At 46.5% G+C, this 69,911-nt stretch overlaps 3 protein-coding genes across 5 annotated transcripts in view; all 3 read left to right on the forward strand.

Annotated features, from left to right (window-relative positions):
- The window catches only part of Lin28a (lin-28 homolog A), a 12,063-nt gene extending 4,423 nt beyond the window's left edge, over positions 1 to 7,640 (forward strand). Inside the window, exons 3-4 of the mRNA XM_041653173.1 lie at positions 6,369 to 6,553; positions 7,424 to 7,640. Coding sequence (XP_041509107.1) covers positions 6,369 to 6,553; positions 7,424 to 7,640 — 402 coding nt within the window. The remainder of the gene's footprint in view (positions 1 to 6,368; positions 6,554 to 7,423) is intronic.
- Positions 7,641 to 12,483: 4,843 nt separating this feature from the next.
- On the forward strand, positions 12,484 to 43,788 carry Dhdds (dehydrodolichyl diphosphate synthase subunit). 3 transcript variants are annotated; one of them, XM_041652858.1, is made up of 9 exons: positions 12,484 to 12,658; positions 12,962 to 13,075; positions 14,295 to 14,411; positions 16,912 to 17,054; positions 19,617 to 19,733; positions 20,951 to 21,052; positions 29,113 to 29,227; positions 32,061 to 32,168; positions 41,628 to 43,788. In XM_041652858.1, the coding sequence occupies exons 2-9, from the start codon at positions 13,013 to 13,015 to the stop codon at positions 41,865 to 41,867; spliced, it is 1,005 nt and encodes a 334-aa protein (XP_041508792.1). In that variant the 5' UTR covers positions 12,484 to 12,658; positions 12,962 to 13,012; the 3' UTR covers positions 41,868 to 43,788. The 3 variants fall into 3 exon arrangements, with proteins under 3 accessions (XP_041508792.1, XP_041508791.1, XP_041508793.1); XM_041652857.1 differs by having other exon boundaries at positions 12,484 to 12,651; XM_041652859.1 differs by having other exon boundaries at positions 12,484 to 12,651; positions 41,631 to 43,788.
- A 1,086-nt stretch (positions 43,789 to 44,874) lies between these two features.
- Positions 44,875 to 48,123, forward strand: Hmgn2 (high mobility group nucleosomal binding domain 2). The gene is made up of 6 exons (XM_041651982.1): positions 44,875 to 45,063; positions 45,846 to 45,890; positions 46,081 to 46,110; positions 46,399 to 46,449; positions 46,825 to 46,920; positions 47,290 to 48,123. Exons 1-6 carry the CDS (start codon positions 45,049 to 45,051, stop codon positions 47,323 to 47,325), a joined length of 273 nt encoding a protein of 90 aa, XP_041507916.1. The 5' UTR covers positions 44,875 to 45,048; the 3' UTR covers positions 47,326 to 48,123.
- The last annotated feature ends 21,788 nt before the right edge of the window (positions 48,124 to 69,911 follow it).

Here is a 69,911-nt window from a genome sequence, read left to right on the forward strand (position 1 = left end):
TATTTTGGCATCTTCAAATATTTTGGTGTTCTCTTTGAGGCGGCATGCCTCCAGAGAACAGCCTGGGTGATGCTTTGCCACCGTCCCAAACAAAGCTTCCAATATGGCAACTGTCTGCCTTGTTAATGGTGAGGTTGCTGCCTGCACTGTCAGTGGTTTCCAGGGTGTAAGGCACAAACATAGCCAGGCATAGCCAGGGCTCAAACGTTCCTTTTTTTCTTTTTTCTTTTTTTTTTTTTCTTTTTTGGAGAAACTTACATCTGCATGAAGAGCAGCAAGCCTGTGTAGTCCAAGCCTGGGAGGTTTCAGCAGGAAACATTCATAATGGTACAGACCTTTTAAGCATGGTTTCGTGTTGCTGTTAGAAACCAGTATGATGGCTTTTTCTTCTATGGTTTTGGCATAAACTTCAGGAAGCTTTTCATTCCCATTCGCACCCTGCACTCCTTGCTCACAGCCGAGGATCGGGGTTGGATGGGAAGAGAGCTTGCTGCCCTTGCATCTCCAGCATCTTGAGGAATGGAAGGACCAGGAAAAACCACCATGAGGAAAGAGGCGAGGTGTAGGTGCCCTCCGTTCAGAGCCTCGCGCAGGCTGATACCCCATCTGGTGGAGAGCTGCGGAGGAGCATTTGTTCTGGGCTGCTTAGCAGAGGTGAATGGCAGCTAACCTTAGAACAAGCTCTGTGCCTCTACCTGCGAGGCTTGGGTGAAGCCTTGACACCAGAGTGTCACCACTGTGTGGAGTCTTTCAGATGAAAAGGCATTTAGGAGTTTAAATTAAGCACAGCTAGAAGAAAAGATGTCTGACTTGCCTTTATTGGACCTTGCTACCAGCAAGACCAGGCTCGTGGCAGTCAGCCCAACATTTGTCCTTCCTTTCTTTCTTTGTTTTTTTTTTTTGTTTTGTTTTGTTTTGTTTTTCGAGACAGGGTTTCTCTGTGGTTTCTGGAGCCTGTCCTGGAACTAGCTCTTGTAGACCAAGCTGGTCTCGAACTCACAGAGATCCGCCTCCCTCTACCTCCCGAGTGCTGGGATTAAAGGTGTGCGGCACCACCGCCCGGCTTCCTTTCTTGATACTCTGACCAAGGTGCTTATTTTTATCTGTAGTTCTTCCTTGGAGCTTCTGTCCCAGGCACTCCCAAATACATACTGGGCTAGTCTCCTCACTTTGTTAGGGTTTCCGGTCAGATTTCTCCGCTTAAGCACGTCGCTAACCTTCAAGGCATTTATGAACCTTCTGGTTGTAATGCCGCATGATTTTGACAGGAGTGTTTAGCACCCTGCTCAGTCTAAAGTGAGCATTGATATGTATTTTGGTTACTCAACCTAGAATTGGTCAGAGAGATGCATAGGGTCACCCAAACCTGCAATGTCCCGAGGTGCTGGAGAAGAGCAGAGAAACCCTTCTTTTGGTCCTGGTCAACTGTTGCAAAGTCTCCCACAAAGAAAGAAGCAGAGCGAAATGGTTTGTGCAAGCCACAAGAGACAGGAGAGTCACAGCTCAATCTGACCCTTTGCTTACTTACTTTTTTTTGGCTCACATTTCTTAGATGACACGGTATATGTGGGTTTAGTCAGGTGTTGATACTTGATTGGGGTATTGGGGTATTTGATATGGTGGCGGGTGGGGGTTCCTCAGGACAGAAGGAAAAAGCCAGGAAGTGTGTAACCGAAAAGAGCAGCAGGGGGGGAAGAAATGCTGTAACTCCCCCACCACCAGGCTGCCCACGTGACTAACTCCAATAGGTTGGAGAAAGGAGAATGGGATTCCTAGCCCTCTTCCCCTTGAAATATTTATCTGCTGCGGGAAGGATTTGACAGAAGGCGCCTTAGGGGAAGCGTCCTCTTTATTAGTCCATCCTGGAGGCACAGGGAGGGTGCTGGGGTGGGGGGCAGAGAGAAGATGACTGTTAGTTGACTAGCAAACTTCCCCTTCCTGGGGTCTGACTGGAGGAGAGGTTCTGAAGCCATTCCTCTCACCCCACCAAGGTGTAGAGGAAGGAAGGAACTGGTCCGATTTGAATGTGGGGGAGGGTGGGAGAGAGCCATCCTAGGGGGATCTGTGCCTTGGAACTCCAGGAATCCGACCACCAGAACCAACCAGTGTCAACCCTTTGTTCCCTGGGGCAGGGCTCTATTGGGGGAGCTCAGGCCATGCCCCTCCCCCCCAGGGCCTTTGCTTTTTTTTTTTTTTTCTTTTTTCTTTTTTTTTTTTTTTTGAGGAGATGGGGAGAGAGGCGGGGCCCTGCTTTGTGTGTGGTTGGGGGTGGAAGAAGAATTTCCAGGCTCCTTTTAGATGCTGGCCCTGGGAGTCTGGCTTGGTGGGGCTGCACACTGATTTACCTATCTGATAAGGGAAGAATTCAAACTATGTTTTAGAAAGGAGTGGGGGGAGGGGGATAGGCAGCCACCCCTGGAGACCACCAGTTTAAATCCTGCCCAGCCTTTCTGTTGAGGTGCTTGCAGGGGCGGTCTTAAGCAGATCTCTAGTGGTGGAGGAGCTGAGGGGGTTCGTCAGTCTCCTTCCCTTACCATTTGTACTGCCCGCCCGCCCCCCACCCCCCCACCCCCCCCACCCCCAACCCCCCACCCCCAACCCCCCACCCCCCACCCGGTCTCACAAGTCTTAAGAGTGGGTAGAAGAGGGAGGTGGTGTTCTCCCAAAGCTGGATCTCAGAGAGGGGCTGGGTTGAGTTTTTTTGTTTTGTTTTGAGTTCCCAAGAATGGTTAGTAATAAAAGCAGAGTTAATCTGAGCATCCCAACACTTGGCTCTTACTGGTACCCTGTCTCCCTCTAGTCTGAAAGATAATTGGTCCTCTTAGAGGCTCTCCCGTGGCTGGTGGAGTGTCAGCTGCTTTTCATGTGTAAAACCTCACAGCCTCACCATGAAGTCAGGGTATACTCCATTTTACAAATGAGAAAGGAGGGAACAAGCTCCTAAACTCAATTCTTAACCAGCTGGATCACAGCTGGAATCGCCCGCCCAGGCAGTGTGTTGGTCTGGCTCCCCAGGTACCTCCCTTGCTAGCTCCTCTTGGTTTTTGGGTGGTTTCTGTGCACTGGGGCCTGAGAGGTGGGTCCTATTGAACATTATAATACTTGTATTTCCTTTTTAAGTTTTTCCCCCCTTGCTCACATCAGATTGAAGCAGGGGGTTAGGAAGTCACCATCCCTGCCTGTTTCTGTGGGTGTGAAACACTAGGAGAGACCCGGGTGGAGTATGCTTAGCATGTGTATGATTTTGGTTCAATCCCAAGCACCCTTTATAAAAATTGAAAGAATATATCTTCTGTGATGCAATAATTACAAATAGTCATGCAAGGTTAGTAAGTCCATGCCCTTCAGAATCTGGACTTTGTTTAGGCTGAAATGGCCTGCTTGCTTTATGATGTCTACTCTAGGCCTAATCTGTTAATTCCAGCCTTCAGGAGGCTGAGGTGAAAGATTTCCAGTTCAAGGCCAGCGTGGACTACTTAGCAGGATAAACACTTAAAAGCAGATTGGCGGGGCAGCGATGGTGGCACACGCCTTTAATCCCAGCACTCAGGAGGCAGAGGCAGGCGGATCTCTGTGAGTTCGAGACCAGCCTGGTCTACAGAGCTAGTTCCAGGACAGGCTCCAAAGCCGCAGAGAAACCCTGTCTCGAAAAACAAAAAACAAAAAAAACAAAACAAGCAGATCGGGCTGGAGAGAAGGCTCAGAGGTTAAGAGCATTGCCTGCTCTTCCAAAGGTCCTGAGTTCAATTCCCGGGCAACCACATGGTGGCTCACAACCATCTGTAATGAGGTCTGGTGCCCTCTTCTGGCCTTCAGGCATACATGCAGACAGAATATTGTATACATAATAAATAAATATATTTTTTAAAAAAGACAAACAGATCTTTGAGTTCTAGGTAGACAGGTCTACATGGTGAGTTCTAGGCCAGTCAAGGCTACATAGTGAGACCCTGTCTTAAAAAGAAAGAAAAAAAAAGAAACCAGGACTTACCTATTTTGCTGAGGACACTTAAGACCTCATTCAGCCTGGAGGATGGGTATGTCGCCCAAGTCTGTGCTCTTCTTCACCAACACCCTAGATGGAGGTCTGGTTTGTGTACTATCAACTAAATTAAAACAAAAGCTAGGTCGGATGCTGGTGAGGCGCAGCTTTAGCAGAGGCAGGCAGATCTCTGAGTTCAAGGACAGCCAGGGCTACACAGAGAATTCTGTTTTGAAAAACAAATCCCCCCCCCCAAAAAAAATCCCAAAAGTTAGAATGATGGAGGAATTTGTCCCCCACCTGGCTAATAGGATTTTTTTTTCTCGCTTATTTTCCTAGAGTCCTAGTGTGAAGTATTCTACCAGCTAGAATACCAGTGGACCTCGTTAATGCTGATGGTCCTGGCTAGGTGCACAGAGGTCCCTTTGTTTCTCTGAGCTCATGTCCTTTTTCTGTGCGTGTTTGTGTGCTGGCAAGAGGGTCTCTAGATAACCATCTGTGTAGATCAGGCTGGCCTTAGATACACTGCCTCTGCTGGGATCAAAGGAATGCACTACCAAGCATTTTTTCTCTTGGAAGTGAGAGCCACTGACTGCTCTCTGAGCACACTCTACCATTGAGTCCTGTGTTCTAGGTGAGGGCCTTTTAAAGTGATTGCACACTGAGCTGCTTACTCTAGTTCCAGCTGTGTAGAGACTGTTCTGGGAAGTGCTACCTCCCGAAATAAACAGTAGGGTCTGGTCTGTGCTAATGGTGGCAACCGTGAGCATCGGGCTCCTTTTTAAAGGAGCTGGACTCTGCAAACTGCACTAAGTCTTTATTTCGGACGTGATCATCATTCACAATCAAGTAGTTGACTGTCTGTTTCCTTGTTGCTGGGTGTGCACACGTGGCCCCAGCTGATCAAGAGGCAGGAGACTTTGGAGCTGACAAATCTGAGAGCAGTTTGGGCAACACAGGTGTCAAAAGATAAAAATCTAATTCATTCCCGGAGAATCATGAATTTGAGGCCTGTATGAACCCCATAGTGAGACCCTGTCTCAAAAACCAGAAACCCATACTTCATTAATTCATCCAAAAATGTACCCAGATGAGGTACCAAAATGTGGCATGAACAACAAAACCTGTTGGCTTTTGTATTTTTTAATTTGTGTATACCTGGGTGTATATAGTACACATGGCACATGTGGAGGTCAGAAGACCACATCTGTCCTTCCATCTCATGGGCCCAGAGACTGAGCTTACTAAATTTTCAGGCTTGGCAGCAACTGACTTTACCCACTGAACCACACCCTGCCAGCTTCCTTTTTAAAATGACCTTGAAGAAGCCGTGCAGCCCAGGCTGGTCTCCAGCAGTGCTTTCTGCCCAGGCCTCTGAGTGCTGGCATTGTGGGGTGGCTAGAGGTGTACCACCATACCTGGTACACTAGTATGTGTTTAGTTTTCCCCCCCCAAGTAGTAGCTTCTTGTAGATTTGTCTGATTGTATCTGACTTTTTGTTTCTCTGTTTTGAGACCATGCTGGCCTTGAACCTGTCTTCCTCCTGTTTCAACCTCTCTCCTGAGCCTTGAGATTAGTGCTGTGTCAATAATGCTGGCTTGCCATTCTTATTCTTACCAAATAGGTATTTAATTCCTCCAGATATATTTTGAGCTGGACAGTGGTGGGATGGTGGTGAACGCCTCTAATCCCTGCAATTGGGAGGCAGAGGCAGAGGCAGGTGGATCTGAGTTAGGGTCAGCCTGCTCAACAGATGGAGTTCCAGGCCTCTTAGCTTCTCAACACATTCCTGGAATCTCTCCATGACATTCCATTTTAATCCTTGCCCTGAAACTGACATCAGTTTTCAGTAACATTTTCATGATTTCAGATTTAAAGATTACAGGAATAGACAGACATATTCTCAGTCTTTTCCCCCAGATTCTTTCATTAACATTTTGCCCTCTTTACTGTATCCTTTTATCTCTCTGTGTTTTTTGTTTGTTTGTTTATGTTTTATTGGCGGGGTATGCTTGTGGTGGGGAGAGACAGGGCCTCACTATGGTCCTGGCTGACCTGGAACTCATCCTGATGCATGGGTAAGGTTAACCTCGACCTCAGAGATCCATCTGCGTCTGTCCCCCAAGTGCTGGGATTCGAGCCTTATGCCACCACAAACAAGCCACTTTAGTAACCATAAATATAGCATTAAGTATGTTTCTGTTTAAGTATCTTAATGTGTATTTCCTAAGAATGGAGGCGATTGCTTGCTGTTCTTGTGGTGATCCTACGATTGGGTGACAGGCGTGGGCTGTTTTCTCATCTGTGAAATGGGTTCCTGTCTCACGCAACAGGTAAATGTTCGCAGTTTTGTCTTACAGTAACATCTTGCGTTTCCCTTTGCCAGAGTAAGCTGCACATGGAGGGTTTCCGAAGCCTCAAGGAGGGGGAGGCCGTAGAGTTCACCTTTAAGAAGTCGGCCAAGGGTCTGGAATCCATTCGTGTCACTGGCCCTGGTGGAGTGTTCTGTATTGGGAGTGAGCGGCGGCCAAAGGGGAAGAACACACAGAAACGAAGATCCAAAGGAGACAGGTATGGCTCAGAAGGCGGCTTGTAGAAGTTGCTCAGGATGGTGCTCCCACAGGTCCCACCTGAACCCCGTTACCAGTGAATTTAAGCTTCGGCGATGCAGTCAGTGGTTGCTTGCAACTCCCTTTGTCCTCGGGCTAGTTTCTGTTGCTAGGAGTGACGCTGCCTGTCCATACTGACTTTAGAAGCAAAGGCTACCATGAATATGTATGGGAGCGGCGGTGTAAGATGTTACATATATGTTATCATATGTTATCTACTGTTTCCTTACCAGCTCGCCAATTGCTTACTGTGTGCGTTTTTCCTATGGGGCTTAAAACCTCTTAGCTCTAAAGAGGTAATATTAATTTGGCTTTAGAAACTCTTAGCTTGGTGGTGATGGCGCATGCCTTTAATACTAACAGAGGCAGAGGCAGGGGCATGTGGATCTCTGAGTTGGAGACCAGCCTGGTCTACAGAGTGAGTTCCAAGACAGCCAGGGATATACAGAGAGATCCTGTCACCAAAGGAAAGGAAGAAAATCCTTTCCTTAACCAGGTCTGGTGGAACATGCAGGACTTGAGCAGGGACAAAAAAGGACTGCCACCAGTTGAAGGGTAGTAGGCAGGACTATATAATGAAACCTTGACCCGAAATGAAAATAAAAACTAGGGTTGAAGAGCTGGTTCAGTGGGACCCAGGGGAGGGCTCATCCACCCATCAAGTTGTGTGCCACAGCTGATGTGAGTCTGAAGGTCATCGGGTAGATCTAGAAAGGGCATAATAAAGGGAAAGGTGGTTACAGTGATGAACATGGATGAAGGTGTCATCCCTTAAGGGGCTTCAAACTTCTTCCCATGTTTCCCTCACCTTTACCATTCCGTCTTGTGCCAGGTGCTATAACTGTGGTGGTCTGGATCATCATGCCAAGGAATGCAAGCTGCCGCCCCAGCCCAAGAAGTGCCACTTCTGCCAAAGCATCAACCATATGGTGGCCTCCTGTCCACTGAAGGCCCAGCAGGCCCCCACGTCTCAGGGAAAGCCTGCCTACTTCCGGGAAGAAGAGGAAGAGATCCACAGCCCTGCCCTGCTCCCAGAAGCCCAGAATTGAGGCACAGGAGTGGGGGGGGGGCTATTCTTTTGCTATGGGGGAGTTTGAGGAGGCATCAATCAGGCAGAGTGGAGAAAGTGGGGATAGGGTGGGTTGCGGGTAGCTGGCACTGCCATGTATCTCAGGCCGGGGTTCCCAGTATCACCCTGTCTTCCCTTGGTGGGGGGAAAGGGGGAGGCGATGGAAACTCCAACCATGCTTTATCTAAAGGCAAGTGAAGGTTTTTGTGGGGAACCACCCTAGAACCTGCATGCTTTTAGCTGAGGCTTTAATCCAAAATGACATGCTTTTGAAAGTGGCTGGGACAGGAAGGTTCTTCTGTAGAAGGCTGTGTAATATTTCCCTTGCCCAACAGGGTGTGAAGCGAGTGTAATACCACATTAATGAACCTAACCCTCCAGCTACTACACTCTGGGAGGGACTCTCAGGAGCCAGGCAAGGGGTTTTATTGTTTTGTTTTGTTTTTGTTTTTGTTTTTTTTTTTCCACATCCTGCATACTCAACCCCTTCCTGGGGTGTGGTGCTAGGAACGGGGGTATCTGGCAGTGGGTTGTGATGGCAGCAAAGAGGGTTGGGGATAACCTGCTGTTCTACCTCACTCCCAGCTCTTTTCACTGGCCAGTGTGATTTTTAATTTATTTACTCCCTTGGGTAACTGCACCTTGGGTCCCACTTTCTCCAGGAGGCTAACTGCACTATCTGTGTGCGAATGACGTATCTTGTGCGTTTTAATTTTTTTTTTAATATAAATAATCGGTTTGTATTTTTGTATATTTTAATCTAAGGCCCTCATTCCTGCACTGTGTTCTCAGGTACATGAGCAATCTCAGGGATAAGTCCGCCGGCAGCTCCAGGTCTGCACAGCAGGAACACTTTTTGTTTCGATCACCATGGAGACCAACCATTTGGAATGCACAGCCTATTGAACTACCTCATTTCTGCCGGTTACAGACGGCTTTTCTGCCATATAGTCCTTAAAACCTCTGTCCATCTTAAAATGTTTCGCAGGAGGCTAGGATTTTATTAAGCTGCACATGACTTGGTCTCAGATTTTGGCAAGAGATAGGAAATTAGTCTAAACAGGAAAAGCTGGTTCAGAGATCTCAAAAGGCTGGGCCAGGTGAAAGGCACAGGAGTGATTTTTCCATCCCAAATCCACCCTTCACCAGATTAGTCTGCCCGGCCATACACAGCCGGGTGTGAGTATGTATGCTTGAGTGTTGGTTTTGGTTTTGGTTTTTTAATGCAAATTTGTAAGGATGAGGTTTTTTTTTTGTTTGTTTGATTGATTGAGTTTTGGATACTGGGATTGAACCTGGGGCCTCATTTGTGCTAGGATGTGTCCTGCCACTGAGTTCTGGTTAAGTTAAAACCAACATCCTTATTCCCACACTGCTTTTTAGGGGTGGGGACGTTAAACAAGGGCTCGAATCCTTAGCCTTTCCCAATCTTGGCTTCCGGAGAGACTCAAGGAGTGTGCAGGCTTCTGTAGCAAGTGTCCTGCCCTGCTGCAGTGTAATAGGGCTGGTAGCTAACGGGAGAAAAAGGGGGGTTTCGTTTACATGCTGTGAGATCACCGCAAACCTACCTCACTGTGTTGAAACGGGGCAAATGCAATAGAACACATTGGGTGGTGTGTGTGTGTCTGATCCTGGTTTCTCGTCGCCCCCAAATGCTGTCCCCCCTAGTTGATGTGTTCGTCTGGCCTTTGTAGGACTTCACTGTCAGAGTCGGTGACTGCTAGGCGGCCTAGCTGTGTAAATAGGATGTCGGTCTTCATGTTCTTTTGGGGTTTTATTGTTTACAAAACTTTTTGTATTGAGAGAAAAATAGCCAAAGCATCTTTGACAGAAAGTTCTGCACCAGATGACAGCATGAAGCCTAAGTGTGGGTCCTCTTCTCAATGTGAGCCTGGAACATGGTTTCCATATTCTCTTCCCCTGTCTCCCATTCTGGACTACACTCTCTGACTTTAAAACCGCTCCTATACTGCCCTCTTCTCTCTCATAAGAAAACTTAGACACATTTACTTCTTGAAGTCTGTACAACTCTTGAAACAGAAAGACCCATGTAAGAATTCTGAGGAAGCCATGAACCTCACTTACCCCTTGTTCCCAAACTCAGCCAAGAATCTCGGTTGTTTATTTTGAGACAGGGTCTCTCTGTAGCCCAGGTTAACCTCAGATTCTTGGCTATCCTCCTGCCTTAGCCTCCTCAATGCAGGCATTGCAGGTGAGCCACTTCTCCTTGGCAAGACCATTTCTTGGTGCGATTCACCTTTGGATGAATCAAACCGACCTAGTCTATGAGAGAAGCAATTGTGGGGCCTTCCATCTAAAGACCAGAAAAGGGAAAATGAATGTATAAGTCACTCAGGAACTTAATGCAGGTGCAAGAAACTTATGTCAAAGTGGCCACAAGATTGTTACTAGGAGACGTACGAATGTAACTCCATGTTTACTGCTAGAAACCAAAGCTTTGTGAGAAATCTTGAATTTATGGGAAATTCACGGAGGGGTGGGGAAAGTGTGTACTTGTCTGTCTGTCCTTTCCCTGATCCCTTCTCTGTCCTGAACTGCAGGAGACTGAGCCCCCTTGGGCTTTGGTGGCCCCACCACGGGGGTGTTTATTTCATGGTTGACTTTTACTGTACCCGGGTACTTATATTCCTATCGTATAATCATTTTGTAACACGTGCTGACTTTCCCTTCCCTTCTTCCTTGGGAAAATAAAGACTTATTGGTACTCAAACTGTTCTCCTCAGATATTTAGGATGCTTTTCTCTCCGCATAATCCCCACCTTGGATAGGAAGGCACAGAACCATTAACGTTTCCCCTTCCCACTTTGTTAGGGATGAATCTTGAAAGTTCAGCCCTTATAGCACCTCATTACACTGGATTTTTGTTTCTAGTGAAGGCCTCTTGTCCCTTCCTTGGAAGCTGCCACATTCAAGAGGGGATTAGAGAGAGGCCTGGCATGCCTAAGAATGGGGGTGCCTGTGCTACCGGCTGGGATGAAAGGACGGGGCCAGGGCTCAGGGCATGAGACCCTAATAATACTTTGTCCTTTACTCCTCAAAGCCCTTTACAAATCCTAATTAACCCCTTGCAACACCCCAAAAAGGAAAATACCATACAGAACTGGGGAAGTTGAGGCCAAAGGCAATTCACTGACTGTAAACCAATATTTTGAGATACAGTTTGCTAGCTTTCTAATGAACGCTTAAATGTTGTCCAAAGGAGAGGAAGATTTTAACAGGAAGAGGGAGAGAAAAGAACTTGACCAGAGGGAAACCTAAGTATTAACAGAAAGTGGATTAAATAAATCCTCACCCTGTTAGCAGAGCAGGGGGGTTGTGACCCTTTAACTAATTGTACCAAAAGTTAAACCTAGCAACGCTAACTAGTGGGCTTCAGTGAGCTAAGGGGCTTCCTGAAACACCCGTGTTATTAGCAGAAACTTCACAGCTCACAAAGGGGAGAGAATGGAAGCGTAAGACCTGGTGAATGGGTTATTCATCGCTACAGCTTTGTTTAGTGACAGCTTTCATCGTAGGACTGAAAGGCCACATCGCTTCCTTGCCCGATGTCGGTGAGGTAAGAAGGTTCGCTGGGACCAGAAGTTCTATGACAGATGGGAGTACCAATTGAAACAAATGCTAGTTGCATCAGATATCCAAAGCTCAGGGAGTTTTTTGAAGTTTTGTGTTTTAACCTTTGAGAAAGCAGAACTAACAACCTCTTCCAAATCTGTATCATCAGGCAATAGGTAATACTTTTGAGATGTCTCCTGAAGCCCACGATAGCCCCAATTTTGTTGTGTTCGGTATCCAGAAGTCTTGCACAATTTGGTGTACAGGCCATACTTTTGATCTCTTCACTTGACTATGGTCATTCTGTTGTTTCTATTTTTCTTTAGTTTTGAGGCTGGGTTTCCTAAGGAAGCCCATGCTAGCCTCAAAGTCTAGGTCACCTAAACTGCTAATTTTCCTGCTGCCCACTGCCACCATGCTGTTTTATGCTGGGCTCGACATTGAACCCAGGACTGGTAAACGAGGCAAACACCACCTATGCTATATTCTCCAGCACAACGGCCAGTTATCGTAAAGTAAATCTCATTCCGGCTTTTAAGTTCAATTAACGTGGATCTTGGCAATATAAATTACAAAACTCTGCATGTCTTAAATCAGTCCAAATAGTGACCAGAGCAAGAAACCTCTTTCTGATCAATTAATAACACTAAAAGGCGATAAGCAGAAATACGTTAATACTAATAAAAAAGTGCTCTACATAGATGAGGCTGACCTGTAGCAGAGAAGACCTTGAGCTAATAATCCTGGCCTCAGCTTCCTGAGTTCTGAGTGACAGGGCGCCACCATTTTCCACTAATAGTACAATGTTAGGAAGAAACTGTAGCACAGTTTTAAAAGAAGCCCACTTCAGCCCTGCACAGTTTACGTCCATAATCCCAGTAGCTGGAGACTGAGGCAGGAAGATTGGCGACAGCACGATGTTAGCGGCTCAACCAAAAGCACTGCGGTCGTCCTCAGAGAAACTGAGGTGCAGCCCCCCCCCCTTTCCGCAGCTAATTGCCCCAGCACCCGAAGCCGCCGCGCACATTTCGTGGGCTGATCTCCGGATGCCCGCAGACGTCCTGGAGGGACGCTAACTCGTCTGATCACGTGACCTCGGCTTCCTAGCCCGCTGTTTCCACGCCCCGGCGGGAGCGTGCACCACCGGTCGACTCGCCCGAGCTCCCATCCCTCCGCCTCCCAGTCCGCAGGCGCAAAGCGTGGCCCCGCCCACCGGGTCGGAGGAGGTGTGTCCTCGCGCGAAGCGGTGACGTGTTCTTCCAGCGCCACGACGGGAGTCGGGAGTGGTAGAAGTAGGCTTCCCACGGAGTCCTAGGTGTTGAGTGAACGGAGAGACCCGCGGGAGGGGAAGCTGGGTGAGGAGTCGGCTGCGGGCGATACTGAGGGCCACCCGGAGGAGTGATTCTAAGATCACCAAGGTAACAGGTGCGGCTGCCGATGGGTGTAGTGATTGCTTAGCCTAGAATGAGAAATGGGTTGTAGGAGGAATTGAGTAGGAAGTTGTAGGCACCGTGATGTGCAGGATATTTGGAAGAAATCAGTGCACAGAAGATGGAAGAGAAAATGGGAACCCCCTTGTTCCAAAGGTCTCTCGTTGATTTGTACAGGCCTGGGGGGTGAAAGAGTAGACCAGTGTTTCGGGATTCAGGTGCTGGACTCTGTCCAACAGAGTCCCTTTAAGTCAGGTATATAGCAAGGATGACTTCTCTCTCTTTTCATTTATTCAAGGTTATCTGGTTGGTATTTTGTTCTGGGGTGATTTCTGACATACCAAGAGCTATGTCATGGATCAAAGAAGGAGAGCTGTCACTTTGGGAACGGTTCTGTGCCAATATCATAAAGGTAAGCAGTAGCCCAGAGGGCATGTTGACCTGTTGGATAGTTGGGTAATCTTATTAAAATTCATTATTAAATGTTAGCAATCCCTGCTGTTAAGTGGATTTTAGCAAAGAAACAAGATAATCTTAACGCAGGGCTGTATTTCTAGTGTTTACTGTTCCGAGTGAGTGACTTAGTTTTTATTTTTAAAGGCAATCCAGGATCTCTTAATATCATTGGACAACATAGACTGTTAGATTTGGTGTTGAATGTCAAAAGAACTAGCTGGTAGGATGTTTACTTGGTATGCACAAGACCCTGAGTTAGGAAGAAAAGAGAGAGAACATGAATATGAACAAGAGTGAACTGATATTTGTCTCCCTAGAGCAGTATTCTCACCTGTGGGTCATGACGGTCCTTTCACATGGGGCTACATCTCAGATATTCTGCATACCAGATATTTGCATTATGATTCATAGCAGTAGCAAAATTATGGTGGTGAAGTAGTAACGGAAATGATTTTATGGTTGGGGTCACCACAACATGAGGAACTGTATTAAAGGGTCACAGCATTAGGAAGGTTGAGAAACTTCATCAACTTTACCTTATACTATCTATGGTGTTACTCTGTTGATGGTTAAGATCACACACCTTTAATCCCAGCACTTGGGAGGCAGGGGCAGGCAGATCTCTGTGAGTTTGAGGCCAGTCCGGCCCACAAAGTGAGCTCCACGACAGCCAGGGCTGTTACACAGAGAAATCCTGTCTTGGGAAGAAAAAAAAAAGGTTAATAGGGAGGATGAAAATGACCAAAGTATAACATGTCTAACACTCATGGATGGAAAAGTTATAGTGAACTGCTTTATTTTGTACTATTGAAAAACAAAAGTATACCGAGTTCTCTTTCTCAGAGGTTTTATCTCAAAGTATGTTAATGATATTTATTTAGTGTGTGTGTGTGTGTGCGCGCGCGCATGTTGTTTGGAGGCACATATATGCCACAACACACGTATGGAGGTCAGAGAAGAACTTATAGTAGTCATTTTTTTTTCTCCTAGTATGTGCACTACTCCTGGGTCTCAAACTCAGGTTGCTGGGCTGGGCAGGAAGCACCTTTACCCACTGAGTTATATTACCAGCTCAGGGATTTTATCTGATTGTTCAAACCTATTAGTTCAAAATGTACTGTCCCCTTTTATCCCAAAGAGAATGAAATTGGCTCATTGTTTGTCTTATTCTATAGGCTGGCCCAGTGCCCAAACATATTGCATTCATAATGGATGGAAACCGTCGCTACGCCAAGAAGTGCCAGGTGGAACGGCAGGAGGGCCACTCTCAGGGCTTCAACAAGCTTGCTGAGGTGGGTGTGGGCAGCAGAACCGGAGGTGAATGATTTGCACTAGATGGAGTTGGAAATGAAACTGAGGTGCTGTGGTTTAAGTACTTTTGATTTTCGTTTTGCTGTATTGTTTGTTTGCCAGCCAAGAGTCTCGTACTGGCATTAACAAACTGTCGTCCTCACAGAATATTAGAGTTAATAACACACATCAGCCTTTTCCAGTCTTTAGTTTTACTGTCTTGTTTTATTGTGTGTCTTGTCTGGGCTACTATTAAATGTCTTAATATTTATACAATTGATGGGTCAGCAGGGACGGGTGCAGGCCACCAAGTCTGACCTTAGTTCATTCCCTGGAACACTTGTAAAAGGAGCAACCCTACTCTGGCAACCTATTTTCTAACCGTCGTAGACATTTTGTGTTCGGCATGACCTGACACACACATGCACAAATGTCAGAGTCACCTTTTCTAATCTAATTGCATACATCACTCTGATGACTTTACACTTGTCAGGCTTTTGGATTTTTGTTTTTCCCCTTTCTACCTATATCCTAGTGACAGAAATTTGTTTGCTTGCTTATTTATTTTTGAGGGTTTCTCTGTGTAGTCCTGGCTGGCTTGAAACTTCCTCTGTAGACCAAGCTGCCCCAAACTCACCTGCCTGCCTCTGGCTCCTGCGTTCTGAGATTAAAGCATGAGACATCACAAATGGTGATATTTATTTTAGAGACAGTGTCTTATATAGCAAGGCACCCTCAAAATCTGTAACCAAAGACAATATTGATCCCCTGCTCTAGAAGTGCTAGGATTACAGGCATGGTGCAACTGCTCCTGACTTTCATATTGTGCTGGCATTGAACCCGGGTTTTGTCACCAGCTGACCTACCTCCCCAACAGTCGTTTATTTATTTATTTCGACTTTTAAGAACTTTAGCCAGGTCAGGTGGTGATGGTGCATGCTTTTAATCCCAGCCCTTGAGGGAGGCAGAGGTAGGTGGATCTCTGTGAGTTTGAGGACAGCCAGGACTATTACACAGAGAAGCCCTGTCTCAACAAAAAGAAAAAAGAGCTGGGCGATGGTGGCGCACGCCTTTAATCCCAGCACTCGGGAGGCAGAGGCAGACGGATCTCTGTGAGTTCGAGACCAGCCTGGTCTACAGAGCGAGTTCTAGGACAGGCTCCAAAGCCACAGCGAAACCCTGTCTCAAAAAAACCAAAAAAATAAAAAAGAAAAAAAAAAAAAGAAAAGAAAAGAAATCAACACCAAAGTGAGCGCCTCCCTATGTATCCATGCTGGACTTGCACTCAGGGTCCTCAGCTCGCTGTGCTGTCGCTGCTCCCAGAAGCTCTTTTTTTTTTTTTTTTTTGGTTTTTCGAGACAGGGTTTCTCCGTAGCTTTTGGTTCCTGTCCTGGAACTAGCTCTTGTAGACCATCCTGGCCTCGAACTCACAGAGATCTGCCTGCCTCTGCCTCCTGAGTGCTGGGATTAAAGGCGTGCACCACCACCACCCAGCCCAGACGTGGTTCGGCTTTCAGAGCTGACTGATATGCGTGTATGCAATAGGTGACAGCAACAGTCTGCTTGCAGATGGTCATCTGGACAGTGAAACACAGGACGGCCTTTGCCACTGTACTTTCCCACCTGGCGTTCCAGCCTCGGGCTGCAGCATCAAGACGTTCCGTTCGTTCCGTTCTGGGCAGTAGTCCCTCACTTTTGTATTCTGTCTTGGCCCTCCTGTCAGGATGATTTTGTAATCCCTTTCCACAGAGAGAGAAGCCTAGACCCAGAAAGGCCTGCAGTTGTGAGTCCACGATGGAATTGCTGGGTAGAACTTTATGTTCTTGCTGAAGAGTGCTTTGGGATAAAATGCAGATCAGTTTTTTGATTTTTTTTTTGTTTTGTTTTGTTTTTGTTTTTTTTCGAGACAGGGTTTCTCTGTGGTTTTGGAGCCTGTCCTGGAACTAGCTCTTGTAGACCAGGCTGGTCTCGAACTCACAGAGATCCGCCGGCCTCTGCCTCCCGAGTGCTGGGATTAAAGGCGTGCGCCACCACCGCCCGGCCCCAGATCAGTTTTTTGTTTCCTGTAGCCCAGGGTAGCCTCAAGGCGAATAGGTAGCCCAGGCTGTGCTTAAACTCATGATCCTCCTATCCTCACCTCCCAGATGCTCAGATTGTAAGTGTTCACCTGCATGCCTGGAGCGATCTCTTCTGATATTTTTATTTATTTATTTATTTTGCGGCAGGATCTTATTACGTAGACTAGCTTTGATCCTTCTGCCCCAGCTTCTCAAATACTGGGATAATAGAACTGAGCCACCATAGGCAGCCTCAGGCTTTTCAGTTTCTTGAATGGTGACTTTCTTCCTAGTTGGTTTGTTATTCTAACATAAGTACTGATGTTGCCCTTGCTTTACTTGTCGGGGAGGAGACAAATCTTTGTTGCAACCATTCTCAGGGTGGAAGCATTGCTTACTTCTCCCCATTCCTCCCGAGTCCTAACTCTTTACCTTTTCCCCTCAGACTCTGCGCTGGTGTTTGAACCTGGGCATCCTAGAAGTGACTGTTTATGCATTCAGCATTGAGAACTTCAAACGTTCCCAGAGTGAGGTTGACGGGCTACTGGATCTAGCTCGACAGAAGTTCAGTTGCTTGATGGAAGAACAGTAAGCTGCTGTCCATATTGAAAATGTCTCCTTCCGCCACCTCTGAGCCCTCCCCCCAAGCCCTGAGCCTATTCAGGAGGATGACACCCAAGGTTGTCTACATGCACACACAGGAAAAACAGAACTATTACTAGTCTGTGCTTATTGTTGGGACATTAAATCACTGTGTAAAGAAGAGAGGGCCTTGTAAGTGGCCACAGAAAGTTAGTGACAGAGCCCAGCTGGGAACCCAGTCCTGGCTCCTCTGGGGCCTTTGCAGTTCCTCAGTAAACCTCAAGGACTTCTTTGCCTCTGTTCTCTGGGAATAAGCATTCTTGTGCCCTTCTTTTCACTTCACCAGCCTGTGGGGACAATAACACAGCTGCTTATCTCCAGTTTACAGGTAGGGAGAGATTGAGAGACACATAGGGGTTGAACTCAGAGAAGCCAGGATCATCAAAAGTGGGGTACTTTAATTGAAATCTAGGTCTTTTTAGATTTTGCTTTGATTAGACTGTACATGTTTTTTTAAAGGTTTATTTGATTATTATATGTATACATACACACACATACACACATATATCCACATATATGCCTGCATGCCAGAAGAGGGCACCAGGTCTCATTATAGATGGTTGTGAACCACCTTTTGGTTGCTGGAAATTGAACTCAGGACCCCTGGAAGAGCCGCCAGTGCTCTTAGCTGCTGAGTCATCTCCCCAGCCCCCATATTGATCTTTTGTAATCTAGTACAGCCTCGAAAATAGGTAAATGGTTCTTGTTTCACAGACTTTGACAAAATGTGGTTGAAGGTTATACAGGGCAGATGGGCCATGAACGTGGCCTTTGATCTGGATCACATCCTTCAGGACCCGCCATGGCTCCTACCCCACACTAATAAGCTTGTGCTTCGCAAACATAAAGCATACAAACCAGTGTTGTAGGCCCATCAAGATCAATAGAGGGCACCAGGTCCTATTGTCCTGGGACTTGGGAGAGTTAGGTTTGTCCCCAATTACAGGACATATGAGAGGTGATATTGTTGAAACTGCCAGATGAGGCTATTCCCTCATACTAGGGAGGTCCTGCTTACAGGCATAGCCAGCAAGATTCTGTCAAGCTGGGGTCAGTACTATTTAGCAAAGAAAAGGCTCCCACTATCAGATTAAACAGTCGCTGGCCTGTATTAGAGCTTGCCAGCAGTGAAGCAGGGGTTGCAGAAGGGTTTTAGCACTAGGAGTGGGGCCTAAGGCCCTGGCAAGGGGGGCTACCTCGACAGGGGCTCACTGGCCCTGGTCAGGTAATACTGGTTTGGGCGCTAGTACTATGGTCATTGGAGGTGTTACAACTCACAGGGTGAACAGAATCCCTATGTCTTTCCTTCCTGTATCATACAATCATAAACCCCAAGTATTGCCCGTTAACCGGTTAGCTCTCTTTTTTTTCTCAGTGAAAGTGATTGTGATTTCAGATTTTTCTGGTGTGGTACGGGCGAAAGAGACTAAGTCCTTTTTGTTAACCATCAAGTAGGAGACATTGGCATTGGTTTTATATCCCCAGGTATAAACATCAGGGCAAAGATCAGCAAGCCTGGCAGAATCAGGCCTCCTTGAGAGGATTTTAGATATGCTGAAGTTTTCATTTGGAAGGTCCTGGGTCATCCTGTGGATGTGCAGGCTTGACGTGAGACACATGGATCCAGGCTGCAATACCGTCCACTTTGAGGGCAGTAGGTGTAGGGTCCCTTCCAGCGAAGTTCAAGGTTCTGGGACTGGTGTCTCCAAACGTACACAGAATCGCCAACCTGGAACAGGTGTGAGATTTCCGGGTGCCCAGGCTGGTGTTGGGAGGTGCTGGCAGAGAAGCAGGGAGAGTAGCTTAGTCCAGCGGGCAGCAGCAGGGATAGTTAGGGCCCCTTTAGGGAGGGTCTAGTCTGGCCTGCAGCAGCAGGCTCTGGTCAGATAAATACCATTTTATGTCCCAAATCCTTCCCGACACCTATGGAGACAGTCCTGCTGCTCGCCCCTGGGAGCTTACGGCATTGGGAGTGAGAGGCCGTGCAGCTGAATCACTGTGGGAACGACGCTGTGAATGCTCAGTGTGCAGGCTCTTAAGTGGAGCCCCAGGTTTAGACCTGGCCTTGCTTCCATCCAGATTTCTGAACAGTTTGTCTTCTGGGCCTCAGTTTCCTTGTCTGTGAAGGGGACATAGAGTGTGTACTTCCAAGTCTGGTGCAGGGATTGAAATAGAGTATTTTGATCATCATTTAACACAACAAAATATGCATTCTCTGCTGTCATTATTATCTTACTTCACTAGAATATAACATGTTTGTATTATTAAGGCAGACAGATCTGGTTCAAGCCAGATGCGACATGAGAAGTTGCCTTGGACAGTCTCTGTTAGAGTCTCCGGGCTATGCTGACTGACTGTCAGAGTGTTGACACAGTTCTGAAATGATCCTCGTAACAGTGCCTGGCATGGCGAGCACTCAGAAGCTCCTGCTTGGTTCTTGCCCGAGTGCCTCCTGCTCGTCAGTGCCGCGTCACAGTGCCGCCTCTTCCCCTCTTCTTCCCCCATCAGGGAGAAGCTAAAGAAGCATGGGGTTTGTATCCGTGTCTTAGGCGATCTGCACTTGTTGCCCTTGGACCTCCAGGAGAAGATTGCACAGGCTGTCCAGGCTACTAAGAGCTACAACAAGTAAGTTCAGGCTGTCCCTTAAGGATGGCGCCCAGAGCCTCCTCGGTCTTTGCTGGGCATGAAGTCCAGCCAGGGGGTCAGTAGTTTGGTACGCTGCTTACCCTGAGGAAGAGACAGCTGCCTTAACATTTACCCACACACAAACCCAGTTCCTCATTGCATGTCCCCCCCCCCCTCCCCCCCGTGTGTGCACATCTGGGGAGGAGACAGCTGCCATACCATTGACCACGCACAAACCCAGTTCCTCATCACTTCCCCCGATGTGTGCACGTACAGACACACCACACATTCTTTTTTTTTTTTTTTTTTTGGTTTTTTTTTGAGACAGGGTTTCTCTGTGGTTTGGAGCCTGTCCTGGAACTAGCTCTTGTAGAGGTCCGCCTGCCTCTGCCTCCCAAGTGCTGGGATTAAAGGCGTGCGCCACCACCACCTGGCCTACACCACACATTCTTTAGTGTGACAAGAGTTGGCCAGGTGTGGTTTTACATCCCCTAATCCCACCACTCAATAGGCAGGAACAGGCATGGCTCTGTGGGTTTAAGGCAACCTGGACAACATGGAGAGACCTTGCCTCAAAAAAGAAATCCAACGGCTTAATTCTTGTCTCTATGTTTTTTAAGAATCTTATGTTATTTGTTTGGTTTTTCAAGACAAGGTTCTCTGTGGAGCTCTGGCTGTCCTGGAGCTTGCTCTGTAGACCATGCTGGCCTCAAACTCAAGAGATCCGCCTGCCTCTGTCTCTCAAATGCTGGAATCAAAGGCATGCACCACCACCACCCAGCTCAAGAATCTTTTCTGTTTTGCTCTTTGGCCCATTAACAAATTTAGAGGACAGAATTCAGCAATCCGCACAGCATTGTGCGTGGCTTTGAAATAATACTGTTTGGCGGTGATTATATTTTATATTCAGTCTTTTGCTATCCTTTGATTTTGCTAATATCACAGTAAATTTCTGTTCTTTGAGCTGGTTATCAGTAGAGGGGGAGACGGTTAGAAAGGCAAAGAAAGGTCATTTGGTTTTGATCTAATTAAATGAAGAACATGTTTATTGCAAGAGCTCTTAGAAATCATAAAACAACCACACAATCTCACCCTTCAAAAATATTCTGCGAATATGAAGTGCCAGTGTCCTTCCAGGGAATGGCTGCTCCGGAATCAGACTGTGGCTATCAGACCCTGTCCCTGTTTGGTGAACTGTTCTCTTCTGCCGTCCTCAGGTGTTTCCTCAATGTCTGCTTTGCATACACATCTCGTCATGAGATCACCAACGCTGTGAGAGAGATGGCTTGGGGAGTGGAGCAAGGTCTACTGGAACCCAGGTATCTGGGGTATCTTTCCTGGTAGCTGATAGGAAAGCTGGGGTCCACCAAGTTTTAAAACCTTTTCTGAGCCATGTACTTGGCCAGAGCTCAAATCAGGGGTATGTATGGAAAGATTTAAGAGATTTTCCCCAAATAGTGGTTAGGGTCTTCTAAGTATACTACACACCAACAACCCACTGAAAAACAGCAGAGCAGCTGCCAAGGCCATCCAGTCCAGTAAGAAGTGACACCCTCCTCGCCCTCGTTAACACTTTCCCAGTCATTCTTTTGTGTGCTTTGTCGGAAGAGAATCTTTCAGGCTTCTCATATTACAGTTTCATAACACGGGATTAAGATATTGTGAAGCATGGGTAGAGGGAGAAAGAAAGGGAATTTGTTTGTTTGTTTTTTTATTTTTCAAGACAATTTCTTTGTGTATCTTTGGAGTCTGTCCTGGAACTCACTCTGTATTCTAGGCTGGCCTTGAACACGCAGAGATCCTCCTATCTCTGCCTCTAGAGTGCTCGGACTAAAGGAGTGTGCCACCACCACCTGGCTAGGAAAGGAAATTTTTAATCATTACCAGCATAATGGAATCCTAATTATTAAGGCTTGGCGTAATAGAGGAATTTTTGAAGCCATCTGTCTATTTGGCCTGTTTCTGATAATATTAGTAAATTAGTAATAGTGACAGTAAAATAAATAGTAGCAGAAATGTTGAGGTAATGTGTCATGTTCTCTGTTTACTGTGAGACAGTCCAGCCTTTTTTATTTGTTTGTTTGTTTTTTGTTTTTCAAGACACAGTTTCTCTGAGTAGTCTTTGTTGTCCTGGAACTCACTTTGTAGACCAGGCTGGCCTGAACCGACAGAAATCCACCTGCTTCTGTTTCCCAAATTCTGGGGCTAAAGGTGTGTGCCACCACCACCCAGAGGTCCTTTTATTTTATTGATGTGAAAACTGTGAGTACCATATCCGACGTCAGCACCAATTCCAGTCATTGTCTTTTATATTTATTATGTGAGCTCTTGGGATGCAGGCAATTTTCTGATTTCTTTTTCTAGTATAATATGATTGGCTGGAAACTAAAGTCATGGAGTTGGGCTGGGCCTATAATCCTGTCGACTTAGAGAGGCTCACAAGTTGGCAGCCTAAAAGCAGAGCTCCTGGGAGGCTGGGGCTTGTTTGTGGGGCACTTGCTTGGTAGGTGGACGACCTTGGGCTTGGTCACGTGAACAAACAAGAAGACAGTTCGCCCTTTTTTATTTCATTTTATTTTGTTTGTCCTTTTTTAACGAAATGACTAATGCTTCGCCAGAGGGTACCCTCAGAGTCCAGAGTATCGGGTCCCCGGGAGCTGGAGCTGCCTGTGGTGCTGGAAACTGAGCTCAGTTGTCTGGCAGAGTAGCAGTCCTTCTTACCCATGAGCCATCTCTCCAGCCCCACAAAGTGCTATTTTCTTTCTTCATGTTTTCATATAGGGTCTCACTATGCACCTGGCTGGTTGGAACTTGCTGTGTAGATCACCAGGCCTGCCTGCCTCTGTCTCCCATGTGCCAGGATTAAGGATATGTGCTACTCTGCTGGCTCAACCTTTTATTTATTCATTTTTGTAATACAAGCTTTAGGTAAGCACATTGCTCTATATAAGAAGATAAGTGGTGAGAATACAAAGATCTCCTTTTTTCTATGTTTGGAGCTCTAGTAAAGAAAACAGACGTGGGCTGGAGAGATGGCTCAGTGGTTAAGAGCACTAGCTGCTCTTCCAGAGGTCCTGAGTTCAATTTCCGGCAAGCACATGGTGGCTCACAACCATCTGTAATGAGATCTGGCGCCCTCTTCTGGCATGTGGGCATACATGGAAGCAGAATGTTGCATACATCATAAATAAATAAATAAATAAATCTTTTTTAAAAAGTAAAGAAAACAGATGTTAATCAAGATACAAATTAGCACACATAATGGTGACACATATCACAAAGGCATTGGTCATGGTACTGCAAGGATTTATGATAAATGGAATATTCTTGGTAGAGAAGGCCTTCCTCCTGGAACAGTGACCTAAGAGGGAAGAAGCAGCAGTAACTAGGGCAAGGCAGAGCTATGAGTGAGGTGAGCCTTGGTCAGAGCAACTCTTTTTTTTTTTTTTTTCTTTTTTGGTTTTTCGAGACAGGGTTTCTCTGTGGCTTTGGAGCCTGTCCTGGAACTAGCTCTGTAGACCAGGCTGGTCTCGAACTCACAGAGATCCGCCTGCCTCTGCCTCCCGAGTGCTGGGATTAAAGGCGTGCGCCACCACCGCCCGGCTGGTCAGAGCAACTCTTGAATAATGGTACCACTCGAAGGGAGTTGGATTGTGGTAGTGCTGGAATGGACAAAGCAACCTGTACTGAGGGGAAGAATTCGAATCAGTGGACTGGTTCTGGAGAAAGGATATGTTATCCAGGATGTTTGACCTGTTAGGGTCCCACATTGGAGTGACATCTGTTGGGGTCCAACCTCGACAGGGTTTGCATGTTCCAGGGTAGGGGCATGTGGATTAGAAACACCAGGCATACAAAACAGAGATACAAAAGAAATAGAGACACAGAATAGAACCAGGAGGGCAATCGGTGCATATTGAATTTTTCCGCATTTATTTTCCATATGCTTATATATCCTAATCCAAAAAGGCGGGAAGAGGGCAAAAGACAGCTTTAGTGTGATACAAAGAACAAACAGAGCAATACCTCTTCAGTACCTGAAGCATCAAGCAGCTGACACCCTGAGTTAAATATTCTGTTTGTTTAGGCAGGATGACACCTTAGGCCAAGTATCCTGTAGGCAGGAACTCTCTGGGTCAAACCTCCTGTCACAACCTTGAAGGAGCAGGAATCTGCCTCTTTAGCCCATTTTTAATACCCAAAACACCAAGTAACCACACTGGGGTTAAGGTCAAGACACCTTGTTAGTAGCCACACCTTAAGTCAAGCCTCAGTAACCTTGAAGGAGCAAGACTAGGCCTGAACTCTGATCTTTAGACAAGGTGGGCTCCCACATTGACCCATGGAGTTTAACAGTGTGCTTAGGAACCCTAGACAGGATCCCATTTAAGGAACAGCCAAGTTTGGTTCTGGGCTTGTCACACAGCGAAGATGTTGGATCAGTGGTCCAGGGGGGTAAGGACCAGAGGTACTCCAGCAGGAAGGTTGATGGGGTGCGGAGAAGAAGAGGGAGCTAGAAAGTCTGCTGTGAGTAGAAGGCCAAGGGTGGAGTTCTGAGAAACTGTAGGACAGATTGGCACTTAGAAGAAAAATGGGCAGTCTGTGTTACAGAACCCAGAAGATAAAATTTGTTGGTAGAGATTGAGAAGGAGGTGGGCACAGGTCGGCGTGACAGTGCTAATTAGGTTGTAGATTAGAGATTGGCTGGTGGGGGAACTGAGCTGTTGGCTAAGTGGGTGGGTCTAGAAGGCAGTCAAGCTGTTCAGGCAGGAGAGGAACATACAGTAGTGGGGATATGTTTGACCCTAGCATGCGCAAGTTCCTAGTACTTCCTAGCTTCAGAGAGACAGAAAACATGAGAACATACATATGTAGATGCAAGTGATTGGTGATTAGCTTAGGAGTAATTTCATAGTTCATTATATTATGTTTATGATTCATGGTTTGACTAGTCTTATATGTATAAAATAATAATTAAAGTGATAGTGGAAAATATCTATGCTAGAAGGAAAACTCTAACTTAGCAGGCCGATTTAATACGTATTTGCTCCTGGGAACTCTGATCTGACCCCGGGACAGCTTTAACCTCACCCTGTGCTTCAGTGTCCACTGTCTTGCATCTTGCCCACCTCCCAGGAAGTGTTTCCTAACCGTCTTCCGGACTCCAGCGTTTTGTAATCTGCCTCTATGGGGCTGTCATGTTACCGGGTAGATAGAATCACCAGGGTTGAGACCAACGTCTCAGCCCAGCACCTTCTGCAGCTTGATTCTCAGCTTATACTGAGCTCATCAGTGCCTAGGCTGTACTCTGTACTCCAAATTGAGACAAGTCTCCTTTTATATCAGCGTTATAGAAGGAGGTTAAACCAAATAGCTAGATTTTCTGTTCTCTTGGTACTAGTAGCTATTATCCAACTCCTTTTTTCTTTAGGATAAAGACCATCTATTTATTTATTTATTTATTTATTTTTTAATATTTATTTATTTGTTATGTATACAATATTCTGTCTGTATGCCCAAAGGCCAGAAGAGGGCACAAGACCTCATTACAGATGGTTGTGAGCCACCATGTGGTTGCTGGGAATTGAACTCAGGACCTTTGGAAGAGCAGGCAATGCTCTTAACCTCTGAGCCATCTCTCCAGCCCCTTATTTATTTATTTTTAAGAAAGAAAATTAACAGGTGGTAGCTGGTAGTGGCATACACCTTTAATCTCAGCACTTGGGAGGCAGAAGCAGGTGGATCTCTGAATTTAAAGCCAGCCTGGTCTACAAAGTGAGTTCCAGAACAGCTAGGGCACACAGAGAAATCCTATCTCAGAAAACAAAGAACAAAACAAAACAAATTTACTAGTTGTTTGTTAGTTTAGGATTAGAGAAGAAGGAATAAAGGTTGACCCTCAGGGTTGGTCAGTAAACTGTTAGGGAGTTACTTTGAATAGGCTGCTTGGCCTCCTGTGGTCTTCTGTCCTCTGTGTGAAGTAATAATGTGATTGTTTACTGAGTAAGTGCGAGGGCCATTTGCATTTTCTGTGTTTTGGTTTTTGTTTTTTGTTATTTATTTGGTTTTTCAAGACAGAGTTTTTCTGTGTAACAGCCCTGTCTGTCCTGGACCTCACTCTGTAGACCAGGCTGGCCTCGAACTCAAAGATCCACTTGCCTCTGCCTCCCAAGTGCTGGGATTAAAGGCGTGCGCCACCTTTAATCCCAGTTTTAAAATAAGTACCCTTCAAAGAGCAATGCCTAAATTCTTGATCCTCCTCCTCCAGTCTCCTGAATGCTGAAGCTATAGGCATTTCTGTCATACTCTGTGCTCAGATACTGTTATTCCCTAGACTCTAGAATGGATATATTGTTTTTATCTTATTTATCTGTTTAATTTATGTGTTTTCTGCATGCCACAGTGCATGAGTGAAGGTCAGGACAGCCTCCAGGTGTGGCTCCTCGCCTCTCCACCTTACTCGAGATGAGGTCTCTGCTGCTGTGTCTACCTCTCCCCATACAGACACTTGATTTCCTGTATCTGGTTTTTACAGGATCTGGAGAGCCAGCCTCCAGTCATCAGCAACAATTTCACATACTGAGCCATCTTCCTAGCCCTTATCTTCATTTTCAAGATGAGAACATAAAAGCAGAAAGAGTACTTTTCCTAAATTTACATGGTTGGCACACCTGCCTTGGGATCTTTCAGTTTGGTGTAATGACTGTCTTATAGGAAGGCTGAAGTGGACACAGGAATCTAACAATGAAAGCAGCTAACAGGCTGGAGGGATGATTCTAATTTCTCATTATTACAAATGGTGAAATCCAGCCAGCATGGTAACGCACGCCTTTACCCAGCATTCCTTAGGCAGAGGCAGACAGATCTCTGTGAGTTCCGGGACAGCCAGGGCTACACAGAGAAGCCCCATCAAACAACAAAACAAAAACAAATGGTAAAATCCTTGAGCTTAACTGTTGTCTGCATCTTCATCTCCTCCTCTGGAGCTGGGGCTAGAGATGCCTGTTCACATTGTTGTTATCAGGGTTGACAGATTGCTTGTTTTGTTTTTCGTCTTCCTAGTGCTGGGGGTCAAATCTAGAACCTTAAATATGCTAGATAAGTGTTCTACCATTCCAACCCTCACGTCTGTTTTATTTTGGTGAATACAGACAGTTTGGGGATGGATTGTCTTAACTGTAATCTGTAGTAATAGGATGGGCGGGGCTGCGTCCCCAGCACCCTGGCTGCCTGGCTAGCTTATACTCCGAAATAATTACACGGACACTGTATTCTTTTAAACACTGCTTGGCCCATTATATCTAGCCTCTTCTCGGCTAACTCTCGTACCTGGACTAGCCCATTTCCAATCATGTGTTGTAGCACCCCAAGGTGCGCTTACAGGGAAGATTCTAGCCTACCATCCTGGGTTGGAGCTGAATCGTGTCTGCCTCAGAGAGCAGAGCTATTGCCTCTGTCCGGGAGAGGGGAGCATGGCATCTCTGCTCTAGAGAGCAGAGCTGTCGAGTCTGAGCTCACTTCCTCTTCCTCCCAGCATTCTGTTCTGTTTACTCCTCCCACCTATGTTTTAACCTATGAGGGCCAGCCAAGCAGTTTCTTTATTTTTTTAACCAATGACCTTCCTCCATCAGTAATCTACAGATGCTTGGTTTCCATTTGGTCAGTTTTATCTTTGCCCTAGCATTCCCTCCTTTCCTATGTAAATTCTGCCCATAGCTTTGAAGCAGGTAGCAGCAACCTGTGAGAGACTTAAAACTCAGATTCTGAATGGATATCCAATGTCACACAACCAGGCAATGAGGCTAGAAATAATGTTATTACTATTTCTTATTTGTTTAGGCACTTTTTAGTTCCAAGGTATGCTCAGGTCATTTCATTTGACTCTCAGCTGAGCAATCATGTGGATTATACAGGTCTTAATACCTTGGTTAGGGCGTTAGCATGTAGTCAAGACAATAATAGTATGTGATTGCCAGGGCAGTCTGAACCTACGACCCTTCCTTTTTTTTTTTTTAAGTTAAGAAATATATTTGTTCCCAACTTAATACAACTGATGAGTGAGGCTTACCTAAGCAGAACTAGGTTCATATATGCAAATGTAACCACCACAAAAAGACTTTGAATTTTCAGTAGCTGATGTACATTGCTACCTGAATAAACTCTGGCTATATAAGAAGGTAGCATGTCTCCATGGGTATGAAGGTGGGAATCCACTTTTACCTTTGGTACTTTTCTCCCAAGTAATCATATACTAAGAATGATCCCATGGTTAGTGGTTGTAGAGTAAACCCTCTGTAACAGAGTCCTGCCGTGCCATGCCAGAGTGATAGCAAGCTACCTTAGCTAGCCATAACCCCGCTCTGTCATTCCTGGCTTAGCTCCCAGCCCCTAGTTCATCCTTTGTGTTACAGATATCTTTTTTTTTTTTTTTTTGGTTTTTCGAGACAGGGTTTCTCTGTGGCTTTGGAGCCTGTCCTGGAACTAGCTCTGTAGACCAGGTTGGCCTCGAACTCACAGAGATCTACCTGCCTCTGCCTTCTGGGTGCTGGGATTAAAGGTGTGTGCCACCATTGCCTGGCCTTAAATTTTTTTTTTCTTTCTTCTTTTTTTTTTTTTTTTTTTAAGTAAAAGCTCAGGATTTTATTACCTTCCTAACAAAATCAGCTTAGAATCAGATCACTTGGCCCTTTCTTTTCTTAGCACCTCCCAGTTCAAAATACTTGCATCTCTCATTAGCCGGTATCTTCTTTGATCTGCAGTTGGGCTCAACACACTCCGGTCTCAGCACAACCTTTTTTGGAGTTTTAGCCCTGGGCATACAAAAGTATCCTTGCCCATTTTGTCAGAGCTTGCCACATTTCTTGCAAAACATCCGGCAGGTAGTTCACCATGTTGGCAGAAGCAATATTGGCACAGAAATAAAGCTTAAATTTTCTTAAAAAGAACAAAACCTCACACTGCTAGGTCACAGGTGCCTTTTAAAAGCAAAACGTCAGTGAAGAACAACAGTCTAGTGAACACATCTGGTTTCAGACTGTAGATAAATGAGTTTGGGCAAATTATTCATCTCTGAGCCTCACTTTTCAGTGTCTATAAAACCAGGTTATGAATATCCTACATAGGGCATAGGATGATGTAGTATAGTGTTAGAACACTTGCCTGGCATGTACCAAGGCCCTGGATTCAATCCCCAGTAATGCCCCCACTCCCCCAGAAAAAGGATTGTATGTGGTTGTTTAGATTTAGAGTCATCCTTGGGGTTGGAGATCTACTGGCAAATGCATTTGATGATGGTCTATAAACTGGGAGGCTGTGTACGGAGGTTCACCAAGAGAGTACTACAGAAAGAGATGTGTGCTTCTGTTTCCTGATCGCCTAGTGACGTCTCTGAGACTCTGCTCGATAAGTGCCTCTATAGCAACCACTCTCCTCCTCCTGACATCTTGATACGGACCTCTGGAGAAGTGCGGCTGAGTGACTTCTTACTCTGGCAGGTGGGTCGTTTTGGAGCATGTTATTTGGGTGTTAGACTGAACCCAAGAACCTTACACAAACCCTGAATGAGAGTGATTCATTCATATTGAGCACCATAGTGTGAGCAGGGCCAGAGGGCTAACATCTAGACCAAATCCCTGTAGGCTGTACTTGGTAGCGTGTACTTTTCTTTCCTCACCTGAAGCTGGGCATATGATGTGGTTCTTGCTTCTCTGATATTCAGGGCTTTTATCCTAAAGAGAAAACAAAGCCATCCTACCCTAATGGAAGCTTCACATATGCTCTTTTTCAAGGAATGGGCCCTTGAAACCTTGGTTAACCTGGCAGTCACTCTGGCACGGCAAGAACCTTACCTTTCTGTTAGTAGTCTCCTCTTCAGGACATGGGCTACATCTCTGCAGGCCTATTTCCTGAGACTTAACTCTATATCCAAACTCTCAGGATTACTGCTGTCTTTTTGCTCAGATATTCCAGCATAGGTAGTTATCCTAGCATAGGTAGTTAGTTATCCCAGCATAGGTAGTTATCCTAGCATAGGTAGTTAGTTATCCCAGCATAGGTAGTTATCCTAGCATAGGTAGTTAGTTATCCCAGCATAGGTAGTTATCCCAGCATAGGTAGTTATCCCAGCATAGGTAGTTATCCCAGCATAGGTAATCCCTAAAAATTCTCATTCAGTTAGGACTGTTGGTTGTTTAAGAATCTGCATTATGGCACACACCTTTAAACCCACCGCTAGGAAGAGAGAGGCAGGCAGATCTCTGAGTTTGAGGCCAGCCTGGTCTGCAGAAGGAGTTTCAGGACAGCCAGGGCTACAAAGAATGATCCTGTCTCAAAAAAAAAAAAACGAAAACTAAAAAAACAAAAAGAAAAGAAAGAAGAAGGAAAGGTTAAGAGAGACAGCTTAGAAATATGAAATATCTCATGTGTCAAAGTCCAGAAATTTTAATGGATTGATCCTTTAAAAGTGAGGGGCTAAGAAGATAGTGCATTTGATAATCCTTGGTGCGTAAGCATGACAACCTGAATTTGAGCCTGCACCCTTAAAAAAGCCTGCTGTGATGGAGCACACTCAAAATTCTAGTGCTCGAAAAGTGAAGACAAGGAGCCCTGGAGCCCTGGCCAGCCAGCCTTGCCTGGTCTGCAAGGCCCTATCCCAGAGAAAGAGCCCATGTCTGAGGAACAATAGCCAAAATTGACCTCTAACCTCTACACACAGACACACACAACTGACAGCTAGCTACTGGAAATGCTTTTGTTTAGTCTTTGGGTATCTTTAAGGAGATGCAGTGTACCTAATGGTTCTGTAGCCCTTTACTCAGATCACATTATAAGAGTTTACATTGAGCTGAGATTTGAGAAACTGCAGTGGGGCTAGATACGTAGCTCATTGTTACACTGCTTGCCGAGCATGCTCAGTGCCCTGATTTGATCCCTGAAACTTTTGGGGGAGGACAAAACGGAAGAGAGAGGAAAGGAATTAGAAGATAGAAAAGAAAAACACAGAGAGTCATACTGGCAAGATGAGGACTTACCCGATGAAACAATCCCAAGTCTTTAAAAAGGAGATTTAGCAGTAGACAGTGATCTACAAAAGCTGACTGTCTGCTCAGAAAAGTTGCTTGAGTTCCTCCTCTGCTGGAAGTGTTGCAGTGATGAACTCAGCAGTGGTTGCTTCCCCCTCAGATGGGAAACTGTTGGACGAGTCTGGACTCTGAGCAAGTCATCACAGCCCTAGGGAGGAGGAGACTCTTGAGCCTGTCTGTTCCACAGCGAGACTGTCTCACAGCTAAAAACAAAATCAAAGGCACTTTCTTAGACAGGTGGTCCTTTAATCCCAGCACTCGGGAGGCAGAGGCAGGTGGATCACTATGAGTTTGAGGCCAGCCTGGTCTACAGAGCAAGTTCCAGGACAGCCAATGCTACACAGAGAAACCCTGTGTGTGTGTTTGGGGGGAAGGGTGTATGTATTCCAGAGAAAGTACTTGGTGTCTTGGTAGCAGCTATTGGGAAGGTGCCATTGGTCTAGAATAGCAAACACGTTATCCCCTGTGAGACATTTGGTTGTAGACAGTAAGCCTTGGCTGTCAGGAGTATTTGGGACTGGGGATAGCTCAACTGTAGTAATGATAGTTTATGTTTCTGCTGTCTGAGCTTTCCTTCATGCACATTTAATCTTCATAGTTCATAAAACCAGACTCTTGGTGTTTCCTTTACACCTGAAGCTAAGTCCCAGAGAGGTTAAATAACTCAATCAGTTCAGTGGTAATGGTAGATCCAGGCGGTTTGGCTCCAGAACCCCTGGGCTTAAACATGGTATCACACTGTTGCTACTTAAAATAACAAGAGCAGCTACCATTTGTTCTGACTGACTTTATCAGATTGCGTGCATCTCAGATGACCTCCACGAGCCAATACCACAATCCAGATGCTATTTCATAGTCCTAAAATTGGCTTTTAGGGACGTGGTGGGGCTGGTGTAGTGGCCTAGACCTCAGGCTGCAGGCAGATCAGTGTGGGTTCCAGGACAGCCTGAATTCTACATGATGAGTTCCAGTCCAGCCATTGCTGCACAGTGAGAAAAACGGGAAAAGACCTGGTATAAACATTTACCTAATCTGGTTCTGCCTTGCCACAGGCAGGTGATGTCATTGCCTCATGGTCGTTTTTCCAACAGTGAGGGAAATGGGCTGACGGCAGAAACATCCAGGCCTCTGGAAAGCTCTGCCATCTTGTTTTAGGCCTTCTCCCACACAGCCTGCCCTCCATTGGAGGACTGACCAGCAGTGCAGTTCTGTGCTCTGACTAACTCCTACTCCTTATTTTTACCAGACCTCTCATTCCTGCCTGGTGTTCCAGCCTGTTCTGTGGCCAGAATACACATTTTGGAACCTCTGTGAGGCAATCCTGCAGTTTCAGATGAACTATAGTGCACTTCAGGTATGAGTCGGGCAGGATGGGATGGACGAGGTTGGCCCTGACAGACCCACCTTGTGCTATACCTTGCTATGTCCTTCTTTTTAAAAAGGTTTTATTGTGTTTGTTTATTTGTACATATGTTTGTGTGCATAGATGTTCCATAATTAATGTATGCCTGTGTGTAGTGTGTGTGTGGAGGACAGCCTTTGAGAGTGTGTGTGCGTGTGTGTATGTGTGGAGGACAGCCTTTGGGAGTGTGTGTGGTGCCTGTGTGTATGTGTGGAGGACAGCCTTTGGGAGTGTGTGTGCGTGTGTGTGTGTGTGTGGAGGACAGCCTCTGGGAGTGTGTGTGCCTGTGTGTGTGTGGAGGACAGCCTTTGGGAGTGTGTGTGCCTGTGTGTGTGTGTGTGTGTGTGTGTGTGTAGGACAGCCTTTGGGAGTGTGTGTGCCTGTGTGTAGTGTGTGTATGGAGGACAGCCTTTGGGAGTGTGTGTGCCTGTGTGTAGTGTGTGTGTAGAGGACAGCCTTTGGGAGTGTGTGTGCCTGTGTGTGTATGGAGGACAGCCTTTGGGAGTGTGTGTGTCTGTGTGTGTGTGTGTGTGTGTGTGTGTGTGTGGAGGACAGCCTTTGGGAGTGTGTGTGTGTGTGTGTGTGTGTGTATGTGTGGAGGACAGCCTTTGGGAGTGTGTGTGGTGCCTGTGTGTATGTGTGGAGGACAGCCTTTGGGAGTGTGTGTGCGTGTGTGTGTGTGTGTGTGGAGGACAGCCTCTGGGAGTGTGTGTGCCTGTGTGTGTGTGGAGGACAGCCTTTGGGAGTGTGTGTGCCTGTGTGTGTGTGTGTGTGTGTGTGTGTGTGTGTGTGTGTGTGTAGGACAGCCTTTGGGAGTGTGTGTGCCTGTGTGTAGTGTGTGTATGGAGGACAGCCTTTGGGAGTGTGTGTGCCTGTGTGTAGTGTGTGTGTAGAGGACAGCCTTTGGGAGTGTGTGTGCCTGTGTGTGTGTGGAGGACAGCCTTTGGGAGTGTGTGTGTCTGTGTGTGTGTGTGTGTGTGTGTGTGTGTGTAGGACAGCCTTTGGGAGTGTGTGTGTGTGTGTGTGTGTGTGTGTGTGTAGAGGACAGCCTTTGGGAGTGTGTGTGCCTGTGTGTAGTGTGTGTGTGGAGGACAGCCTTTGGGAGTATGTGTGCCTGTGTGTAGTGTGTGTGTGGAGGACAGCCCTTGGGGGTTGGTTCTCTCCTTCTGTGGGTCTCACGGTGAACTCAGGTTGTCAGGCTTGATGGCAAGTGCCTTTACCCACTGAGCAATCTTTCCAGCCTACCAAACATTTCTTGCACACAAGAATACCCATGCACAAAGGGTTCACACACCGGGCTCTCGTGTTGCAGTCCTACAGTTTGAATGCCCAGAAGCTTCTGTTATCTCAGGTTTCTCAGTGCTTTGCACATGGTTTGTAGAGGAGTTGCCACAGGTTCTGTCTTCTTCATAAATGTTTATTGAGTCTCAAGTATGAATCAGGCAGATTGTTAGGCACAGGAGTACCAGCAGCTGCCCAGCCAGACAAGATCTCTGCCCTCGTGGAGCTTACATTTGTAGTTGAATAGACAGACAGTAAACAAGCAAACAAAAGTAAGGAAATTCAGCTGTAGCGAGGCAATAAGGAATACACAGCATGATGATGGAGTGTCACGAAAGGGGGCAGGGGCTGCCTGAGCTCTGCAGTGCAGTCCTGGAGTGCTCAGAGGGGAGGCATGGAACAAGCCACAGTCAGTCAGGCCTCTAAATCACCCAAAGCTAGGTGGGTGGAAGTAACACAACCAGAGGACTTAGGGGATGGACAGAATCTGATAGGACATTTGGGTAAAAATAAATAAATAAATAAATAAATAAAACCTGTGGCGCGCGCCTTTAATCCCAGCACTCTGGGAGGCAGAGGCAGGCGGATCTCTGTGAGTTCAAGGCCAGTCTGGTCTATAAGAACTAGTTCCAGGACAGGCATCAAAGCTACAGAGAAACCCTGTCTTGGCGGTGGGGACACAAAACCACAAGAGACTTTGAGGGGCCAGAGGCAGAGTTGAGACGAAGCCCCTTTGTTGCTGGAGAGTAAATCCAGATCTTCATGTTACTAGGCAAGCACTGGACCAACTGAGCTGCTTCTCCACCCCTACATCTGCTTTTTGTTATTCCAATTTATTTTTACTATCTTTAATAATGGTTGGGTACGCACACACGAGTGCAGTTACCCAGAGGCCAGAGGTGTCATCCTCGGCAGCTGGCTTACAGGTGGCTGTGACCTGCCTGCCCTCTGCGTGCTGGGACCCAAACTCAAGAAGAGCAGCGCATGCTTTCAACCACTGAGCCGTTCCTCCTTCCCTTTTATTATTAATTTTTATATTTTATTTATGGACTGGAATAATGGTTTGGAAGCTTAGGGCACTTGTTGCAGAGCACCCACACGGAGGCACACAGCCATCCTTGACCCCAGTTTCAGGGATCCAGGGCCCTCTGCAGACCTCCGAAGGCACCAAGCTTACACAAAGTGCACAGACACACATGTAAGTAACACTTTTTTTTTTCTTTAAGATTTATTTATTATATATACAACATTCTGCCTCCATGTATACCTGCGTGCCAGAAGAGGGCGCCATATCTCATTACAGATGGTTGTGAGCCACCATGTTGTTGCTGGGAATTGAACTCAGAACCTTTGGAAGAGCAGCCAGTGCTCTTAACCACTGAGCCATCTCTCCAGCCCCGTAAGTAACACTCTTACACATAAAATAAGTCTTCAAAAAACTTTCTTTCTCATCTGTACTTGTTTCTTAAAAAAAAAATTAATTAAGCTGGGTGTGGTGTGGTGGTGCACGCCTTTAATCCCAGCAGTGGAGGCAGAGGGTCTCTGAGTTCAAGGCCAGCCTGGTCCACAGCTTGAGTTTCAGGACAGTCAAGGCTACATAGAGAAACCCTGTCTTGAAAAAGAAAAAGACCCCCTCCAAATAAATAGATAGACAAATTTTTAGTGTGTGTGAGTGTTTTGCCTGTATGTGTATGTGAATGTACACTGCGGGGGGTTGTTGTTTCTGGTTTTTTAGGAGGGCAAGGGAGAGTATTTTTTTTTTTAAGATTTATTTATTATGTATACAATATTCTGTCTGTGTGTATGTCTGCAGGCCAGAAGAGGGCGCCAGACCCCATTACAGATGGTTGTGAGCCACCATGTGGTTGCTGGGAATTGAACTCAGGACCTCTGGAAGAGCAGCCAGTGCTCTTAACCACTGAGCCATCTCTCCAGCCCCCAAGGGAGGGTATTTTTGAGATGGGGTTTCTTTCTGTTGTTCTGGCTGTCCTGGAACTCATGTAGACCAGGCTGGCCTGAAACTCACAGGCCTTTCTCTGCCTCCCTAGTACTGGGATTAAAGGTGTGCATCACCACTGCCTGGCGTGATTTTTTTTTAAAGATGTTTTTACTGAGCTCTCCCTGTCCGTCCTTTAAAAATGTTCTGAACCCCAGGCTCTGGTAAAGTGATGAAGAACTCAGAGCTTTGCTCCATCTTATTATCTGTGTCTCCTGAGGGTGGAAGGACAGAGAGGGTCAGCACAGTTTCTCAGAGTGACCTCCCTTAGAGTCTGGGCACGAGATTGCCTCCGACCTGTATAAAAATTTCTCTGAGAATCAGTGTTCTTGAGATGGAGTGGCAGTGCCCACTAGGAGTCATCCCCAGCTACATAACACATTTGAGGCTATGGCTTATCTGAGATCCTGTCTCAAAGAATGTTTCCTTGATTGTTGTTACATAGGACATTACATACGCTCATGAGAGACGCTGACCTTTAGGACTTCTGTCCCCTGGCATGGTTGTACACACCTGCTACCCCGGACCAGGGAGTCAGGGGCAGGAAGACTGCCATGTGTTTAAGGTAGCCTGGGCTAAGTTGTAAAAGTTGGTCTCAAAAAACTCCATAAACAAGCAAACAAAAAGTAAAGAAAAAAAGGTGGGGAACCTAAAGAGATACATCATTCAGCTGGTAAAGGACCCAGACTGGATGGCTGACAACTGTCTGCAGCTCCAGCCCCAGGGAGAGCCGATGCTTGTGGCCTCCATGGACACCTGCACTTAACGTGCGCATAACCAGGCACACATGTGTACATAATTAAAAACAATCTGAGTGTCATAGCTTGTGTTTATAATCTAAGTGTGGGGAGGTGGAGACAGGCAAAAACCCTGGGATTATCAGCCACTGTAGCCTTAATAAGTGTCAAGCTAGTGTGAGACGCTGTCTTAAAAACAAGGAAGAGCCGGGCGGTGGTGGCGCACGCCTTTAATCCCAGCACTCGGGAGGCAGAGGCAGGCGGATCTCTGTGAGTTCGAGGCCAGCCTGGTCTACAAGAGCTAGTTCCAGGACAGGAACCAAAAGCTACGGAGAAACCCTGTCTCGAAAAATCAAAAAAAAAAAAAAAAAACAAGGAAGAGCAGGCAAATTGGTGCAAGCCTCTGTCCACACATGTCCAAGAAGAAAAAGGAAAGAGAAGGGAAAATGAGGACTTTGGTAAACTTGAGGATTTTTTTTCCTCCTTTTTTCTTTGAAGTAAGGCTAATAGCTCTGGCCAGCATGGTACTTACTATGTAGCCTAGGACAGCCTTGAATTTACAGCAGTCCTGCTTGGGTCTCCTCTGTGATGTGATTTTAGGTGTGTGCTGGAATTGCCAGTGTGTCCTACTCGCTTGGATTTTCTGAGAACAAATAACTGAGAAGAGTCCAGGGCCCCCCTCTGATATTGGGAGAGTAGCTCCAGACACATGAGTATGCCTAGGAGGTATCTAGAAGATGGCTTTTCCACCCCCAGGAACCATAGCTATCCGTAGGTACAAGAACTACTCCCCATCCTCTCTTGAAACCATGTTGGGCCAGTGTGGTGGTGCAGCCTTTAATCCCAGCACTGGAGGCAGAGGCAGGCAGATCTCTGTGAGTTTGAGGCCAGCATGGTCTATGTAGTGAGTGCGAGGAAAGCCCAGGTTATATAGAGAGCCCGTCTCAATTGTTTTGCTTTTTTTTTTTTTTAAGAAATTTAAAAAGCCACTTTTGATAAACCAACAAAATTTCAGACAGCTGTTTATGTATGACATAAAGAGTCCCTTTGTGTCTGAGCCCCATGTCCTTGTCTGTGAAATGAGGAAAGCAGCCTAGCGTCTCTCCCCTTGTCATGGTGGGTGCCTGAGTCCTACACACGCTCAGGCTTGGTTGGCCTTGGCTCCAGCTTTATTTACTTTTGGCCCTGAGCTGTGGCTGCCACCTAGAGGAGCCCTGAGCCTGCAGGCATCTCTGCCTTTCCTCCCTCCTTAGCTGTTTCCTGGGGACAGGACAGCAGATAATTCTAAGTGAGGTATTCTTTATCTCGTTTTTCTTGAGTCAGCCCATGGAGGTGGGCGCTGTCGTCCCCATTTCCCAGATAAAGACAAACTTTTCTTTTCTTTTTTTTTTTTTTTTTTTTTTTTTTTTTTTTTTTTTTTTTGGTTTTTTCGAGACAGGGTTTCTCTGTAGTTTTGGAGCCTGTCCTGGAACTAGCTCTTGTAGACCAGGCTGGGATTAAAGGCGTGCACCACCATCACCCGGCCAAACTTTAGAAGCCAGGTGTGGAGGCAGGTGGATCTCTGTGATTTTGAGGCCAGCCTGGTCTACAAAGCGAGTTCCAGGACAGCTAGGGCTGTTACACAGAGAAACTCTGTCACGAGCCTCCCCCCCCCCCCCAAAAAAAAAGCCTTGGTGGCTGGAGCGATGGCACAGTGGTTAGGAATACTGACTGCTCTTGCATCTGATATGGTGGCTGGAGCGATGGCACAGTGGTTAGGAATACTGACTGCTCTTGCATCTGATATGGTGGCTGGAGCGATGGCACAGTGGTTAGGAAAACTGACTGCTCTTGCATCTGATATGGTGGCTGGAGCGATGGCACAGTGGTTAGGAAAACTGACTGCTCTTGCATCTGATATGGTGGCTGGAGCGATGGCACAGTGGTTAGGAAAACTGACTGCTCTTGCATCTGATGTGGTGGCTGGAGCGATGGCACAGTGGTTAGGAAAACTGACTGCTCTTGCATCTGATATGGTGGCTGGAGAGATGGCACAGTGGTTAGGAATACTGACTGCTCTTGCATCTGATATGGTGGTTCACAACCTCCTAACTAGTTCCAGGAGTTCGGTGCCCTCTTCTGATCTCCCCAGGCATACCCAGGTGCGTATACATAAATATGCAGGCAGAACATTCATACTCATAAAATTAAAGTAAAACTTATTTTAAGGAGAGGAAGCCTTGGGGCCTGGTGACAAAGGCTGTGATTCCAGCACAGGCTGCAGAGAGAGGATCACAACAGCTTTGAGGCCAGTCAGGTGGTTGTGGTGCACCCCTTTAACCCCAGGAGTTGGGAGGCAGAGGCAGGTGGATTTCTGTAAGTTTGAGGCCAGCCTGGTCTACAAGGGAGTTCCAGGACAGCTAGGACTGTTACACAGAGAAAACTGTCAAAAAGAAGAGAAAATAAAAGAAAGAAGGAAGGAAGGAAGGAAAGAAAGGAAAAGAAAGTTCAGGAGGCCAATCAGCACCACATAGCAAGAGCCTGTCTTTAAATAAATAAGCCATTTTTAAAATCATGCTATAAAAGTAAAAATGGTATAATTTTATAGCTGGCTGTTTATTTTAACTGACTGAAAAGTTTTGTTTAAGATATTCAATATCTAAGGTAAATTTGATTAGAGATTTTTGTTATATTACCAAAGCTCAAATCTCAATATCTGGTCTATAAAATAAAACATGTAGTTGTTCAGGATTTCTCTTTGTTTTTGAGACTTGGTTTCTTTGTGTAGCCCTTGCTGTGCTGGGACTTGCTTTATAGACCAAGATCACATTGGCCTTGAATTCACAGAGATCCGCGGTGCCTCTGACTCACAAGTGTTGGGATTAAAGGTGTGTACCACCACACCCAGCTAGCATTACTCTTAAAATTTCTTGTACGTGATGTGGATTATTTATAGTTCTTCTTAGAAATAAAAGAAGTTTACTTGAAAAAGAAAGAAAAATAGGAGTGGGGGGTGGTGGTGCACACCTTTAATCCTAGTACTTAGGTGGCAGAGGCGGGCGGATCTCTGTGAGTTCGAGGTCAGCCTGGTCTACAGAGGGAATTCCAGGACAGCCAGGGCTACACAGAAACACAGTCTTGAAAAATCAAAAAAAAAAAAAAAAAAAAGGAAAAGGGGAAAATAGGAGAAATGACTGAGCTGTTAAGTGGGCTTCCTGCTCTTCCAAAGATGAAGATCAGTTTCCAGTAGTCACAGGCTCACAGCCGCATGTAACTCCTGCTCCGAGGGAAAGCCAGTGTTTCTAGTCTCTGTGGGCACCTGTACTTGAGTTCTTACTGAAGTACAGGTGCCCACACACACGCACACACACACTCAATTAGAAAAGTTATAAAAACTATTTTTTTTTAAGAAGAAATAATAGTCTTAGAAAGGCGAGAGTCTTTTGGACAGGAATTTTTCAAATTTCAGGGCTTTAAGCAAATTCATTCTGACCTAAGAAAATTGATGCATTTTTTTGTGTGTGTGGTATGGTTAATGTGTGTGTGTGTGTGTCTGTAAGTGTACATTTGCTATCTTTCCTCGATCGTTCTCCATTCCTATTTTTATTTTATTTATTATCAGTGTATGTGTTTAAGTGTAATGTGGGTGCACATAGTGTCCCACAGTGTGTGTGCAGAGGTCATGGGACAACTTTGGTTTTCTCTACCTTTGTTTTGTTTTGTTTTTTTGTTTTGTTTTTGTTTTGTTTTGTTTTTTCGAGACAGGGTTTCTCTGTGGCTTTGGAGCCTGTCCTGGAACTAGCTCTGTAGACCAGGCTGGCCTCGAACTCACAGAGATCCGCCTGCTTCTGCTTCCTGAGTTCTGGGATTAAAGCGTGGACTACCATAACCAGCTCTCCTGTCACCCTGCATGGCGTCCACAGATGGAATCCATTTGTCAGGCTTTACCAGCCCCTCTCCCTACCTATGCATTTGCCAGCCCTCCTACCTCCACCTTTGTTTTGAGACAGGATCACCTCTGAAGGTGAAGTTCATCTATTCTGCCAGGCCAGAAGTTTCAGGGATGCCCTCTCTCTCTACCAGTGCTAGGGTTATAGGCATATTCTGCCACCTTTGGTTTCTGGGGCTCCAACTTGAGCCCCCCCCCCAAGTAATTATTTTATTTTTGGGGGGGGTGTTTTGAGACAGTCTCCCTGTTATGTAGCGCTGGCTGACCTGATCGCTGTGTAAACCAGGATTGTCTGGAACTCAGCGATCATCACCTCTTGGTGCTGGAATCACAGGCGTGTGCCACCACACCTGGCTGCTCACAGCTCCATTCTCAAGGTTAGTGAGACAGTGGGTGAAGTGTTTGTGAACATAACATAGGCGGCTCCTAAAAAGCAGAGCCGTGGTGGCACATGCCTTTACTCACAGAACTCTTAGAGGCCCGTGAGTTCCAGGCCAGCCAGAGTGGCACAGAGAAACTCTGTCTCAAAACAAAGTGAGGACAAGGCCGTGAGCTTGTAGATGATTAGGACAAGGTCGGACTCTGGAGGCCAGGTATAGTGTCAGGACTCGTCTGAGACACGCCAGTCACCTCTGTTCTCAAGGATTTCCCACTTTGGTCACCTGCACCCTTCCTGTCCTCTTGTGAGTGACCTCTGCATATGCAGAGTGTTCTGAGTGCCAGAGACAAAAAGTAGTCTCTGCCCTCGTAAAGAATCTCTCTGAAGACACATGCACAGTTTGGGAGGCACTCAGAGCCTGTGATCACCACCAGCTGTCAGGGTGGCTCTGGAGCCGCCAAGGGATTCTTTCCAACAGAAAGATCAGACTAAAGACTAATACCTGGTCTAGGCAGCCTAAGTGGCTTAAGAGTTGAATTTGCTTCTCATCATTCCTAGGAGGGCTGTTTGCTCAGAGAGTCAAGCCTGTCTTCAGTATAGGAGGCTGGACCCTGAAAAATAGGTTAGGGAGCTGGAGAACAGCACCTCACACTGACATGAGAAGACCCAGTGCATATCGTCTCAGACAGTAGACAACAATGCATAAAATGGCTGTTTCTCTGCCTGCTGATATGTTAGAGTGGGTTTGCATTATTATCCCTAATCCCTTAAACCTCTCTTCAAGGTAGACACAGTCCCACGTTACAAATGAGCAAAACCAGGGAAGATCTCCCCACGGGTACAGCGAATCAGAAGTCAGGCTGTTTACCTGTTTCCAAGTGTAAGCTTGAAAGAATTTTAAGAAATACAAATATTTCCACACAAAACAAGCCAAGACAGACTACTGCTGACTTCTGTGTAACACGGGCACCATCTACTGCCTCTCCGGAGTTACTCTGCTTGGCCACTCTGGTACCCTAGTCCCACCTTCTCCATTCCATCTTACTTACCCACACCTAAAATTATCTCCCCAAACCCCACTTTTCTCTAGCAGAAGGCCCGAGACATGTATGCTGAGGAGCGGAAGAGACACCAGCTGGAGAGGGACCAGGCTGCAGTGACAGAGCAGCTGCTTCAGGAGGGGCTCCAGGCCAGTGGGGATGCCCAACTCCGACGGACACGCTTGCACAGACTCTCTGCCAAACGGGAAGAGCGAGTCCAGAGCTTCCTGAAGGCCTTGGAACTTAAACGGGCTGACTGGCTGGCACTTTTGGGCACTGCACCTGCCTAGTGAGGCTGGCTAGTGGCCACTTTGCCCTGCCCTCTGCCTCTTGGGCCCCAACTTCCTTTTCTTTTCTTGGTGAAAGGCACCTCCCTGTTTTGATGATTTGTGCTCCCTTTGCTTTTTTGCAGGGAGCCCCAAAGGCAAGGCCTACAGACACTTTTGGGCTCCCTGTGACAGTGACTCACCTAGAGTTGAGGGAGTCTCCCATGCTTACACTAAATCCAAGAGCAGTCACTGATAATCTGGAGAACAGGGGACCCTAACTCATAAGCTGTGTTTACTGTCCGTGCCCCCCCCCATTTTTGGATGCATGTTCTTTTTCCATTAGCATATCCTAAAACATGCAGAAGAAGTTTTCCCAAAATCGAGGCCATTACCCATCCTGCCCAAGCCCCCACCACGTGACTTTGACAAAAGAATGCATCTACTGGTAAATAACTGATAGACAGCCAGCATCTCTGGGCAGGGGAGAAAGGGGTGGGAAGGACAGGAAGAAAATTTGCCCATCTGCTGCTCCTCCCCTTGGCTCTCCACCTGGGATTTGCTATTGAATCTCCACCCCTCCCACCACCAGTACTGATTGCTCACTGAAAGGCTCAGCGCCCCCAATGGCTCATGGAAGCCAGGCGGGTGATTACAATCCAATTACCTATTGTTGACTCAGCCCACACAAGCTTTGCTCCCCCTTACAGGGCATGGGGCCAGGCTCCACTCCCCAGTGAGACCCAACCCCCTCCATGGCTACAGGGTAGCAGAAGGGCCTAGAGAGGTCCCAGAGTATAATTGAACACATCAGGACCGAACAGAACCAAGCATCTCCTGATTGACTGTCTCCTTCTGTCGCCAGCTCAGACTGATTCCCAATCTTCAAGGCTCCTCACAGCTCTTTGACCTGACTCCCTAAGTAGGCCCTGAGACGCTTTACTGTCATCATGGCAGAACTTACTCAGCCTGAGGGCCAACACTGCCTTTCAGGAAGAGACAAGATTGCCTGCCTCCCCCATAGGGCTGAAGAGAGGTCTGCAGAGCTATTCTGCATCAGGTGCCCCAGAGCAGTAAATACCAGCCAGGAACACTGACCAGTTGCCACTCTGGTATTCTCATTGTCTCCAGACCCTTTCCGCAGCGCCTTCCTCCCGGAAAGAGGTGGGCTATTATAAGCCATGGTAAATGTACTCTTTAGATTCCTAACTTCTAGCCTTGCCCCTCACCCAGTTTTGTGCCTAGATACCTGTCACTAGTGACCTTTTGTCCATCATTCTTCCTCTCAGAATCAAGGATAAGAGTCTAACACTGTAACCAAAAGCCAATCAGTGCACCCTTTGGCAAGGCCCCCTCTACACCTGGCACTCCCCAAAACCAAATGCTGGCACTGAGTTCCCCAAGAGCAGGTGCTGTGCATTTCCCAGCTTTACAATGAGGCTGTTGACAGCCTTAATTAGGGAGGCATGAATTATGTGGCTATAATACAGAGCCCTACAATTAAGGCGGGAATGAGAGGCTGGAGGCAGCAAACGGAATCTGCCCAGCAAGCATGGCTGTTGAGTCCTGGCTGACTTTCTCTTACGATTGGAGTACAGTACAGGTGATTAATGGACAAGGTATCTTCCAGCCTGGGGACCTGGATTCTGGGAAAGGTGCACAGGGCGGAGTGGGCTGGGGTGGGGACTGCCTCAGGAGGCGCTGTGCCAGTGGAAAGAAGAGGCAAATCCGTTGCTAACCAGAAGCAAAGGCTGCAAAAAGATTGTTTTGGATGTTTGCTTTCTGCAGGAATGGTTAGTGCAAACTAGCTTCCACCCTTGCCTCAAAAAATAAGGTGGGAACCTATATATGCATTTTCCACCTGAGCGCCAAACACCCTGTTACAGATGTTTAGTCGGTTGTGTTCTGGGTGTCAAATAGAATTTTTTAAAATTCTTAGATGTAAGATTTGTTCCGTGTCTATAACGAAAGAACGCCTTGCTTTGCTTCTGCGATTGGCACCCTCCCGCGAGTGCGCTGGTCAGCTCTAGAACGCCGGGCTTTCGAGTGGGGTGCACAGGAGGGCCCCTTGGCCATCACACCTGTTCGTCTACTTGTTTCCTAATCTTCCGGCGCTTTCCTTCAACGGCTTCTTCCTCACGCAAGCGAGAACAAGCCGGCTTGATAGTGTGTTGGGGGGGGGGGGGGTTCGCCAGCTGTGGCATCTGCACAGCCCAGGTTTGGTGGCCTCTGTCGAGTGGGGGCAGCTGGGCTAGCTGTATCCGAGACCCAGAGGGCTTAGGGGGAGGGGAGTGCTCGCAGACCGTGTTGGCGGCTTTTCTCCACCATTCTGTAATGGGTCCAGGGGGCCGGACGTGCAGGGGCTTAAGGAAGCCACCCGGCCGATATTGGGGGGCTGTGTAGCGTTTGGGGAGGCCGTTGAGCAGTAGGTGCTGAAAGGACAGCTCCTACCTGCCCGGCAGTACCCGAAAGGCACCCCTGTGTGCAAAGTCTCCACTTGGAGCCCACGCCCCCACCTCCAGTGGACGGCTTCCCAGGTGAGGCGCACGGAGGGATTTCCAGAGGTAGCAGTTCGGAAGAATGCACGTCCGACTGCGCCAAGCCAGCCCCCTCGCTCTCATCCCACTAGAGCCCGTGGCCCCTGGAGCGGCCGCCTCCCGTCGTCGCTTATGGAGCCGGGCGGCGCGGCCAGGCCTCGCCATCCCCTCTTGTGGGGCCCCCAGCGGGAGCCGGAAGGAAAGCGGCCGAGATGTGCCCAGTGTCGCACGGCTTGGAGAAGTGGGTAGCAGGGTTGCATAAGGTGGAAGGAACTTGGGAGTTTGCAAAAGCCAGCTCGAGCGGGAGCGGAACCCCGAGCCCGCCGCCTCGCGCGCCCCTCATTTACTGCCTCCAGCGCGCGCCTCCCCCACCGCGCCCCCTCCCCCAAGGCGCGCGGCCGTCTAGCTCACCCTCCCCGACACCCCCTCCTCACTCCAGAGGAGGTGAGTTTAAACCCCGCCCACGTGACCCCAGCTGGGCCAATGAGCGGCGGCGGGAGGTGAAATCCGGTTCTAACCGGTCCGAGGCTCCCAGCGCTATAAAAACTTTATAAACCCCCCGGAGCCCGAGCAGTGTGAAGAAGCAGCGAGAACGACCCCCGGACGGACCCGAGCCGCGCACCGCTGCAGCCCCGCGTTCAGCGCCGACGTTCCCCCCCGCCGCCGCCATGCCCAAAAGAAAGGTACGTGGCGCGAGCGCGTGGGCGCCCGGGCACAGCCACTGCCGCCGCTCGCCTCGAGCGCGGAACTCGGCGGGGAGAGCGGGCGCGGCGCGGGGTTCCATCCTGAGTCCGGCCGCGGGCGAAGCCTGCGCGGCACGCTGCCCGCGGGCGCCAGAAGCCATATTGGAGGAGCGGCGGCGGCGACGGGAGGAGCCATGTTGGCCGCTGTTTATCCCGCTCCCCTCGGCCGCCCGTGCCCCCTCCCCCACCTGCCGCCCCCTCCTCTCCGGGCGGGCGGGCGGGCGATTCAAACCCGAAAGGGCGGGAAGGCGGCGCTCGGCTGGGCGGGCGGGGGAGCGCTCTACCGCCAAAAAACTGACGCCGCGAGGGGCGGGGTCGCGGCGCGGCTCCGCCCCCCGGCCGCCCACGTCCCCGGCGCAGGGACCCGCGCCGCCGCCCACGAGTTCCCCGAGCTCCCGCCCTCGACGGCTGCCATGGCAACGGCGCTGGGCTCCGCCTCCGGAGGGGTTTGTTTGCACAATATGCAGCTGTTGCGCCTGCCTGGCTGGTGGCGCCCGGCGACTCGCCGGCCCCGCTCCAGCTTCGCCCGCGCTTCCCGGAGGCCGACCTGCGGGGTCTGCTATGCGGGCCTCGATCTTCTTTGGGGCTCCATCCCCCACTAAGACTACTTTTAAGAGACGCTGAGTCGATACGTTTTAGAAACGTGGTGTCGCTTTCTTTTAAGGTCGCGATGGCTGAGGTTTACCTCCGAGGTTACAAATTTTTGTCTTCTATCTTTATAGGCTGAAGGGGATACTAAAGGAGATAAAGCCAAGGTGAAGGACGAGGTGAGTCTTACCCACACAGGGCTTGTTGCACAGGGCTTTGGATAGTAAACACCACGGGCTGCTTTGCTATTGTTTGACCTCAGCCCCAGGTCTGGAGTTACCCTAGAGTTTCTTTCTTCGCTTTCTTTTATGTGGAAAATCTGGTGCAGAAGTTGTGTTTATTTTTCTGACTTTGTTTTCTTTTTAATAGCCACAGAGAAGATCGGCAAGGTTGTCTGCTGTAAGTGTGTATACTTGACCCTGAGGTTGGGAAACATTTTAGGGATCCCTTTGGTTTCGCTGAATTATAGTTTGTGGCTGGTTTTGAGTAAATTATCTTGTGGTGTGGCACCTCTGGAGTTTGGCGTTGTCCTAAGTTGTGATTGTTAAGACCAAATTGGGAGATCACTTTCAGATCGTAAAAGAAAGGCAATCCCAATGATAGTTTTCCTAGATGTGGTTCGAGAGGTTGTTTCTTTTGGTCCTTTGTACTAATAGTTTCCTCTTCCCCATTGCCTACCAAAACAAGAAACCTGCTCCTCCAAAGCCAGAGCCCAAGCCTAAAAAGGCCCCCGCAAAGGTAAGCATGACTGCGGCGCTAATACCAGATGGGTGATTTTCACGGGAAGAACTGTCCTTCCCCACCGTAACCTAATTCACCATAATGGGCGTCCACCAGTGGATGTTGTCACTTAGGCCTTCTTCCTGGTGTTTGTCATGTTAGTGTCTGTGGCACCAATTACAGAAAACTACCCTTGGCTGGGAAAGGAGTGTTTTTACCAAACTTAGATTTCTATAACTTAATTTAGGTTCCTCAGCAAAAAAAGTAGCTGAAATTATCCTTCAGCCTAGTGGAGTGGGGTATATCTTCAGTAGGCAAGCGTGTAGAACTTGGTAGGTTACATCCTGGTATACAAAATGAAAAACTGTAATATCTGTCCTTCCTTGGCATTAGAAGGGAGAGAAGGTACCCAAGGGGAAGAAGGGGAAGGCCGATGCTGGTAAGGATGCCAATAATCCTGCAGAGAATGGAGACGCCAAAACAGACCAGGTACAGTGAGTCTTTCATCCCACAATTGTTTATTGCCCTTATATCTGGATCACTGTGTGGGGTGTGATTTTTTTTTTTTTTTTTTTTTCCTCCTGTCTGAAATCCTCAGTTCAAGAGTCTGTTATAATCTAAAAGGCACTTGCTGTGTTGGCTTATCCTGACATGAAACTAAAGGTCTCGGGTCCTCTGATCCTATCTATCCCAATCAGTCAGTGGGCGGGGTGATTTAGTGAAGTGGGCTGTTCTTGAAGCGCAGTCTTGGTGGACCCAAACCTGGATTTTATCATGGGAACGATACCGTGTATATAGACTAGAGTAAGCAAAGGTAGAGTCTAGTTTCTGTGTTGACTTTACTTGTTCTTCTTTTAGGCACAAAAAGCTGAAGGTGCTGGAGACGCCAAGTGAAATGTGTGCGTTTTTGATAACTGTGTACTTCTGGTGACTGTACAGTTTGAAATACTATTTTTTATCAAGTTTTATAAAAATGCAGAATTTTGTTTTACTTTTTTTTTTTTTTAAGCTATGTTGTTAGCACACAGAACACTTCATTGTTTTGGGTGGGGAGGAACATGTGTCACTAGCAGTGTCTCCCAAGCTGGATGAATGATGGTTCATGATGGAAAACATCTTTCCCTGATAATTTTGAAAGACTCCTCTTGGCTCCCAGGAGAGGCGTCCTGGGGACATGTTGACATGTGTGGGAAAACTCAGTTCATTTTTATATCCTCCTCCCCCTGTACCATCAACATAGACTTAACTCCCTTAAGACCAGAGACCTGTTGGAACCTGATCCCCAAAATTGGTTTTGCCAGTCTGTTGGGCAATCCGGACTTTGCAGTGATATCATTGAGTGTCCTCAAAAGCGCAGCGGTTCCTTTTATAGAAGATTGTGGATCTGCAGATTGATAATTCTGCCATTTTCATTTCATTTCCTGAAAGTCAGGGTCGGCTTGTGAAGAGTTGTGAAACAACATCCTCGATGTGAAATGTCAGCCCTCACTCTAAACTCCTCCCCCTTTGCAGAGCATCCAATGAAGACTCACCAGGTTTTATAGTGGCTTTCTGATTTTGGTAGTCATACAAGAAGGGAGTTTGGAAGTTCTTGTATACTGTTACTGATTGTCTGCCCATGTTCTGCCTGGAAAACCATGATTGTTTATGGAAAGTGTCTTTAATAAAGCTGGATACAGTTTGGCTTGGAAATCCTGCCTCTGGTCTTTTCCTCCACATTGGGGAACCTGGCTGCCAGTTCTCTTGGTTTGACTGGATGGTCATGGATCTAGTCAGTCTCGCAAACACACAGTGGGAAGTGGTAGTGGGTATGTATGCTTCCCAGAATAGGCCGGATCGTTAGTGGGTGCAGGGAAATGGTTCTTGAAGAGTGTGGCAATCCTTAAAGTATGCAGAGCTGGGCATCCCTCTGCTGAGCATTGACCCTCTGCTGTCTCTGGGCAGTGCTGTGTTTGACCGTGAGTCAGATGGTCTACCACTGTGCTAACCTGCAACAATGTTAACAGACTGGCTAATCAGAAGGTGTGAAGACACAGATCTGTGATGGTGCACGCCTTTAATCGGAAAGCAGGCAGGAGTTCAAGGCCAGTCTGGTCTACAAGAGCTAGTTCCAGGGCAGCCAGGACTATGACACAGAAGCCCTGTCTGGATAAAACAAAAAAAATGTGATTTGTGGCTGTAATTTGAACTTGTTTCACAGAGTTTCGTGTGGCTCAAATTGGAGGGAAATTAATTGGGAGACAACAGAAACTGCCTCGTTCCCTTCTGTCAAAGATTGAGATGACACTTGAAGCTTCGGGGTGGGTGTTCTGAGGCAACTGGTTCCAGGTGTGTTGAACTCCTTTCTGGGCGAAGAAACCGTAGTTAATTTGACAACACTGAGCAATGAAATGAATCTTAGACCTCTATCTGAAGGCCACTTGTCTTCTGGTAAAACAGTTCTAGGAGTTCTGTGACCAGTCTGGAGTTGAAGCAAATCTTGAAGCTGTAGTTGGGTTACCAGTGTTCCCGTTGTGCACTTTGCTTACCTGGAGATGGCATGTAGCTCTAACATGTGCTGTGCTAGTCATTGGGTCAGTTATAAAGAGACATCACTTCATGTGTCATAGCTGGATAGCTGGATGGAAGTATTTTTCTGTTCTGGACTTGTGTTACCAAATAATTTGGATATGTAAGCCGAGCTTCACCTTTGATTTTTTTTCTTTTGGTTTTTCGAGACAGGATTTCTATGTGGTTTTGGAGCCTGTCCTGGAACTAGCTCTTGTAGACCAGGCTGGTCTCGAACTCACAGACATCCACTTGCCTCTGCCTCCCGAGTGCTGGGATTAAAGGCGTGCGCCACCACCACCTGGCTTTTTTCTTTTCTTTTTTTGAGATGATTTCTCTGTAGCTTTGGTACTTGTTCTGGAGCTAGCTCTTATAGACCAGGCTGGCCTTGAACTCACAGATCCGCCTGTCCTTGTCTCCAAAGGGCTGGGATTAAAGGCGTGTGCCACCACCACCCGGCCACCTTTGATTTTTATTCTTATAGATTGGTCTATTTGAATAGACCTGATCTGTCTGCCCTGTGTGAATTAAAGCCTGAATGTAGCCATGTGCTACCTGGCTATATTTTATACTTGGGCCTGAGTACTTATTTAGTCAAGATCAGGAGTTCAGGGTCATCCTAAGCTGCATGAGTTCAAGACCATACTTGGCCACATGAAAACCATTTCAACAGCAAAAGGTGGGCCCCTAGAGGACTGGAGATACTGCTTGGTGGTTAAGAGTGCTTAGTGAGTCCCTCAGGGTGCAGGTTTGGTGGTCAGCACACACATGACATGCTAACACTTGGCACTTTTAACTCCAGGGAATCCAATATCCTCTCCTGGTGTCCATGGACACCAGGCACACAAATAACCTAATACCTGGCACTTTTAATAAAAGTAGACCCTTCCCAACTCAAAGCCTGCCATAACTATGTAACTAATCTCAGCTCTCTCTTTTTAGAATTTACCTTTTTTTAAAAAAATTTCCCCTTTTTTTTACTTTTTTTTTTCATATACATTGGTTTGCTTGTAAGGGGGTGTTGGATCCCTTGGAATTGGAGTTAGAGACAGATGTGAACTGCCATGTGGGTGTGGGGAATTGAACCCAGGTCTTCTGGAAGAGCAGCCAGTGCTCTTAACCACTGATAATCTCTCCAGCCCCCATAGTTGTTTGTTTGTTTTTTACATGCATTAGCATTTGCCATGAGTTTCAGGCCCACTAGAACTGGAGTAACAGTTATGAGCTGCCATGTGGATGCTGGGGATTGAACCTGGGTCCTCTGGAAAAACAAGTCAGTGCCCTTAATTACTTAGCCATCTCTCTGCCCCACCCTACTCCCATCTCAGCTCTTAGGTTGTTTTTTTGGGTTTTTGTTCTGTTTTGTTTGAGACAGTTTCTCTGTGTAGCCCTGGTTGTCCTGGAACTGAACTCTGTAGACCAGGCAGGCCTTGAACTCTGCCTCCTGAAGGCTGGGCTTAAAGGTGTGCACCCCCGCCACCTGGCCCAGTCTCAGTTCTTAAAAAGGAAGGATGTATACCCAGTTTTTCCATAGACCTCATATTGCCCAGCTGGCCTGAGTCTTCCGTTGATATAACATACTCAGCCATGCCCAGAGGCAGGATTTTAGGGTTCCTTCCTCAAAAAAAAACCTTTCCAGGAAACTTCTTGCCAGCCTGGGTTCCTTAAGAACAAGTGGTTTGCCGGGCGGTGGTGGCGCACGCCTTTAATCCCAGCACTTGGGAGGCAGAGGCAGGCGGATCTCTGTGAGTTCGAGACCAGCCTGGTCTACAAGAGCTAGTTCCAGGACAGGCTCCAAAACCACAGAGAAACCCTGTCTCGAAAAACCAAAAAAAAAAAAAAAAAAAAGAACAAGTGGTTCACCCACTCCAGCTGAATCTCAAGAGTAGTGGAACCACACACAGCTGAAACACAGTCACTAGAACTGAAGCAGTGGTTCTCAACCTATGGGTTGCAACCCCTTTCAAGGGGGAACAACTATACAGGAGTTGCCTAAGCCGATCAGAAAACATTTCCATTATGATTCATAACAGCAAAATTATGTGTAGTTGGAGGCTGCTTGTTCATTTCATGGCCGCCCAGACTCCTGAAATAATCACACAGAAACCACATTATTTGCAATACTTTTTGATCAATAGCTTAAGTATATTTCTGGCTAACTCATAAACTAACCCATCTCCATTTATCTGTGTATTGCCATGTGGCTGTGGCTTACCGGGTAAAGTTCCATCTGGCGTCTGTCTCCAATCTCCTGATTCTGCCACCTTTCTCCCAGCATCCAGTTTAATTTTCCCCACCTGACTAAGTTCTGCCCTATCAGCAGGCCAAGGCAGTTTCTTTATTCACCAATGATACTCCCAGCATACAGAGGGGAATCTCACATCAGTTACGAAGTAGCAATGAAATAACTTTATGGTTGCGGTTACCACATCATGAATTGTACTAAAGAAAGGGGGAGAATTAAGAAGGGGGAGAACCCCAGGAATAGAGCATCATGAGATGGGAGAGCTGTTGAAGTGTGACTTCATTCACTGTGTCCTGTGACCTCTAGACCTGGCCTCATCTGATTTGTTGGACCATGGGGCACTGCTGAGTGAAACCTTTCCCCTTCTTGAGAGATAAATATAAAATTGACAGTCATTGCCAAGGTGTGGTGACACATGCCTTTAATCCCAGCGCTCAGAAGGCAAAGGCAGGAGAATCTCTGAGTTTGAGGCCAGCCTGGCTTTTACAGAGCAAGTTCCAGGACTCAGAGAAACTGTGTCTTGAAAAACAAAACAAAACAAAGTTTACAGCCTTAAATCATGAGGTTCCGTGTGTGGTTTGTGTGGCTGGGTGGTGATCACTACTGCCTAATTCCAGAGTGCTTCCTTCATCCCTTTCCATCCCCTCATTGGCAGTTAATACCCCATTCGTACCTCCCTGAACCCGGCAATCTCTAATCATATATAGTTTTGCCTGTTCTCAACATTTCTTTCAATATAATAAGAGTCTGTACTCTTTTGAAATGTCGCATTGCTTCCAAGATCCATTCATCCTTTTCTGTTTGTTTTGGGTTGTTTCCCGCCCACCCCCCAGACAAGGTTTCTCTGTAACTTTGGAACCTGTCCTGGAACTCCCTAGGTAGACCAAGCTGGCCTCAAACTCTGCCTGCCTCTGTCTCCCCAGTGCTGGGATTAAAGGCGTGCGCTATCACCACCAACAAGATCCATTCATTTTATAGAATCACTCCAGCAGTCTTCCTTACAGGATGCCACATTTTGTCCACGCGTTAGTTAATGAATACTTGGGTTTCCACTTTGGGCTATTTTAAGAGTTGTGTCAGCACTGTATGGACATGTTAGCAATTCATTCAGGCATAATCCTAGGAATGAAGTTTCTGTACTGCATGGTGACTCAATTTTCTGAAGACTTGCCAGGTTCCTAAAAGGAACCACACCATTTAATGTTTGCACTAGTGACCTCTAAAGGGTCCAGTCTTTACATTCTCTCTCTCTCTCTCTCTCTCTCTCTCTCTCTCTCTCTCTCTCCTTTGGTTTTTTGAGACAAGGTTTCTCTGTAGCTTTGGGGCCTGTCCTGGAACTAGCTCTTGTAGACCAGGCTGGCCTCGAACTCACAGAGATCTGCCTGCCTCTGTCCTCCAAATGTTGGGATTAAAGGTGTGCACCACCACCAGTGGCCTAGCTCCAGTATGGTCTTGAACTCTGGAGTCATCCTGCCTCTACATTCAGAGAGCTTCGAGTGCAGGTTTTTTGCACATGTACAGCTGATTTGTTATGAGATGAGGTTTGTCTGTGTAGCCAGGCTGCTACCAAGCTCCTGGTCCTTCTGCCTTAGCCTCCCTGGAACTGGGTCTTAGCAGTCAGCTACTGTGCCCATGAGAGTGTCATTGGAAGAGCAAACTTTATGGCTGGAGATGTGACTCACATAGTCTTGCTGCCAGGCTCCCAGCCGCCTGGCTAGCTTATGCCCTGAAATAATTACACGGAAACTATATTCTTTTAAACACTGCCTGGCCCATTATATCTGGCATCTTCTTGGCTAACTCTCATATCTTGCTTAACCCATTTCTAATAATCTGTGTAGCACCACGAGGTGGTGGCTTACTGGGAAAGATCCTAACCTGCATCCATCTTGGACCGGAGCTTCATGGCGACTGCCTGAGCGTCTGCCTGACTCTGTTTCTTTCTCCCAACATTCTGTTCAGTCTACTCCACCTATCTAAGTTCTGCCCTATCAAAAAGCCAAGGCAGTTTCTTTATTAACCAATGAAATTAACACATAGACAGAAGACCCTCCCACATCATAGGACTCTTGCTTACTACATCTAAGGTTCTGGTTCAGTCCCAGTACTACACATAAAAATTTTTCTTTACAGGCAGATCTCTGTGGGTTCGAGACTAGCCTGGTCTACAGAGCTAGTTCCAGGACAGGCTCCAAAGCCACAGAGAAACCCTGTCTCGGAAAAAAAAAATTTTTTTTCTTTAAAGCCAGGCAGTGATGGTGCATGCCTTTAATCCCAGTACTTGGGAGGCAGAGGCAGGAGGATATCTTTGAGTTCAAGACCAGCCTGGTCTACAAAGTGTATTTCAAGACAGAGAAATCCTGTCTCAGAAAACAAAACAAAACAAATGTTCAAGCCAGGTGTATTGAATCCTTTAATCCATGGGGGCTGGAGAGATGGCTCAGTGGTTAAGAGCATTGCCTGCTCTTCCAGAGGTCCTGAGTTCAATTCCCGGCAACCACATGGTGGCTCACAACCATCTGTAATGAGGTCTGGTGCCCTCTTCTGGCCAGCAGACATACACAGAGACAGAATATTGTATGCATAATAAATAAATAAATAAATAAATATTAAAAAAAAATGAATCCTTTAATCCAGCTCTTGGGAGGCATAGGCAGATTTCTGTTAGTTGGAGGACAGTCACAGTTACATAGTTAAGACCCTGTCTCAAAACAAAACAAAAAACTTGTTCTGGTGAAGATACAATTTATTTACCTTTGTTTGCTAATTCCTTTAGTATACCTAAAAAACAGTGACCTCATTTAGGTATTGACAGAGGTTTCTGTCCCATCTGGTCCCAGAGCCATTCAGTCCCAAAGAAACACACAGAGGTCTACATTAATCACAAACTGGTTGGCCTATTAGCTCAGGCTTCTTATTAACTTTTTTTTTGTTTTTCCCCCCACTGGCCAATCAGCATTTATTTAAAATATAATTGACAGGGTATAGACCATTGTCCCACAGCAATTCCCCCCCCCTTTTTTTTTAAAAAAAAAGCAAGAACTCTGAATCTAATCTCCTTTGTTTAGCTTTTCTCCGTCCATTATCCATAACAACTTGTAGCCAACATTCTAAACAAAGTAAAATATCCATAGTTCATTTTTGGGGAATGTGGGTGTAGTTTTCCAGGCTACTTTCTGCTTGTTGGGGGCACTGATAATCTTATGGGGACCCAAAGAAAATTTAGAATTAGCATTTGACCAATGAACCTCTTTCCTCTACATATCTTCAATGCCTAAGATTCTCTGTTCCATCTCTCATATTCTGTCGGTGATGGTTTCATCGATAGTTCTTGTTCGCGTACCTGGATTTTCAGTTCCCAGGACTCCCTCAGTTTGTGTTTCTGTTATGTTTCTGCTTCCGTTTTCAGGTCTTGGATCATTTCCATCACCTGTTAGTTTGTTTTGATTGACTTTCTTGGCATTCCTGTAGTGAACTATAGGGGGGAACCTGAGAGTATAGTTAGTGTGGGCAGCCTCCCTTTCTTGGCATTCCTGTAGTGAACTATAGGGAGGAACCTGAGAGTATAGTTAGTGTGGGCAGCCTCCCTTTCTTGGCATTCCTGTAGTGAACTATAGGGGGGAACCTGAGAGTATAGTTAGTGTGGGCAGCCTCCCTTTCTTGGCATTCCTGTAGTGAACTATAGGGAGGAACCTGAGAGTATAGTTAGTGTGGGCAGCCTCCCTTTCTTGGCATTCCTGTAGTGAACTATAGGGAGGAACCTGAGAGTATAGTTAGTGTGGGCAGCCTCCCTTTCTTGGCAGTCTTTAAGGAATTTATTGATTTTTTTCCCAATATTTTGTTTATCTTTTCCTTGATTTCTTTTTTTTCTTTTCTTTTTTCTTTTTTTTTTTTTTGTTTTGTTTTGTTTTGTTTTGTTGATACAGGGTTTCTCTTCTGTAGCTTTGGAGCCTGTCCTGGAACTAGCTCTTGTAGACCAGGCTGGCCTCGAACTCACAGAGATCCTCCTGCCTCTGCCTCCCGAGTGCTGGGACTAAAGGTGTGCGCCACCACTGCCCGGCCTTTTTCTCTATTTCTTTGCGAGAGTTTCCGTTTCCTCTGTAAGGACCTCTATCATCTTCGTAGAGTTATTTCTAGGGTTGTTTTCTTGTGCTTCAGCTGTACTGAGTGTTCAAGTCTTGCTTTCAGAGGATCACTGTGTTCTGGTGGTGCCATATTTCTGTTACTGTGGTTTTATACTGGTGTTTAGGCATCTAGGCTTTGGGTGATTATAGGTGTAGGTGTTGATTTCTGCTTTTGCATTTGTTAGATGGGTGTTTTGTTCCTTTGTTTCCTCTGGTCTTCTAGCCTAAGTGGCCAAGGATTCTGGTGACTGACAAGTCTTCAGGTCCAGAGGGGTTACCTCTGCTGGGATTTTGGAGGTCTCAGGTCCCTAGATCCATCCATTTTCCTGCAAAATTCAAGCTGTCATTATTTTTTTCTGTTGTGTACTACTCCATTGTGTAAATGTACATTTTCCTTATCCATTCTTCAATCGAGGGGCATTTAGGTTGTTTCCAGGTTCTGGCTATGACAAACAAAGCTGCTATGAACATAGTTGAGCACATGTCCTTGTGGCACGATTGAGCATCCTTTGGATATATACCCAAAAGTGGTATTGCTGGGTCTTGAGGAAGGTTGTTTCCTAATTTTCTGAGAAATCGCCACACTGACATCAAAAGGGGTTGTACCAGCTTGCATTCCCACCAGCAATGCAGAAGTGTTCCCTTTTCCCCACAACCTCTCCAGCATAAGTTGTCATCAGTGTTTTTGATCTTGGCCATTCTTACAGGTATAAGATGGAATCTTAGAATTGTTTTGATTTGCATTTCTCTGATGACTAAGGATGTTGAACATTTCCTTAAGTGTCTTTTAGCCATTTTAGATTCCTCTGTTGAGAGGTCTCTGTTTAGGTCTAAACTCCATTTTTTTTTATTGAATTATGTGATCATTTGGTGTCCAATTTCTTGAGTTCTTTGTATATTTTGGAGATCAGACCTCTGTCTGATGTGGGGTTAGTGAAGATATTTTCCCATTCTGTGGGCTGTCGTTTTGTCTTGTTGAGCATGTCCTTTGCTTTACAGAAGTTTTTCAGTTTCAGGAGGTCCCATTTATTAATTGTTTCTCTCACTGTCTGTGCTGCTGGTGTTATATTTAGGAAGTGGTCTCCTGTGACAATGCATTCAAGTGTACTTCCTACTTTGTCTTCTATAAGGTTCAGTGTGGCTGGCTTTATGTTGAGGTCTTTGATCTGGACTTGAGTTTTGTGCATGGTGACAGATATGGGTCTGTTTTCATTCTTTTACATGTTGATATCCAGTTATGCCAGCACCATTTGTTAAATATGCTTTCTTTTTTCCATTTGATATTTTTTTGCTTCTTTTTCAAAGATCAGGTGTTCAAAGATGTGTGGATTGATATCCAGGTCTTCTGTTGGGTTCCATTGGTCCCCCTGTCTGTTCTTATGCCAATACCTAGCTCAGGCTTCTTATCAACTCTTATAATTTATATTAGCCCATTATTCTTTCTTTCTTTATTTTATATACAATATTCTGTCTGTGCATATGCCTGCAGGGCAGAAGAGGGCACCAGACCCCATTACAGATGGTTGTGAGCCACCATGTGGTTGCTGGGAATTGAACTCAGGACCTTTGGAAGAGCAGGCAGTGCTCTTAACCTCTGAGCCATCTCTCCAGCCCTTAGCCCATTATTCTTATCTGTGAGAGCCATGGGGCTCAGTATCTTGCTTCATTCATCTTTAACCAGGCTAGACCTATTTCTGCCTTAGCTCCCAGTATGCAAGAACCAGGTAGGCAGAATGACTTCTCACTAATACCCTGGGCAAGAAACAAACAAAAACACAAGACATGGCCGGGCGGTGGTGGCGCACGCCTTTAATCCCAGCACTCGGGAGGCAGAGGCAGGCGGATCTCTGTGAGTTCGAGACCAGCCTGGTCTACAAGAGCTAGTTCCAGGACAGGCTCCAAAGCCACAGAGAAACCCTGTCTCGAAAAAACAAAAAAGCAAACAAACAAAAAAAAGAATCAGGCACCAAAAGCCAGGTGGGCAGTGGACATCTTGCTAGCGTCCCAAACATTAGTGTATCATGTCCCTTGTCAGGTGCAACTGCACCTTCCTGGATTGAAGGTCCAGATTCAGAATTTGGATTGGGGTCCTGATCTTGCTGGGGCCTCCAATTGCTAATCCCACCGATCAAGAATAAAGATCATTAGCCATTTTTTAAATCTAATTAAGAAAGCTTTTTTTTTTAAGTCTAAATAAGCAAATCAACAAGGCTATCTCCGTAAAGTGGGATTTGAGAAAAATAGCATTAAACATAGGAGAAGCTAGTATTTATATTAGTCCCAAAACTTCAAGGCTAGGGAGTTTTCAAGAGTTTTTGTAGATTTTTAAGGGTTTTTGGTTATGTAGGAACTGGGGAGTGGAGATTAGGGTATAATATGTGGAACATGTCAAATTCTAGAAAATGGGTCAAGACCTGGTAAAATTTAGGTTTTACAGAAACAGGAATGAACTTATTTTGACCTTGTAATAGGATGTTTTCTAATCCTGAGATGGAACCCGGCTGGCCCCTCAGTCTTCTGTGAGGAAGTCACCTGCTGATGGGTTTGTTTTGAATCTTCAGCTGTGTACTGTGATGGCTGTTCTTGGTTGTCAACTTGACTATATCTGGAATGAACTAAAACCCAGAAATGGCTGGGCACACCTGTGCGTGGTGTTTTTTTTTTCTTTTTTTCTTTTCTTATTTAGATCATTGGAAGTGGGAAGAACCACTTCTTTTTTTAAATATTTATTTATTTATTATGTATACAATATTCTGATTCTGTTGTGTGTATGCCTACAGACCAGAAGAGGGCACCAGTCCTCTTTACAGATGGTTGTGAGCCTCCATGTGGTTGCTAGGAATTGAACTCAGGACCTTTGGAAGAACAGACAATGCTCTTAACCGCTGAGCCATCTCTCCAGCCCGGAAGAACCACTTCTAATCTAGATCTTTGTGGTGGAAACACATCTTTTTTTTTGTTTGTTTGTTTTTTTGTTTTTTTTCGAGACAAGGTTTCTCTGTGGTTTTGGAGCCTGTCCTGGAACTAGCTCTTGTAGACCAGGCTGGTCTCGAACTCACAGAGATCCGCCTGCCTCTGCCTCCCGAGTGCTGGGATTACAGGCGTGCGCCACCACCGCCCGGCTGGAAACACATCTTTAATTCAGGTCTTTTTATTTATTTATTTGGTTTTTCAAGACAGGGTTTTTCAGTAGCTTTGGAGCCTGGCCTGGAACTAGCTCTTCTAGTCCAGGCTGGTCTCGAACTCACAGAGATCCACCTGTCTCTGCCTCCCAAATGCTGAGATTAAAGGCGTGTGCCACCACTGCCCGGCTAATTCAGATCTTTTGAAGTGAGAAGGCACACTTCTAGTCTGGGCCACACCTTCTGCTGGAAGCCTATGTAGCAGGCATGGAAGAGGGAAGCTCTCTCTTTGCCTGACCCCTGCCCTCACTAGCAAACCCATTCATTCTTTGGCATACACTGAAAACCAGTGAGGCATTTAACCTTGTGAGCCAAACAATTACTGAATTCTTGGACCTTCCATTACAGACACAGGCAGCCTTGTTGGATTAGTAGATCATAGCCTATAAATCATTGTAACAAATCCCGTCTTAGTTTCTATTGCTGTGAAGAGACATTATGACCATGGCAACTCTTATAAAGGAAAACATTTAATTGGATGGCTTACAGTTTCAGAGGCTTAGTCCATTATCCTCATGGCTGGATATGGTGGTGCACAGGCAGACACGGTGCTGGAGGAGCTGAGAGTTCTACATCCTGATCTGCACACAACAGGAGACTGTGCACCACATTGAGTGTAGCTTGAGCATAGGAGACATCAAAACCCACCCCCAAAGTGACCCTTTCTCCAAGAAAGCCACGCCTCCTAATAGTGCCAATTCCAATGGGCGAAGCATTCAAATACGTGAGTCTCTGGGGGCCATTTGTCCTGGCTGTCCTGAAACTGGCTCTGTGGCCTTTCCTTCCCAAGAGCTGGGATCAAGGGCTTGCACCTTAGTCTAGAGAATCCCGCGTAAAACGTTCAGACGGTAGCGGGCTCATCGCTGTCCAGTCGCTGCTCTGCAGCCTCCCGCCTTCCCCACTTCCGTCAGTCAGGGCTTGCGGTTCCCAAATGAGGTAGCACTGTCCTAGCTCTTCCTTCAGCTGCCCGAGGCACGAGGGTGCCTTAGTCAGGGTCCTTATTCCTGTGGTGATAAAACACTGTGCCTAACGCAACTTGGTGGGAGGGGTTCATCTTATCTTCCCTGTCCCGGTCACAGTCCACCACAGAAGGAAGTCAGAGCCGGAACCTGGGGGCAGGAGCTGAAGCAGAGGCCGTGGAGGAGTGTTGCTGACTGGTTGCTCCACGACTTGCTCCATTTGCTTCCTTATAACACCCAGGACCACCAGCCCAGGGTCAGCACCACCCACGGTGATGGGGTCCCTCCCACATCTGCCATCAAGGAAGAAAAATGAACCACAGTCCAATCTAGTGGGGGTATTTTCTCAGCTAATTTTCCCTTTTCCAAAATGGCTCTATCTGTGTCAAGCTGACACAGAACTAGCCAGCACAGAAATCGACAGCTGAGCAGGACACAACCCCCACCCAAGCCTCCTATGCTCCTGGAAACTAGTGTGTTTCTCTGCCCTGCCCTGCCCTGCCCTGCCCTGCCCTGCCCTGCCCTGCCCCGATGACCCAAGTCAGAATCTTTACAAATTAGGCCTAACATTCTGATTTCAAAAAAATCTCCAGGCAATTCTTGGGTCCACTAGGGAAAGATTTTCGGGAGGGAACAAGTGTCTAGAAGGGAGACCCTTTGCTGCTTCCCGCTCCTGTTATTTGAGTCAGTCACCTTGTGACCATGAGGCCAACTGTCAGTGCAGTTAGGTGGGGAGAGACAAAGAGAGCCACAGCGCTGGGGGCAGAGCCGTCCTTTCGGCCACTGGGCTCCAGATGTTTACAGAAGGCAAACAAGTACCCTAACTGCTTTCCTCCTGTTGATCCTCGGAGATAGCAGCGATAAGAGACTGAGACTAGTCTGAGATTGCCCTGGGAGAGGCCTGAGAGGGCAGAAAAATGGCCTTGCCCTCCATACCCTCTGTGTATGCACCAAGCATGTGCTGGACCTCTGAGCTACAGGTCAAGCCTGGCAACTGTTTTTCTTTTGTTGTTGGTGGTGGTTTTTTTTGTTTGTTTGTTTGTTTTTTGCTTTGTTTTCTTACCTTCCCACCTCAGAGAGAGGAGTTCGGGAGCATGATCTGGTTTCCTAGCTCAGGCTAGCCAGGAACTATCTATGACTCCCAGGCTGGCTTCACGTTTGTGGTTCTGCTGCCTCAGCTCCCTAAGTACTAAGGTTACATGTCTGAGCCACCATGCCTGGCTCCAATGGGCTTGCTTGTTTGTTTGTTTGTAGATAGGGCTTCACATTGCCCCAGTGTTGCCATCACCTCCATAGGACTAGGATTACAGACATGTACCAGAGCACCAGGCCGAATCACGGCTCCAGACAGCACCTCGGTGACTGGATCCAGTGACATACAAATTTTATTTTATGTGCATTGGTGTGAAGGTGTCAGATCCCTGGGAACTGGAGTTACAGACAGCTGTGAGCTGCTATGTGGGTGCTGGGAATTGAACCTGGGTCCTCTGGAAGAGCAGCCGGTGCTCTCAACTGCTGAGCCATCCCTCCAGCCCTCCAGTGACTTTCTTTAGACAGGATCCTAGTGCTACCTTCAGCTGTCCCGGAACTTCCTATGTAGACCAGGCTGGCCTGGAACTCATACAGATCCACCTGCCTCTGCCTTCTGCATTCTGGGATTAAAGGTGTGCGCCACCCTGCCTGGCCCTTTGACAACTTCTGAGAGCTGAAAAGGCTCTGGGGAAATACTGACATGCTTTTATGAAGCAAAAACTCTGCCTCCCTCCTGAGCCTTTGCTATGGGAATGTGTTATCCAGGTTCCACCATTTCCTTTCCCAGCACTGCCCTTGTTATGATGGCAGGGGACTTGAAGGCTAGGAGAGCTCTGTAGGCGATGTTCAAGTCTCATATATGACTAAACCATCAAGCTGCGTGATATGGGCCTGAAAGCTACCTTAGAAATACGTCACCCGGGCCTCGGTGGTGCAAGTCTTTAATCCCAGCACTCAGGAGGCAGAGGCAGGCGGATCTCTGTGAGTCCAAGGCCAGCATGATCTACAGAGTGAGTTCCAGGACAGTCAAGACTACAAAGAGAAACCTTGTCTCAAAAAACCAAAAAGAAGAAAGAAAAAGAAAAAGAAAGAAAGAAAGAAAATATGTCTAGCCACATAGCCTTAGCCACAGTGATGCAGAGGGACTAGAAACAATACCTGCTTGCTCGGCCGGTTCCCCTCACCTCAGGGCCCCAGTCTTAGAGCCGCAGGCTGTCACCTGACCCCCAACCATCTCCTACTCCTGGGCCTTAGGAAGGAGCCACCATCCCAGAACCAAAAGCCCAGTAACTGCTTCTTCTCGGCCTGTCAAATGGAGCAACAGCCCAAGTGTTAGCATCTAGGAGTCTTGATCAGGTTAGCTCTCCCTGTCAGTTAAAGAATTAAAAGGCAGGAGACAGAAAAACGGCTCAAACACTACAGGTACTCTATGGGGCGGGGTAGGGCAGGGTGGAGGCGGGGCAGGGTGGAGGAGCCTCAGACACAGCAAACTGAGTCAGCTGGTAGAGAAAGGTTTTTATTAGGGCCGTCTCAGCCTCCTAAAATCTGGGATTAAAGGCTTGGGCCACCATGCCCAGCCTCCTCCAGCATTCTTTTTTTTTTTTTTTTTTTTTTTTCGTTTTTTCGAGACAGGGTTTCTCTGTGGTTTTGTAGCCTGTGCTGGAACTAGCTCTTGTAGACCAGGCTGGTCTCGAACTCACAGAGATCCGCCTGCCTCTGCCTCCCAAGTGTCCTCCAGCATTCTTAATGATGCCCACAGCTCTGGGCTTCCTTAGACTCCATCTTTGAGCTCAGACATACCCAAGTCAAGCAGTCCCAAGCAAGGACAACGCGACTCAGACACAAAGATTAGGACCCCTGTGATTCTGGCCTCTTTGACTGCTCTGGATAAGGAGCAAAATCATAGGGGATTCTGCCAGAGCTACACTACACAGAACCGTCCAAAGCCCGCACATTAGCCCAGAACCTAACAGTTGTCACCGGAGAGAGCAGCGGCAGTGATTGCAGTGGCGGCCAGGGCCACACAGAGTGCTAACGACTTCTTACCTCCTCCCGGTTCCTCCCCACAGTAGTCAGGCATCCCCAGTGGGGTCGGAGTGGGGCAGGGTTTTTTTTTTTTCTTCTCTTCCTTCTAAAACTATCACCTGCTCACAATGGAGATGTCTGAGGGATCTAACACAGGCCTTGGACAAGTGTGCCACAGAGCCCATAAAATGCACGAGGACCTGAGTTCAAATCCCCAACACCCAGGTCAAAACTAGGAAACAGACAGATCTCTAGGACTGCTGGCCAATGTAGCCAAAAACCAGGAGTTCGGGGGTCAGTGAGAGACTATCTCGGGGGACAAAAGGGACGAGGTGTGTGTGTGCGTGCGATGTGTAGGTCAGCACCCCTTTTAGTCAGTTTTCCTGCTGGAACTTGCCAAGTAGGCTGAGCTGGCCCCCATCGAGCCCCAAGAATCCACCTGTCTCCCTCCACTTCTCCGGTGCTGGGATCGTGAGTGTTCAACTCCATGCCCACAGTTATTTATTTTTAACATGATCTCTCAGATTGCACTCAGGTAATTTCTTCTCATAAGGCAAACACTTTACCCACTGAACTTCCGGTATATAAAATCCTTTGCCTCCTTAACCTATGTTCCTCCCAGAGGCAAACACCCGTGTTCTGGTGTGGATGCCGCAAGCTTTTCCTGGGACAGCTCAGACATCACCTGCAGCTCCTTTTCCTCCAGGGATGTAGCACAGATGTTGAAACTGGCTCAGACCTTCCCCAGAATAACAGAACTCCCCTCAACGGCCTCCTTCCCCCCACAAACTCCACCTCCCCATTTTTAAATTTGAGTCCCAAGAAAGTATTACTGAATTTACTTAAAGTCTTCAGTTTAATCATGGCAGGGCAGTTGAGGAGGGGAACAAGGTCCTAGACAAAGAATGAGACTTTATTAGGAGAAAAGATGGAACACTTCTCAAAAACTGCCCTGTTAGGAGCCATTAGGCCGTTGGTGGCTGTTCCCAGACTGGTGGGCACCTTCTCTCAGCTGGTGGGCCTGATGCTGCTGCTCAGATCCTTATCGCCTAATCACTGGCTGCCTCTCAGTCCTGCAGTTCTCCAGAACAAAGATCATCATAGCCTGGAGCTGTTCTGGTTACCGATTAGTTTGCCCACACACGCAGTTCCTGCCGGTTACACAATGTACAGGCTGGAGGGGCAGCTGCCTGGAAGCCTTGCTGAGGTCCTCGGACATACACTGATGAAGGAAAAGGTGACTGTGACCAGGATGGAAGACAAGGGTCTGCGAAGTCAAAGAGGATCAAGTATGAGGTCTGGTCTCAGTGCTTGCCTGCAGATGAGTCAGGAGAGGGGAATCCACACTTCCTGAACCACAGAACCCCCATCATTCCACCCCTCAGTCCTCAGGCTCTTCTTTCTCTCTCTCTCTCTCTCTCTCTCTCTTTCTTTCTTTCTTTCTTTCGTTTTTCAAAACTGGGTGTCTCTGTAGCTTTGGAGACTGTCCTGAAGACCAGGCTGGCCTCGAACTCACAGAGATCCACTGGTCTCTGCCTCCCAAGGGCTGGGATTAAAGGCGTGTGCCACCACCTCTTTTGGTGGTGATCTCTTTGATTTTCTTGAGAAACAGTTCCTTTCTGGATGCTACCACCTAAATGGGGAAGGGTACAACTACAGCCACTCAGAAGCTGCCTCTAGCTCCAGTCAAAGGACAAATGGGGAAGTAAGGGGGGGTCTCTTATAATTTTTACAAAACGGGCTGCCTGGGCAACTACTGACTACAAAAACCTATCTCAAGACAGTGCCCTCTACTGCAGGGAGAAGAGACTGCCTCTCTAGGAGCCTACGGCTGTGGAAATCTGATATTAAGTTTCTTCCAGGGCCTGGTGCAAGAAATTGTTCAGGGGGCTGGAGAGATGGCTCAGTGGTAAAGAGCACTGGCTGCTCTTCCAGAGGGTCTGGGTTCAAGTTTCGGCACCCACATGGTGGCTCACAACTGTTAGGGAATATTATTTTGAGGTGTGTGACTTCTGTTTACGCTGCATTTGTTTAACTCTGTGAAGCTGTTACTGTGCCTGTCTAAAACACCTGATGGTCCTAATAAAGAGCTGAACAGCCAGTAGCGAGGCAGGAGCAAGGATAGGTGGGACTGGCAGGCAGAGAGAATCGATAGAAAAAAAATGAGGAAGAAGGGGAGTAACAAGAGAATAAGGAGAGGAGGCTCTCGGGACCCAGCCACCCGGCCACCCGGCCACCCGGCCACCCAGCCACCCAGCCACCCAGCCACCCGGCCAGCCATGGGATAAGAGTGAAAGAAATATATACAGATGTAAGAAAAGGAAAAAAGCCCAGATGCAAAAGGTAGACGAGATAATTTAAGAAAAGCTGACAAGGGACAAGCCAAGCTCAGGCTGTGGATGTAAAACTAAGAAAAAGCCTCCGAGTGTGTTTACTTGGGATTTGGGTGGCGTGCCCCCAAAAAGCCAAAAGAATAAAACAACACACAACTGTCTATAACTATAGTTCCAGGGCTTCTGACACCCTCATATAGACATACAGGTAGGCAAAACACCAAATGAATATAAAATGAAAATGAATTATATATAAAAAGCAGAAGAAAAGAAATTGTTCAGGACTTCAAAAGAGATCCGAGCATCCAGAGTACAGCAGTATTGGTGCTTTGCAGGAGGCGAGTGAGAGCTGTTTGGCATTTTAAAGATAATAACCCTTGTGCTTTCTATGCCAAGTGTCTAACAATCATGCTAAAAAAAAATACCCAGTGAGAATACCGCATTCTCTGTAACAGCTATGCATAAAGATACCCAGCTAGCGCACCCATTCACTGGGAAAGTGAGTCCCATTTTTCCAGAAAACCTTTCTTTCTTCCTTCCTTCCTTCTTTTCTTTCTCTTTCTTTCTTTCTTTCTTTCTTTCTCCTTTTTGGTTTTTCAAGACAGAGTTTCTCTAGGTAGCCCTGGCTGTCCTGGCACTCACTCTATAGACCAGGCTGAATATTTCATTTTTAATTTATTTTAACTCACTGATTTATATTATATATAATATACATCTACATATATATATTTAACTTACGTGTGTATCTGTCTGTTACTCATGTGCATGGGTGCTGGCCTATGAGGCCAGAAGAGGGCCTCAGAGCCCTGGAGCTGGAGTTGAACGCTGTTGTGAGTCACTGCGTAGAAGAGTAGCAAGTGTTCTTAGCCACTAAACCTCTCCAGGGCAAAATTTTGTGCTTAATATTTTCTTTGTCCTCTCCTCTTGTCAGATTCTGTAGGGTTAGAAGGAATCTAAATTGATGACTGCGAATAGAAAATCTGGGACAGAAGTCAGGTATTGATACGTCATTTCCATTTGTGTGAAATTAAAATATAAACAAAGGTCAAAAGCATCTTTGCGATGGGCTCCAATTTCTGGTCACTGCCCATCATAAACAGGCACATCCCATGATGTCATTATCATGTCCCTCTCATTCCTCCCACACTCAAGAAATTCACATTAGGGCTGGAACTGTGGCTCAGTGGGCTGTTTGTTCATTCCTGGCTGCTCAGACACAAAATAATCACACTGAAACTATAATAATTGCAACACTGCTTGACCAATGACTCTAGCTCTTACATCTTAAATTAATCCTTTTTTGTTTGTTTGTTTGGTTGGTTGGTTTATAGAGATAGGGTTTCTCAGTAGCTATGGAACCTGTCCTGATACCATGGTTTAATTTTCTTACACATTTAAACATAATAAAACTTTGCGGGGAAGTGTCCACATGATAATTCTCATAACAAAGCTTCAGGGATGGCTATATCAAAATTGCCTTGCAAAATATCTGCTATCGCAAAGTACCTGAGACCTTTATTATGAGATCATATTGTAAGGACTGGGAAACAGTGCTTAGGGCTAGGGCCTACAGAGGAAGGGTTTGTAATGAGGAAAAGGATGGATTCTACTGATAGAGGACAAAGTACATGGGACCTCTTTCATAAGGATGAGAGACAAAAAAGGATTAGAGTCTAAACAATTCTCAAGATTGTGGGGGAAATCCAGGTGGAGGCCAATTCGAATAGAATAGTAAAAGATCACCAGGTTGTTTGGCCACTGTAGGTGGTTGTTTGACTCTTTGATCTGGGAGGGGGGGGCGCCATCTATCTCCCAAAAAAATCATACCCAGAGTTTTATTATTACTTATGAATGTCCAGTCCTAGCTTGGCTTGCTTCTAGCCAGCATGTCTTAGCTTAAATCATCCTGTCTATCTTTTGCTTCTGGGCTTTTACCTCTTTCTATTTCTGTGTATCTTTTCTTTCCTTCTTATTGCATGCCTGACTGTGAAGCTGGGTGACTGGCCCCTTCTTTTCTCACTCCTTGAACTTCTCCTTCCCCTATATTTCTCCTCCTGTTTTATTCTCTCTGCCTGCTGTAGGGAGAGACTGCTTGTTCATTTCTTGGCTTCCCAGACCTGAAATAATCACACAGAAACTGTATTAATTAAACATCTGCTTGGGCTATTGGCTCAGGCTTATTATTAACTAACTCTTACATCTTAAATTAACCCATTTCTATTATTTTATATTTTACCATTAGGCTGTGGTCTACCGGTAAGGTTCCAGAGGACAGGCATCTTTCTCCTTCAGTGACTACATGGCATCTCCCTGACTTTGCCACCTTCTTTTCTCCTCTATCTCTGCTTGGAATTCTAGACTTGCTCTAGTTTGTGCTGCCATAGGCCACAGGCAGCTTCTTTATTATCCAATGGTAATAAAACATATTCACAATATACAGAGATGAATCCCACATCACCTCCCCCTTTCTGTCTAAATTAAAGGGAAGGTTTTAATTTTAACATAGCAAGATTACATATAACAAAACAGTTATCAAGCAAGATTTACAGTTACAATATTTAGCCCATTTACATTTGGCAAATAAAGGCAAATACTCTATCATTTTATACTATCTTTGTGAGTCTAAAATTTTATATCTAATATAGCTTTTAAAATTATAATCATCTAGCCGGGTAGTGGTGGTGCACACCTTTAATCCCAGTACTTGGGAGGCAGAGGCAGGTGGATCTCTGTGAGTTCGAGACCAGCCTGGTCTACAAGAGCTAGTTCCAGGACAGGCTCCAAAACCACAGAGAAACCCTGTCTTGAAAAAAACCAAAAAAAAAATTGTAATTATCTTTCATCAACTCCATCAAAGGCTCCAGAAAGAAATATTACCTAAATAAACAGGAAGTACATTATAAACAACTTCCAAAACTCAAGAATTGACAGAGACATCTCATTGCCTAGATAGTTACCCAAAGTTCCTTTGTAACATTGGGGCATCCATCTTGAGCCTATGAGACCATAATCTCTGGCAGACTTTTCTAGAAAGCAGGAAATTTCAAAGACAGTTTTGCCTATATTGGAAGTTTGTCAGTAATGTTCTTCTGTGTCCTGCAGAATGTCTGGCAGTCTCTTTCATGAAGCAGGATCCCCGAAGGACTGGGTTTTTTTTTTTCCTTTTATTGTTTTTCAAGACAGGGTTTCTCTGTAGATTTAGAGTCTATCCTGGAACTAGCTCTTGTAGACCAGGCTGGTCTTGAATTCATAGAGATCTGCCTACCTCTGCCTCCAGAATGCTGGGATTAAAGGCGTGCGCCACCACGACCTTGGAAAGCCTCACCTTCTTTAGGCAAGTTCAGCAGTCATTTTTCTGTGGGTCCTGCGTGTCCAGTTTATACATATACCATCAAGCAGTCCAGGCAAGAGTAGTTTCTTGCCCAAATGGCTAGCAAACTCCTTAAGGAGCCTCTTTGATGCCCATCATCCTCTTGAAGTAGATTGGTGCTGCCAGGAGCAGATGTATCTCATTGTCATTTAAAGTCCTAATCTCTTAAAACATTTTAAGTGCCATATTCTGTTAGTCTTTGAAATATTTGAAGAATACCTATTCATCTGAAATATATCTCTGTACATCTAGAAAACCTAACTAACATGACTACAGGTTTGACTATAATAAATGACTATCTATTAACCTGTATTTCTTTTTTTTTAATTATTTATTTATTTGTTATGTATACAATATTCTTCCTGCGTGTATGCCTGAAGGCCAGAAGAGGGCACCAGACCTCACCACAGATGGTTGTGAGCCACCATGTGGTTGCTGGGAATTGAACTCAGAACCTTTGGAAGAGCAGGCAATGCTCTTAACCGCTGAGCCATCTCTCCAGCCCCTAACCTGTATTTCTTAACTATACATTATATTTTTTAATTAATTAATTATGTATACAATATTATTTCTGTGTGTATGCCTGAAGGCCAGAAGAGGGCACCAGACCTCATTACAGATGGTTGTGAGCCACCATGTGGTTCCTGGGAATTGAACTCTTAACCGCTGAGCCATCTCTCCAGCCCCTACATTACATTTTTAAGATTTATTTATTTATTTATTATGTACACAGTGTTCAGCCTCCATGTATGCCTGCAGGCCAGAAGAGGGCGCCAGATCTCATTACAGATGGTTGTGAGCCACCATGTGGGTTGCTGGGAATTGAACTCAGGACCTCCAGAAGAGCGGTCAGTGCTCTTAACCTCTGAGCCATCTCTCCAGCCCCTATTGAACTTGGGTGTAGTTTTCTCCAAACTACTTCCTGCTCTTTTGTTGGGTGAAGTATTTTGAGGGGTTTATGAAGACCTCTCATGGGGTCTTGGTCCATCAAACCACATTAGTCTGGAAGAAATCTACAGGTTCTCATCTTCTGTGTAAACAAATGCAGAACCTCTTTTCCAAAACAACATATCCTTAGACCTAAAATTTGAAGTCAAGATCCCTTTATGTTGGTTTAACTGCCACACAATGAAATGTCTGTCTATACTTAACTCATCCATACTAAAAAAATTCAAAGAAAACACAATAATATACATAGCCCAGACTCTCTGTGTATGTTCCATTTTTATGTGGCTTATTTTTCTCTTTTTCTACAAGTTTAATATTTATTTTATTATATTTACTCCTTTAATCTATGACTGTCTGTACTCTTTTATATTATAACTTTCAATACTCTTCTCTCTCTCTCTCTCTCTCTCTCTCTCTCACTCTCTCTCTCCTACGTATATTTATCCAATACTGTAATCCATTTAGAGGTCTTTTCCATCTGAATTTGTCTTTATTGCATCTGTATCTGTAATTATTTTCTGACCAGGGGTGCTTTTTTTTTTTTTTAATGCTAAGCAGGCATGGCTAGAACCAAATGTGTGGCCCTTCCTGTTGGCTCAGCCCAATCCAACATGGTGGAGGCATGTTCACTGCCTCTGAAAGCCATGTCAGATTCTCTGGAACTGGAGTTACAGACAGCTGCTAGCCGCCATGTGGGTGCTGGGAATTGAACCCA

Source organism: Microtus oregoni, unplaced genomic scaffold (assembly GCF_018167655.1).
Source record: "Microtus oregoni isolate MIOR12 unplaced genomic scaffold, Mior012 000005F_ref0000423, whole genome shotgun sequence".
NCBI classification, from domain to species: domain Eukaryota; kingdom Metazoa; phylum Chordata; class Mammalia; order Rodentia; family Cricetidae; genus Microtus; species Microtus oregoni.

What these genes read in the sequence shown, in the direction of transcription:
- Hmgn2 (XM_041651982.1), top strand. An exon ending in CTAAAAAGGCCCCCGCAAAG is followed by an intron (nt 46,450 to 46,824) that starts GTAAGCATGACT and finishes CCTTGGCATTAG; the next exon opens with AAGGGAGAGAAGGTACCCAA. An exon ending in GAGACGCCAAAACAGACCAG is followed by an intron (nt 46,921 to 47,289) that starts GTACAGTGAGTC and finishes TTCTTCTTTTAG; the next exon opens with GCACAAAAAGCTGAAGGTGC.
- Dhdds (XM_041652858.1), top strand. Translation starts at nt 13,013, where the DNA reads ATGTCATGGATCAAAGAAGGAGAGCTGTCACTTTGGGAACGGTTCTGT. An exon ending in TCTGTGCCAATATCATAAAG is followed by an intron (nt 13,076 to 14,294) that starts GTAAGCAGTAGC and finishes CTTATTCTATAG; the next exon opens with GCTGGCCCAGTGCCCAAACA. An exon ending in GCTTCAACAAGCTTGCTGAG is followed by an intron (nt 14,412 to 16,911) that starts GTGGGTGTGGGC and finishes TTTTCCCCTCAG; the next exon opens with ACTCTGCGCTGGTGTTTGAA.